We start from the raw sequence: 55,444 nt of genomic DNA on the forward strand, positions 1-55,444 counted from the left end.
AAGACAGAGGAGGAGCAAGGTCTTCCTGGGCAAAGGAAATGGAATGTGTGCAAGGCCCAGGGGTGGATATGGATCCAGTAAACCAGAAGATGGGGAAAAGGAGAGTGGGGAAGGCACAGGCGGATGTGAAGGGACAGTAGTGACAGAGTATTCTGTTGATTCACTCGGTCACCCACAGAGCCTGCTGACCCATGTGGGTGTGACCCTTTCCTGAAGGGACAGGAGCTCCTTTGCATGCTGATTTACATGAATGACTCAGCGCTGGTAGCCTGAAAGGTCCTAACTCCTCCATGCTCCCTCTGCATCCTTCTTGCCAGGAAGCCTGCCTAGATTGTGTTCTTGCCTCCCACATTAGCACAAAGCCTAGCTCTGGTCCAGGGAAGGACCCCCGCACTGAATGGGGGGTGCAGACCCAGGGTTCACACCTAAAGCCTCAGCTCATCCATTCTCCCACATACTCCCCCATTGCATAGCCCCAGCACTCACCTCTGAACCCCAAGTTTCTCTGTACAGGAAGCAGGTCAGGGACCCCAGCATTCATACCTCAGGGAACCCCTCAGAGTTTCCCTCACAGAAACCAAGACCAACATGCAGGCAGGCCTGGCCAGGTTCAGGTCTACTAACCACATCCCACTGTACCACAAGCACAGATCTCATACAGCCTCAAGGGACAAACACCTCTCAGAGCCACACACACCTCCCACCCCACCTACTGCAGCACAGCACATCTGCCCCACCAACACACCCTTCAAGCCACACTTCCTACCAGCAAGCCACTGCACACAGTCATCCCAGACCTTCAAGATGCCCAATACCCCCCTCACACTCTGTCCCTACCTCCCCAAGTCCAATCACCAATGATACCTATGGGCAGGTCCACCTGCGTCCGTCTGTCACCCTGCTCGGCTTTCTCACAACTCTGGTAGCTCAGACTAGAGGCCTCAGGGACACTTCCCTTAGATATGAGGAACTAGGTGGGGGCTGGGTTCCGGGCCCAGATGGGACAGATGTGGCGCCCCACCCCCACCCCCCCGCAACCCTGCGGCAACAGCCAGATCGATCCAGCATCAAAGGACAGAGAGCTGTGTGTCCCTCAGGAAAGGGAGCAAGGTACTTACTGACTGGCCCATGGGCTCATAAATCGACTTTGTGTTTCTCAAGGTCTACTGACTACTAAAGCCAAAGAGCCAAACCCTTCCCCCTGGCAGCAATTTCTGTCTCTTCCCAATGTAGTATGGCCCATCCTCTGGGGTCCCTGGAGTGGCAGAAGCTGATGGAGGCAGGCTCTGGGGCAATGAGGAGAGTGGAGATGTTAGGGCTTGGGCCCACAAAGAGCAGTCTCAGGCTCCTTGTGGGGAGTTGGGAACTCATTGGTAAGTTTCTGGACTCAGATAAAAACCCCTTCCACACGACTGGATGTAAGGCAAACATGGGTCCAGTCTTGGCTCTTCCAAAAGCCCTTGGAAAATTCTATTTAGAATTTTAGTTTCCCTCTTCATAAAGTACAGCCATCAGTTTTGTCTTGCAGAGCCTGACACTGAGGTGAATCTACACATCACCCTATGTGTAAGAGAGGCCACATTTGCTCGGCATCTGCTCACTTCTCTGTTGCTAAGGCTGTCACTTCCTGTCCTGAGCTTCAAGGCCTCAGAAGGTCCTGACCAGTGAGGCCCTTGAGTGCTGTTCTTGCTGTCAGGTTCAATCTAGGCCCACCCGGAACTACAGGGGTTTAGTCACCTGAGATGTCAATAATCCCCACATTAGGCTTCCAACCCTGTCCCCCCCCCCCCGGAGTTCAAGAGCAGCACCCCACTGTTTCACAGACCACAGGATGACCCTAGACACGGGATGGCCCCAGACACTTCCTGTCCTGCAATGAGCTCATCAGAGCCTCTCAGAAAATTAGAAAAAGGTGAATCTTCCCCCAGGAGCCCCATAGCAGGGCATAAAGGTCAGTAAGCAGAGGTTGTTGTGGTTATGTGCTGTAGAGTTACTTGCAACTCACAGCAAGCCTAGGGACAAAAGCCCTAAACCCTGCTCTATCCTGTGCCAACCTGTCTCTGACACACCTACTCCCATTACCCGAATCACTGAATCAATCCATCTCGAGTGTCTTCCTCTCTTGTGCTGTCACTCCACCCTCCCAACCATGATGTTCCTCTGCAAGGACTGGTCACTCCTTGCAACATGTCCAAAGTATGTCAGAATCATTGCCTCCAAGGAGCAGCCCAGTCTCACCCTATCCAGGACAAACCTGTTTGTTCTCCATGATATATTCAACACTCTTCTCCAGCATCACAGCTCAAAGGAATCAATTCTCTCCCATCCCTAGTCACTGTCCAGCTCTCTGACACATAGCAATTGCAAAGACTATGGCCGGATCAGGCGCACCTTAGTCTCCAGCCTGACTTCCTTGCTCTTCAGTACTCTGGAGAGGTCCCTGACGGCTGACTTTCCCAATGCAATTCGTCTCTTGGTTTCCTGGCTGCTAGTACCAAGAATGTTGACTGTGGAGCCAAGCAAATGAAAACTGTTAACTATCTCAATCTCTTCACCATCCATAATGATGCTGCCAATTGGCCCAGTGGCGAGAATCTTTGTTTTCTTGATGTTGAGTCCATATTGAAGGCTGCAGTTCTTGACCTTCTGCAGCAAGCCCTTCAGGTCCTCCTCAATTTCAACAAGCAGGGTTGTATCATTTGCATAACGCAGGTTGTTGGGTAATTTTCAGCAGAATCTTGCCTGCATGTGATATTAATGATATTGTTCGATAATTTCCACACTCTGCTGGGTCACCTTTCTCTGGAATGGGAACCTCACATCCCACTCTGCACTCCTGGACTCCCCCACAATGGCTAGGTGCTTGACTGCTAACCCAAAGGCTGGTGGTTCAAACCCACCCAGTGGCTCCACCACCTGATAACCAGCATTTGCAAAGACCACAGCCCAGGAAACACTATAGGGAGATTCTCATCCATAGTGTGGAGTCACTGTGAAGTGATCATGAACTTGCAGGCAGTGAGTAACAACATGGTTTTATATATAACACAGAGATTACAAACAGAACTACCAAAAATGAAAGGGCTACTTTCCTGGGCTACCAGGGCTAGAGACTGAGAGCCTGAGATGCAAAGTCCTCTCCTCTAGTCATTCTTAGCACCTAAGACAGCTGATCAAATAAGTTCACCCTTAGGGACCCAGAGGCCAGGGATAGCACAGCCTACAGACTTTCAAATGGGAACTGGACTCAGTTCTATTAGCAAATACGAGACTCCAGGGGCCCTGAGGTTTTTCCTCAGGTCAGTTTCTAACCTCATCTAGCTATGACCCCCATCTACCTCCAGTACTATTTCTACTGCAGCCCTGAAATCCTGCCCTGGGAGCTCCTCTAATGTCCAAATCGCACCCTGAGAAAGGGTCAGGCAGGGAAGAAGGTCTAAGGTGTAGATGTTTCACTTATAAATAAGCAAAGTTGAAAGTAAAAGTGTTTTGCTCTTAAAACTTGCCAAAATGTATCACATGTTGAGCCTTTCCACTCCCACCATCAATCCAGGTTCTCCAATGGGTTGCTTTAGGGCATACGCTACCTGATCTCCACTGCCCCCATCTATCCCAAGTCTCCTCTGCTTACTGGACCCCTGGGCCCACCTCCTTGCCAAATGACCTTTCTACATGCAGCCAAGGCCCACTAGACTAACCAAGCACAAGGAAGGACTTCTGGGCCTGGCATCTGAGCCCCTCACAGCACTAACCCAAGCCACCCTTCCCTACTCCCCCAATCCTTCATCCTCTGGCCTTAGTTCAGGCCCTACCTACAGTAATGGTGACCCAACAAACCACCAACACCTATGAAAGCTTGAGGACAGTAGGACACCTTCCATGGGACTGTGTACCATAAGCATAAGTAGACTCTGACCTGGCCCCTTGCCTCTTAGTCACAGGCACAACCTATTGGGAGTGAAGCAGGGACAGCCTTCATTAACAAAGGTGTGGTGCTAGGCAAGAGGTGTGCTCCGTGATGGCAATTTCAGGAGGTTCACCAGGAACATCTGCTTCTGTAACCACTGGCCTCCGTGGAAACAGTGAGGAAGACTCAACATAATAAATGAGGCAACAAGATAAAAAATAGGGTTAACCACAGAAGGGAGTGCCACAGGGCTCACAAGAGAATCCGCCAGCAGCAGGGGTGGGTAGAACTGGAATCAGCACCAGTACTCGTCATGGCGGGGGAAATGAAAGAACAAGTTGTTCAATCCTCTCTCAGTTGGCCAAGAGTTTGAAGAAGTAATTTGGTGGGCTCCTCTGCACTCTCCAGCATACAGCCAGGAGACTCAGGGACACCAGACGGCCTCCTAGAACAGAGAAGCCAGAAAAAAACAAAACATTGTCTCTTGCTACTGACATACAGAAAGGGAAGCCACCCACGTGATGGAAGTGACAAGACTGAGGACAGGGCCAGAAAGGAGAGATGGAGGTAGCGGAGCAGCCACACAGGCTCTACCCTCCCATTTGGCAAGTTCTCATCATACAACTGAGCAGGAGACAAGAAAGCACCCTGCTGGGGCTGCCTCTAACCAGCCTACTCTGTAGCAGGTTACTGAGGAACACTGTCACTCACTCATCCGAGCCAGCTGTTCCTGTTTAAGATAGCAAGGGCTCCAGGTATGTAATGCTTGCCAAACCAAGTACTGGTCTAAACTCATCACAATGTATGCAGTAACTTGGAAAATACACAATAACGGCCAATTTTACAGGTGAAGAAACTGAGGTTCAAGTTATAGGTGAGGCTCAAGTTCCAGGTGTTCAAGAGAACACAGGGGCCAGAATCTGAACCAAGAGCTTGCTTGCTTTCAGAGCTTGGCCCCTCCCTCCAGACTTCATATCGGAAGCAGATCAAAGGGAGACAGACAAAGGCCAGGTGGAAGAGGGAGGTTGCATTTAGACTTAGGAGAGCCTTGCAGCCATGCTAAGATGCTTGCCCTTACTCTCTAAATAGGGAGGGTAGCAGACTGCTTCAGGGCCAGAGCGCAGGGCTTGTCAGACATAAAAGCAGGCAGATATGGGATCCTACTTCTATAAGACTTAGGAATTTACATAACTTCTCTGAGTCTCATTTTCCTCATCTGTATAATGGGGATTATGATATCTCTATCTTGCAAATTTGTGAGGTGTATATAAGTACTTTCAAAACATGTCCTGAGCCTGACCAGTTCTCATTCCCCCACTTTATCCCTCAACCTGACGTCCCACTTCCCCCAGGGCAAAAGCCAAAGCTGTTCAAAAGCCTGGCCTACACCGTCTTCATGTTGTATCCCAGTCCCCCCTCCCCACTCCCATAACATTACTCTAACACACCTCTGTGGACTTCTACCTCAGGACTTGGGACTTCAGCTCCCTCCACTTTGAAAGCTATTTCCCAGATACCTGCATAGCTCTCCTATACTTCTTCAGGCACCTTTCATATGTGAAGCCTTCCCTCCCTAACCATACTCTGAAAAAAGTGCCCCATCAGTCTCTATCTCCTTAGCCTTTCATTTCTTCAGCATCTTGCTTATCACTACCTAACACTGTGTTTCATTGTTAATCATCAGTCTCTGAACTGATATATCTAGGAAAGGAGGGACATTGTCTCAGTCACAGCCGTATTGCCCAGGGCTTGACTGTACACCAAATGCTCACAGTAAATATTTGTGAAATGTATGAATGGACATCTCCAAAAGAGGCCTCACTTGTAGCAGGTGTTCAGTATGTGGCATCTGTTATTATTTTAAGCATTCACTGTCTGCCTTTAAAAGTCCCTTCCTTCCCTGCCTCCTTACCCCAGTCCTTCCCCAGGAAGCCTGTGGTAGCAGCAGGAGCTGGGCACATGCAGGTGGCTGGGGGTGGGCAGGGCAGGTGACAGAAGGCTGATCAGTGTTCTGAGAAGGTCTGAGCCCAGCTCTCCGTGCAATAAGAGGCGAGGTGTATCTCTAGCAGGGAGAGGAGCAAGTGGACAAGGCAGATAGATGTCCAGATATAAACTAGAGTCACAGCTTCAACTCAGACTCCCTGGCACCCTCCATTGCTGAGCCGGCCCTGCCCTGACCCCTGAGGCTGTCCTTACCACTTCCTGCTGTGCTGTCCTGATAAAACACTGTGGAGGAGCCTTCACCCACACAAGGGAAGTGCTGCCTCTCAGACCCACTCACTCTGCCCACCTCTCAACCCCACAGCACATCTCTAGCAAGCCAGGACCACCCCAGACTTCCAGGAGGCTGTGACAACCCCCTCTCCCTCAAAGCAGGTGCAGTCCTTCCTCTGCCTGCCTATACATTCTGTGGCTCCCCATTGGCTGGGGGATTGTGAAAGGGCCTCCACCCCCTGGCTTCTGCCACTTGCTCCTCCTGTCCCATCTTACTTCCTCCTCTACCACTAGCCAAGTCTTTGGTTATGCCTGGAGCGTTTTTCTTTACCTTAAATGCCAGCTGGTTCTGGAAGCATTCTTTGACTCCGGGCTGGGTCACAGGCCTCCTCCTGAACTCCCATAGCAAGAACCCTGATCACACCAGGTTGCCACCATTTGTGTGGCTCTGTCTGTTCTACAAACTCTCCTTCAGCCCATCTTCAACTCTGGCTGGGAATTCTCTTAAGGCAAGACCAGAGTCTGATTGCCTATCTGTGCTGGAGAAGATTATTCAACATGGCTTCTCCAGTCCCTGGCTTTGTGATTTTCAACACAAGGCTGACATCACTCTCCCATTACCATCCAGTTAGAAATGACTCATAAGGGAGGTCTGGTGGCCTAGTGGCAAGAAGTTGCACTGTAATCCCAGAGGTGGTTGTTGCTGTTATGTGCCGTCGAGTCGCTTGCGACTCATAGAGACCCTATGTACGACAGCTCTAAACTCTGCTCTGTCCTGTGCCAATCTCATTGTCTCCCGACACACTCATCCATTCCGATTGCCCCAGTCACCAAATCAATCCACCTCCCAGAGGGCCTTCCCCTCCTGCTCCTGCCCTCCACCCTCCCAAGCATGATGTCCTTCTCCAAGGACCAGTCCCTCCTTACAACATGACCAAAGTATGTCAGACGAGGTCTCAGAATCCTTGCCTCCAAGGAGCAGCCCGGTTTAACCCTCTCCAGGATGATCTGTTTGTTTTCTTAGCAGTCCATGGTACCCTAAGCACTCTTCTCCAACACCAAAGCTCAAACCATCAATTCTCCTTCTATCCTCCCTGGTCATTGTCCAGCTCTCTGACACATAACAAGTGACTGCAAAGACCATGGCCTGTACCAGATGCACCTTAGTCTCCAGAGACACACTGCTGCTCTTCAGTACTTTAGAGAGGTCCCTAACAGCAGACTTTCCCATCGCAATACGTCTTTTAATTTCCAGGCCGCTGCTGCCAAGAGTGTTGACTGTGGAGCCGAGCAAACTAAAGCTGTGAACAATCTCAATCTCTTCACCATCCATCCTGATGCTGCCAATTGGTCCTGTGTGAGAATCTTTGTCTTCTTGACATTGGGCCTCAATCCATATTGAAGGCTGCAGTCCCTGACCCTCAGCAGCAAGCACTTCAGGTCCTCCTCAGATTCAGCAAGCAGGGTTGTGTCATCTGCATAATGCAGATTGTTGATAGATCTTCCACCAATCTGGATGCCACATTTCTCCTCATAGAGCCCAGCCTCCCCTGTTGATCTGTTCTGCATACAGGTTGATTCAAATCCACCAGATGCTCTGCTGGAGAAGGAGGGGCAATCTCCTCCTGAACCAGTCAGATCCGATGTGACGGTACACACAAAAAAAATAATAAAATAAAGGGGAGGGGGAAGAAATGACTCATAGCTGAGCCTCCAGTGGATTTCTGAAGCTATAATCACACAGAAGAGACTGCCCATCTTCTTCCCATAGAACTGCTGGCAGATCAGAATCATAAGCGAGGTATGGTCTTTGGGTTAGCAATGCAACTCTATAAAGCCTAGATCATCAGCGCTTCCAAATGGCTGATCAAACTCAAAACCAACTCACAGCTAGGCCTCCAGTGAGCTTTCAGAAGTTGTAACCCACAAGGGAGAAGATCACCCCCTTTATCCCATCGAGCTGCTCGTGGATGCCTACTTTTGGGTTGGCAGCACAACTCCTTGACCACTAGGCCACCAGAGCCCTTCCATGGCTGGCAGGACTATGCAGATGTCTATGGTCCATGAAGGAGACTGGGCAGCTTTTTAATGATGTAAATACAGTTAGATGGCATTTTTGGGGTAGGCAAACAGGATGTATAGAATGCTAACTGTGGATTAGTTCGTTTTGCCATCCAGCTAGTTGTAAATTTGTCAGGCTCAAAAGTAGAAACAAAATTATCATTACTGTCAATAAAGCAGCAGCAGAGAGTGTAGTACATCCTTTGGGCCAAAGATTTGTGTGCAAATGGAGTAAGATTGAAAAATTGAATGAGGTCAAACTATGGCAGCGCCTATGGCAACAGTGGAGGTGACAGAGAACTAGAAACCAGTGTGAGACAGAGCTGAGCTGTGTCGGCTGCCCTGAGCTAGAGCCAAGCACCTTCAGACCTAGGGTTACAAGGAGAGTAGGGGTGGGACACAATAGGTAGAATTAAAAGAGCTTTGTAACACGAGCCTGAGCAAGGCAGAGGCCAACACCAAGAGGTCAAGAGTCAGAGAAAGGCCCCTTGTCCAAGGGACTATCCTAATTGAAGAATTGTAACCTATTACTTCCCTAATAAACTTCATAATCACGAATGTTATTTGTGAGTTCTCTGTGCACCACTGCACAAATTATTGAAGTCAGTAGTGTGAACCATGAGAGGGATATCTGGTGGCTTAGTGGTAACCAACTGTGCTGCCAATCCAAAGGTACTTAGTTCAAAACTAAAAGCTGTTCCACAGAAAAAAGATGGGCAATATCCCACAAAATTTACTGCCTCTGAAAACCTACTGAAAAGTCAGTTTCAACTCAATGGCATATAACAAAGTTAGCACACAGTGAATAGCTACTGTTGTTGTCAAGTGCCATCGAGTTACCTGTGACTCATAGTGACCCCAGTACAACAGCTCTGAAGCCTGCCCTGTCCTGAGCCGGTCTCACGGTCTCTAACACAACAAATACTATGTCAATCCATCCCATTTGAGGTCTGCCTCTCCTGAGCTGTCCCTCCACCCTTTCAAGCATGATGTACTTCTCCAAGGACGGTCCTTCCTGGCTATGTGCCCAAAGTATGGACATGATAGAGCTTCAAAATCCTTGCCTCCAAAGAGAAGTTTGGTTTCACCCTTTCCAGAACAGGCCTGTTTTTTCTATTAATGACAATTTTATATGTGAAGAGCACGTGGCCCAGCAGAGATGACTTGTCTAAGATTACGGTGCCAGCCAGTATCCCAAGCACCTTCCATGTTCCCTAGTTCCCTAGTGTCTGCTCCAACTACAGCTCCATCACAACCACCACCACCACCCTCTTCCCAGCAGTCCAAAACTACCACCCCAGCTTGCTTTTACTGTTGCTGTTTTTATCTACCATTAGAGTCAACTCACAGCTGACCCTCTAGCGGGTTTTCAGAGGCACTTAATCACACAGGAACACTTCCATCTTTCTCCCATGGGGCAGCTGGTAGATCTGAATCATATGCCTTCAGATCCAGGGCTGGCAATACAGCTCCTTAGCACTAGGCCATCAGAGCTCCCTAGTAAGTATTTGTTGTGGTGTTGTTCTTGATTGCCGTCAAGTCGAGCACAACTCATAGCGACCTGAAGCTTTTCTATAACAATCGCCATTTCTCAAAGTTCATAGAGTTTCCAGAGGCATGAAATCACTTAATATAAAGCACCTAATTTCTAGTATTGAGTCCCAAAGAGGAGCAAAATCCTAAGCAGAGCTACTGATTAAACCAGGACAAAGACCCAGGCTTTGGCCCCTTAGTCGGGGCTCTTAGTTGGGGTCTGCCCTTCGGACTTAAGCCTGTGATTTGGGAGAACGAGGAGGGGCTGTGTGTTCGTCCTACAGGCAACCTTGGAAATACTAGAGCAGCCCTGGCCCTGGCCCTGCTCTGCAATGAGAAAATATGGGTTTTCAGGCCAAAGCAATAGAGACAGATGAGTGTCCTGGTTCATGTCGCTGGGACAGAACCATCAGGTTCTCCTGGATCTTTAGCCACCAAAGTTTAGTGATTCCATTTTTAGAGCTGAGGAAACAGAGGGAAGGGGGGAAAGGCCACTCTGACGGGGAGGTGGGTCTTCGTAGGAGTCTGGCACCAGTGGAGGGAGTCTTTGCCTCAGAGCTGCTGTGCTACAACCCAGAAAAATGTCAGTCCCCAGTTGAGCTCGATGGGGAGGTCCCCTTTTCCAAAATGTTGGTCCCTTGTAACCAAATTGTTGTCTTTTAGTCTAAGATCCACACAGATTACCTCCTGAATGAAAGTCCCACTAAAGAGATAGGAAAACAGAGGCTTAGCAGGTGAAGGCCTCTCCCAGCTCACACATCAAGGAAGGTAGAGCACGTCTTACCCCAGACCCTCACTGGGACATCAAGTGCTAGTCACATCTGCACAAAAGCTAAAGCATCTGGAACATGGAGGCAGAGAGAACACACACATACATGCACAGTCCCTCCACACACTTACAAAGGAAGAAGAGGCTGAAAGCATCAGGAAGGAGTGTACCCAGTCAGGGCACTTCCTGGCAGAGATAGGCCTCCTGCCCACGGGACAGCTGCTGCTCCTGGGCCTACCCTGCCCAGGGGTCCGCTGAGGACAGCTATTGTGTTCACAAGCACAGCTGGCCACCAGAAAACACTGGTGAAGGCATTGTGAAATATTCAAGATTCTTGGTCAAGGCCTAGCCTCCTGCACCTTGAGGAGGCAATGATGCCTCCTCTAGGAAGCTCCGGTACATATTTCTGTCCACCACAGGGGGTTCTGAGCCCGACTCTGACCCTTAAGGCTTAATCTGTGTCTGTTGGACCACATCCCCTGTGGACCACGTTACTCTCCCCAGGTTCCCAGCAGGAGTATGACCCCGACTTTGCTCTGTGGCCAGGGCAGCCACCAGTCCTCTCTAAACCTTCCCTTAGTTCTGCCCTACTGTCCACAGGAGCAGCCCTAATGTTACTAGGGAATGAGGAGGCGGAGGCTGGTCCCTCTCGGAAATCTCCCTTCAATCAGCTGCCTCTTCTGCTTCCTTTTAGTCCCTTACAGAGCCTGTTTCTCAGATTTCTTGAAAGGGGTCAGGTAGGTATGTGGGCTATGGGATGGAAGGTGGGCTATAAAAAGCATACTACAAGGACTCCAAATTTTGGGGCAAGAGTACCTGCTGGGCTATTGATTCACCTAGCACCCCAGAGAAACACTCCAGCCTGGACCAAGTGGGGCCCAGGGCTCAGCACCAATTCAGTCCAAGTTTAGACTTTATATATAGGTTCTTAGAACGTACAACTTTGGAAATTCAGAAATTGAGAATTATAGGTACAAAAACCTCGAAAAGACTTGAGTCCCAGTTCTTAGAATCTCAGACTCAAAATCTTCAAAGTCCCAGTTACTCAATGGAGCAGGTGGAGTGTATGAAAAGGGTTAGGTGCCATTCTCTCCTGCCCACCTCACTTGTCCTGTTTAGCTGGGTCCAGTGTGTACCTGGTCGGCCTGGGAGATTCCAGAGCTGCTTATTCCTGCTCCCTCCCTGAAGTTCTAGGGAAGCTGAGCCCTTTAAAGATAAACAGTCATCCCAGGTCTTCTCATTGAGTTAGAAGAGGCTCCAGACTCTAACCTGACTGGGCAGACCCTGTCCTCCTGGAATTCGGTTGAGGAGGGGAGAAGGAAGGGGCAGTGGGGAGGCTGGCAGCAGGGAGGCTGGCCTCCGAGACTCCAGGAACCCGGAATGAGGAAACAGCCCTGTTACTGAGAGTATTCTCTGTCTCAGGGGCTGAACCACCTCAGTACTGCCCAGGTGCCAGCCTCTCTCAGGACTCTTGGGCAGCTGGCATTCCAAGTGCGGCCCTGGTCCCTGTCCCAGGAATGGGGACCATGTGTCTGTATGTCTTTGTTGCTCTTTTCTTCACCTTTGCCCTCACAATAATGACAATGAAGGTAATGAGGAAGATGCTGTCACATTCCCCAAGAGGGGCCTCTCTGACATGAGTGCTCCTTTGGACTCTGCTGGCCTTAAGTTCTGCGCACTTGAGCACAGCTGCTCTTTGCTTCCTGACTTCTTGGCTCCAGAACCAAGTTTCCCAGGTTTCTGTACTTGGTAACTGACATTCTTCTTACGAAGGCTCCAACACACTGAGAGGAATGTCCCCAGTCTGTTCAGAAGATTTAGAGCCTGTGGCATGCAGGGATCCAGGACTGTGGTGTCTCTAAAGGGCCTAGGAAGCCCTGTCCAAGCTCCAGACAAGGAGCCCATGGCCTAGGTTCCAATCTTTATTCTCCTCTAGTTTAACTGGAAAACTGTAAGCAAGTCATTTAGCTTCCTCACCAGCAAAAATGGGATTCGGAGAACCACTGTATTTAACAAAAGCCCAGAGTGCACAGGAGAATATAGAAGTAAGGACTGCAGGTCTGAGACTTGGAGGTACTCATACCGGGGTTCAGGCCACTATGGCTAAATCTGACAGCAGCTAGTCTGGTATGCAAGCAGGATGTGCTCTTGCAGGCATCTCATCCCTACATTTGTCCACCAGTAGCAAAATCTATACTTGGACCAGGAGTCAGTCATAAGAACAGAGCAAGAAAACACTGCATGGTTCAAAATTGGGAAGGGTGTACGCCAGGGATGTGTCCTATCTCCATACCTTTTCAATCTATATACATCATCCGGGAGGCTGGGTTCTATGAGGAGATTATGGGCATCAGGATCAGAAGAAGACAACAAGCTCTGAGTTATGCAGAGGACACAACCCTGCTGGGTGAAAACTGAGGAGGACCTGAAGCACTTGCTGCAGAAGATCAAGGACTGCAGCCTTCAATATGGACTGAAGCTCAACATCAAGAAAACAAAAGATTCTCACCACTGGGCTGAATGGCAGCATCAGGATGGATGGTGAATTTGCTTGGCTCCATAATCAACACTCTTGGTACCAGTTGTTGTTGTTGTTGTTATGTGCCATCGAGCAGCTTGCAATTCATAGTGACCCTACATACAACAGCCCTAATGTCTGCTCTGTCCTGTGCCAGTTGCACTGTCTCCAATACACCCATCCCGATTACCCCAGTCAGTGAATCAATCCTCATAAAGGGCCTTTCCCTCCTGTGCCATCCCTCTACCCCCACAAGCATGATCTTGGTACCAGTAGCTAAGAAATTAAAAGACAAATTGCATTGTGAAAGTCTGCTGTCAGGGACCTCTCCAAAGTACTGAAGAGCAACGATGTCAGTCTGGAGACTAAGGTGCACCTGAGCCAGGCCATAGTCTTTGCAGTTACTTGTTATGCATCAGAAGGCTGGACAATGACTAGGGATGACAGAGAACTGATGCCTTTGAGCTGTGGTGCTGGAGAAAAGTACTGAATATATATGAACTGCTAGGAGAACAAACAGGTTTGTCCTAGAGAGGGTGAAACCAGCTGGTCCTTGGAGACAAGGATTCTGAAGCTTCATCTGATACACTCTGGACAGTTGCAAGGAGGGACCAGTCCTTGGAGAAGAATGTCATGCTTGGGAGGGTCGAGGGACAGTGTAAGAGAGAAACACCCTTGGTGAGATGGATTGATTCAGTGACTGGGGTAATGGGGGTAGGTGTGTCAGAGACAGTAAGGTTGGCACAGGATGAAGCAGGGTTTAGGGCTATTGTAGATAGGGTCACTATGAGTCACAGTGACTTGATGGCACATAACAACAACAAACAACAAGTGTCACCTGACCAAGTGGCCATGGAGTCCTTGATGGGGTTTCTACCTCTACCTGGGGTTTCTAAAGTGGGATCTAGTTCTTTTTTTTTTTTTTTTTTTAGTTTGGATCTCCTCTATCTGCAAGGTCGCCAGTGCTCCAGGTTTTCACTGTTAAGCAACAGAAACACAGACCCCAGCGATGGTATACACATGCTGGACAACCAGACAATCACTTCCAACACCTCTGGGCCTCAGTTTCTTGATATGTAAAATGAGAATGGTACCTCTGAGTTTACTTCGAGAATTAAGTTAAATCAGTATATATTTAGTACAATACTTGGTATGTAACAACAGTAGCTATTTTTACTGCTGCTACTACTGTCAAGTAGTAAAAATTTTGTTAATTGCTTGGTCATTTAACTTCATATCCCTGCTGGCTCCCAAGACATTCTGACTGTTCCAATGGACATGAACAGATATCCTGATGATGTGACAGGCTTGTCCCTTGGAACTATGACCCAAATGATGAGAGAAGAAAGAGACCAATTTCACATGAAGGCTGTGCAAAAAGCCACCAGTGAAGCATTCTCCAACATATACAACACATCCCTAACCCCTTTGGGTTAGGATTGTTTTCTTCAGAGTTCCAAATGGAATGAACTGGCTATGGGGCCCAGCCAGAGGTGGGTGGTAGGTAGACATGATGTCTTTTCTGATCAGAACTGGGGTGACTGATGTGGGGTCAGTGGCAGGCCTTGAGTTTTTGGAGTGTACTATGAACAGGAACTTCTGAAGGTTCTCATGCCCTCTTACTTTTGAGACCCTGGGGTGCTCACCTTTAGCCAGAACTCCTCCCTAACACAGGAGGCATGTCTTTGTGCAGTGAGGGGTAGGCAGGCTGGAGCAGAGATAGGAGGAACAATTCAAAGGACTGGTCAGCTTGGCTGGCTCAGAGATGCTACTCTGAGACTGCTCCTGGGTTCCCCCACTCAGCTATAATCACACTGTTCACAAGGCCACCCTGGCCACCAAGCAGGGTAGAGCCCCTCACTAAGCCAAGGCCTGGGCTGAGTTCAACAGGTTATGTCAGACTGGAAGAGGGGGAAATGAGGTTAAAAGTGTAGACATACACCCAAGTTCTCATTCTGTTTCTAAAACTTATTTGCCATGATTCTGAGCAAGTAACTTAACCTCTCTGTGTCTCGGTTTTCTCATCTATGGAACAGAAACTAACTCTGAGACTTGATGGAGGATTAAATTAGTTAATAAAACTGTCTACAACAGTGTTACACGTCTGCTGTCATTATCTTGCCCTATGACACTCTAAGAGGAGAAATGTGGGGTCAAGATTGGTGGATGATTTATCAACAACCTGCGTTATGCAGATGACACAACCCTGCTTGCTGAAACTGAAGAGGACCTGAAGCGCCTGCTGCAGAGTGTCAAGGACTGAAGCCTACAATATGGATTGAGGCTCAATGTCAAGAAGACAAAGATTCTCACCACTGGACCAACTGGCAGCATCAGGATGGATGGTGAAGAGACTGAGATTATACACAGCTTTAGTTTGCTTGGCTCCACAGTCAACAGTTTTGGCACCAGCAGCCAGGAAATTAAAAGGCGCATTGCCATGGGAAAGTCTGCTGTTAGGGACCTCTCCAAAGTGCTGAAGAGCAATGGTGTCTCTCTGGAGACTAAGGTGCGTCTGATACAGGCTATGGTCTTTGCAATCACTTGTTATGCATCAGAGAGTTGGACAATGACCAAGGAGGATAGAAGGAGAATTGATGCCTTTGAGCTGTGGTGCTGGAGAAGAGTATTGAGAATACCATGGACAGCTAGGAAAACAAACAGATTTGTCCTGGAAAGGGTTAAACCGGGTGGCTCCTTGGAGGCAAGGATTCTGAGGCTCCGTCTAACATACTTTGGACATGCTGTGAGGAGAGACCGGTCCTTGGAGAGGGACATCATGCTTGGGAGGGTGGAGGGACAGCGCAGGAGAGGAAGGCCCTCTATGAGGTGGATTGATTCAGTGATTGGGATAATTGGGATGGGAGTGTCAGAGACAGTGTGATTGGCACAGGACAGAGAGGAGTTTAGGGCTGTTGTACATAGGGTCCCTATGAGTCGCAAACGACTCGACGGCACATAACAACAACAACAAATGACACTATGGAATGTTCTCTAACTCATGGAAGGAGGCAAACAAAATAAGAACAAATGTGCACACACGGTGTACATTCAATCAAGGAGACCACCACCACACATCCCACTGTGAGTCAGACTAGGTGTTAAAGTCAGTCCTGACCAGGGAAGATCTCTGGCTCTTGGAGTCAAGTCTCTCCATCTGTGGAATAAGCTAATTGAACCATCTGGCCTCTGGCTTTCCATGATCATGCCTGCTCCAGACTCCCCTTAGTTCTCTCATTTCCAAACCATGTCCCACTTCATTTCATCCAGGTGCAGGACTGGAAGGAGCTGGAAGAGGAATGGAAGGAACAGCTGGTAGCCCTTCAGCAGCCCAGCACCCAGCCCAGGATCCCAAGGGTTAAGATCCAGAGCAAGGGCTGGGGGGCTGGGGTCAAGGCTGGACAGACCAGAAGGCCTGGAGCTCAGGCCTTGCCTCCCCTCCCCCAATCCTGGGAACAGAAGCCACTTGTTTGGGCTGTGGCAGCCTGGCTTTGAGCTCCCTTGGCCAAAGGAACTGTGGGGTGGGGAGGAGGGCCCTGTAGAGTGGAGGGGACTTCCCTCCTGCCAGTCAGTTCCCTACGCTTGATCCACCACCAGGTCCCAAAATTCTCACAAACCTTTCACTCCTCTTTCTTTGACCCCTTTCTTTTCCTTTATTTAAACACTCACCACTGGGAGGATTTAGATTAAGATAGGCCCAATTCTTACTCCAGTATGGCCTCTCTTTAGGCACTGGGCCATAGCTTATGCCCCTATCCCACAGATGGAGAAATGGAGGCTCTGGTAAGTTTGGAAACTTGCAGATTAAGAGTGGTTGGTGGCTGCATGGAGATTCCTGGTACCAAGACACAGTGGCTCTTTATGGGCACCATCCTCACAGAACTCCAAAAAGACTCTTTCTAAGCTGTGACACTACTCAGAATTGAAAAGTTGGACAGGCAGGAGGGGTATTAAATGGAGGGAGAAAGATACATAAAAAAAAACCAACCAAGGGTTGACACGTGACATGTGAAAAAGCATATTTATTGGCAGTAAGAGCCACATGGGGGGGGTGTGTGTGAATTCTGGGAACAAAAGGAGTGCTTGAATGAAACCTGGGGACACCCTTAGCCCCTGGTGGCCTCAGCCTACCTTCACTTCACCATCCTCAGGGCTCTTCTTGGACAATCTCATCTCTCAGCCTAAGCCAGTGAGTAAGTGGGGATGCTGATCCTCAGGCTCAAGAATGGACAATTCCTAATGAGCCAAAGGACATGGAGATGAGCTGCCTACAGTGACTACTCCTCCTACCCACACCCATCTTCTTGCCATTTCTCTGACACACCACACAGTCCTGCTAAAGCACAACCTATGCTCTCCACTGGATCTTGTCACTTAACTATCAAGGTCACCGCTTCCTGGGCATTCCTAGAGTTCTAGCATCTGACACCATCTCTACACCACTATCTTCATGGCTCTACTAGAAGTCTCACCAGCAATGAGTCTGACAGATGTTTTCCCTCACTCTGAAAGTTCTCAGAGGACAGTCATCCTGCGTGTCTCAGTCCCCAGTTTACTGTGTACGTTTCCCTGAGTGTCATCACCTACCTAACCTGGAGGTCAGGCGGGGGTGGCGAGTGAATGCATATGGTGGTTGGAGTTCCACAGGCACAAAAACTATCCTTCAGGTTTGGGACCAAACAGTCACACACATACTCTAGGCTACACACTATGCCGGCAATTTCCAGTCCCAATCACTCACTCCCAGCCTGACCCCATTCCGTGAACACTGATCTCTATTTTCCAGCAAGTGGGCCAGTCAGAAGCTCCTGGGAAACCATGTCCCCATTAACTGAGGCACTGAGACCGGAAGTCGCTTACCCAAGGTCACTGGAGCCCCAGGTCCACAGCACACGGATCTTATGACTCTATAGAACTCTAGGGTCATTGAGGCCAGCGCCTTCACTTCACAGGTGGGAAAAGCAAGGGTCCCCCCAGGGCAGGCGGTCTCTGGATGCTGGGAGCCTTCGTTTCAAAAAGCAGCGCATTTGGAAGACCCCACCACGGCAGTTTGCCCTCCTCCCCACGGCCTCTGGCCCGATCACGCATCCTCAGGAAGAGAGCTCCCACAACCACCACCTGGCAGGTGAACCGACAAGGTGACCCCGAAAAGAGCGCCCGCGGAAGTGGTCGCCAGGTGGAGTCGCCGCGCGGCCTCAGTGTTTCCTTCTGCGGAATGGGGAAAGTCCGGGCCACACCTGGTGAGAGGGTAGCAGAGAGGCCCCCGGCAGCCGCACTGACCTGTTCCGAGCGAAGACTCCGCGCGGAAACCCGGGAAGCCAGCACCACCAGTGACTCAAGCAGGCGCCGCCAACTCGCGGACGGGCGACAGGCTGGGCCAGGCGCGCCCACCCCGCGGGGCTCTTCCGCCCGCCGCACGTGACGCCCGGGAGGGGGCGGGGCCCGATCGGGACACGCCCCTTCCAGGCCCCGCCCTGGCGGAGTCCCTGGTCAGCGCGCTCTCTTCGCTACCCTGAGTCACCTTAATCACTGACGCTGTTCGCCAGTCGGTCCCAGATTCCGCAGGCTCACAACTAACCCACCACTCCCTCCTTCGCCCTAAGTCTTATGCCTGTCGATACCCCTTCTCCTGGAAAGTCAGTCCCCTGAGATACGTGTGAGCAACAAGCCTCCCCCTCCTCCTGCCTGCACAGGGGTCCGACTTGGCTGAGGCTGGTGCCGCTGTTGGAGGCTAGATGATCGTGGCCGCTGATCTCCAACTCTTCCTTCCCACCAAGATTCTACCTCTCTCCTTGGGCCCCCAATCCCTCGTAACCTGTGGTGAAGAGTCTTACCCGTCACCTCGCCCAAGGACCCCTTGGATAAATGTGCAGTTTTTGTGTGTCTGTCCTTCGAACATACACATGGATGAGGGCCAGAAGCTCGATAGGCTAAACTCTCCATCTAGGTAGGGCATCTCTGGTGCTAATCAAAACACAGACAGTAACTTCTTAGGGTATCTGTTTCTCTATATGTCCAATAGGGATATTCAGGGAAAAGGTATCATTAGAATGAGGTAGAGAATTAGCTCAAAAGGAGAAAAGACTCATTAACTTGAGCACCTATTTCATGTCAGGGTCAGTACTGAGCCATTTATTCCTTTTATAAGCTTGAAGACAAATATTATCCTAGTTTAAGGATTCCGACCCTGGGGCTCCAAGAGGTTACAAGACTTGCCCAAAGTTAGGAAGCCAGTAAGGTGCAAATCTAAAATTAGAATCCAAGTCTTGATGAGTTGCAAAATCTTGCTCATCCCCATTGGCTGTTTGCTCCTCTGAGAGTCAACTCATTATAAAATAGTAACTTCTGGAGGAGAGACTTCCAGAGAGGTGAGGACTGAGCCAGACGTTGAGTGGAACTTCCCTGCGGCTAGTTCAGATGAAGAGCAGAACACTGACAGAAGGGAAGGCACGGACCTTCCTCTAGACCTGACAGAGGAGTATCCCTTAGGCAGCAGAGGGCGCCTGGAAGCCACGGAGGACCCAGCATCGCTAAGACCTCAAGGCAGCTGGGCAGAGCACTGACCAAGGGTTAAGAGTCCCACTTGTGTTGGGACGAACCTGAAGCCTTCAAAAGGGAACTCTGGTGGCCTCACTGCTAACTCAAAGCCTCCGCTCTCTGGCCATTTTAATCCACCAGCAGCTGTTTAGGAGAAAGCTAGGCATTCTCCTCTCATCTAATTTATAGCCTCAGAAACCAATGGAGTCTCAGCTGCAAATAAGTTCTGAATAGATAGCAATGAATTTTGAGCTTTGAGACTTCAAGGCTCACAGGACTTGATTCCAAGGAGATTAATGGCACTGAGCTGCCCAGCATTTCTCTTCCAGAACAGAGGCTGCCTCAACATCCCCTCTGAGCCCTGTGAACCGAGATCTTTCCCCTCCCTTCTGTGATGATGAGCGAGCATCAGGCCCACAGTCCAAAGCACTGAGCCAGAGATCACATATTACAGCCCTGTACTCCTTATCTTAGAACAGTAAAGATAACCAAATAGCTTGTGGTCAGTGGCAAAATGAGCATGCCACAAGGACAGGTAGGTGGAGAGGGCTGAAAAGTAAACTAATGAACAGACACAGAGAGAAAGGAAGGGACAAAAAACGGCCAGGTGCAGGGGGTGACAACCCCTCAAGCTACACACTTGGAAATGAGTGGGTGCTAAAAGGAGCAAAGACCAGGTGAGCATCAATAAAATCAACAAAATTAACTGTGGGTGGTAGGGTTTAGGGCTGTGGTGGTGCCTCAGGCAGGTGAGAAGCAGGCGGCGCAGTGATGAGCCAGCAAAGGCTGTGGGATCATTTATTGGGGCTGTGTCCAGGACGGCCGCTCTGCACGCCTGGGTCTGAGCCCCATGCCCCCAAGAAGTGTGGGGAGGGGGATGAGGAGGGTGCTGGAGGATGTGCCCATGCCCCAGCTCGCCCACAGGTCCTTTCTGGGTCCCTGCCGTGGTGCTATGCTCAGGTGAGCGAGGTGTCGTCGTCGCTGCCCTCGCCTCCTGCGCCGCCAGTGCGCTCTTCCCGGCTCTCCGACACGGCGCTTTCGTCGATGTTCTCCAGTGAGTCCGCGTGCTGCACTGAGAGCTCCGACAGCGCCAGGCTGGGCAACGGGCTCTGCTCTGGGTGCAGCCAGGGTTTGAAGTGTGGCTGGTGCTTCTGTTTCCACTCAGGGTACTTGACGCACGCTTTATACATTTTCTTCATAGCCTGCGGGACCACAGCCCCACCAGTTAGTGATGGCTTAAGTCTTCTCTCCAACCCACCTCCCTTGGCCTGCAGGGGTCCAGCCCACAGCCTCCTAATGCCGAAATTTCTTAACTCCACCCTTCACCTTTAACCCCGCCCCCACCCTGATTCCCAGGCCTCGCTCCTGACTCCAAGCTTTGGTCTTTTAGCCTCCAGGAAGTTTCAATACTGCTCACCTTAGGCGCCAGGAACTGAGAAGATTTATTCACCACCCACTTGGGTAAAGAGCCTGTGAGGGCAGGAAAGGGTGGTGGAGAGACAAAGGGAGAAGCAGACTCAGGAACCCAGATTCCACTCATCACATACAGCTGCCCCCTCCTTGCAGACTGTGGTCTCCCCCTTCTCCTGGGGAGGGGCCATATATGAGCAGGCCTTCTTCAGCTTCACTCTTTCTACCTCAGACTAAGGGTCCCGGGGTCAGCCTCATCCTCATCCCCTGCTAAGTCCCAGAAAGCTTCAAGGAAGGATCCTAAGTGGCCACAGTCTGTGTGTGAGTTGAAATCCGTAGAGCTCTAGCCTGTCACCTCCCTCCCCTCGCACTGACATCCCTTCACACTGACAATACTTTCCCAAAGCTCAGTTCCTCTTCTGCCTATCTGTCCTTCCAAGCACTTTTCCCTAGAAAGCCTCCAGGCCTACACTGCTCTCCAACCTATTTCCAATTGTCTGCTTTGTCTTTGAAATGTAACCTACTCAACACTGCTCCAGGGAGGGACACCCAGGCCTGAATCCCTTCCACCCTGCAAGGGCCAGGGCATATAGGGGCAAAGATGCTCAAGGCATACCCATCTTGTAGTCATTCATTCACTCATTCACTCCACAGCCACTCAGTAACACCAATCCTGGGCCAGCTCTGGGGACTGAGAGGAACTCAGCAGAGATCCATCAGAAGCAAGGAGCCACTGATTCCACTGAGGGATCAGGTGGAGAGGAGCCACTGATTCCACTGAGGGATCAGGTGGAGAGAGATGACATCTCAAACAGATCCAGAGGGATGAGTAAGTTTGCCTGGAGGAAAAGGTTGGAGAGGTGCTCCTAGGTTTAAGGAAAGGGGCAACTTGACAGGAAGATGGGAAAGTCTTAGGTATGAGGAGGGATAGGGGACTTGATTCTGAGGGCAATAGGGAGTCACCAGAAGAATTTTTAAGCAGAGTCAAGTCATGAGCAGACAACTGCTTTTGAAAACTTTCTCTTGTGACTGGTATAGACAGAAAAGGTAGCCATGACTGTATAGAGAACAGATTCAGAAGATATTCAGGAAGGTAGAATCAGTAAGAATTGATGCCTGGATTTGGAAGCTGAGGCAGGAGGAGGAACCACAGATGACTTCCAGGCCCTTGGCATGGGTGAGTCATGAGGAGGAGGGGCAGGTTAGTGAAGAAGCACTCAGTCTAAGTGCCTAGAAGCCATTCTGAGGGAAGTCCAGAAAGCTGATGGCCACAGGGCTATGGACCTCAAGAGAGAGACACTGGGGTCATCTCACCACCAAAGTCATGGGAACAGCTTAGCCCTCCCAAGGAAGCAAGAACTGAGGCCTGGAAAACCTCAGATCTCTAGGATGGGCCGAGGATAGTACCCAGCAAAGCAGATAGGGTGAGAGCAGCCAGGAAGCAGAGAGTAGCTCAGAGCATGGGATGTGGGGCCAGGAAAAGAGAGGGTATCGAGCTTTCTCAGTGGAGTCATGCCCACCAGTTGGTCCATGCTTTTCAAACTTTAGTTCAAATGATGTTTATAATGGAGATGCCCCAAGACACAAAAAAGCCCTTAGCAGATGCCCTTCTGGATCCCTAATGGATTGAGTCCCATCCCCTGTTATACAGGGATGGATCCCACAATAGGTTTCCAGGGCTAAGCCCTCACCTTTGGGGTCTACCTGAGCCAGGTAGGTGATGACGCAGCTCTTGGGCCCCGTGCTCTGGATGAGGTAGCCCGTCTGGATGGACACAGCTCGGACCAAGTCTTTCCGAGGCGGGTATTTCTAGGGATGGAAGGCACAGGGAGGTGAGACTTGGGGTGGGGGCAGAAGTGGTGTATTTTTGAACACACACCACACCCGTATGCGCACACATGCACACACACTCCCCACTGGTTAGCTCTTATCTTTTATCCCCTTTAATCTTTATGAGGACAGACCTAATGCTGGTGTGAGGGGTAGGTCACATTTGCACCTTGAAGTCTTTCTTCATTCCTCTCAGGGAAGGGGTAGGTCACATTTGCACCTTGAAGTCTTTCTTCATTCCTCTCAGGGAAGCCTCCATCGGGGGTCAGACCTCATAGTCATGAACACTCAGACACTCACTCTTGCCTAGGCCAGCTGTACCTGCCTGTGAGTCCTGCGCATGGAGACCAAGGGCCCAGCCTCATGGAGAGCCAGAGGACCCGCCTCTCACCTCTTGTTCTCCTTTCCTGGCTAAGCCTTCCCCAGAGCATAGCTTACCAAAATGGGTCCATCCTACCCCTTTGCCCACAGTGAGAGCTCACACTACCCTCTCCTGACCTATCTAAGAACTCCAGTAGAGAATGGGAGCCATACCTTCATGGTACAGCAGGGAAATTGAGGCGCAGAGGAGCCCATACCTGGCCCTGAGTTATAGGGAAGTCATGGTTGAAGCCATGGGCCTCCCGCTAGGCTGTGCTGGCACAGCTCTCACACCTTCCCCTGGCACCCAAATGGAGAGGGCAGGCCAACTCACAGGATGTTTGACTGAGTAGTTCATAATGATGTAATCAGCACCCATGGGGAGCCAGGAGCGGAGGGTGATGACATCACGGTTCTTCAGGGGCTTTGGACACCTCCCTGTGGAGTGTAAGGGACAGTGTCAGCCAGACCACTGGCCCAGTTGCTTAAAAGGCACTCGAGAGTGCAAAGGTCTGACAGGGGACCGGAGGACAGACAGGGAGAGAAAAGATGTGAAGGAGGACAGACAGAAGCTAGAGATATGAAGATACCTAGTTAACTGCCAGGGTCCCCTCTACCTGATTTAAACAGACATCTCCATCCATCAGACCGCAGTCTCAGAGCTGGAACTAGGGAATAGGAAACCTCTTCCACATTGTCTCTAGCCTGTTGAGGTTTTTTTTTTTTTTTCTTCCCCCCTTTCACCTCTACTCTTAACAACCTCACACAGCCCCTCCCTGGTTGGACTGTTTGTATATAGGCATGTGAGTGTACGAGAGGACCGCGGTATTACTATGTGTGCACATGATTGTGGGTAGGCATGTGCAAAATGTGTTTTTATGTGAATGAATGTATGTGAGTATACAAGTGAATGTGTTCAAGTGTTTGTCAGTGTACAAGGAGATCATGGAAGATTATGGAGCTCTCCCTGGGGGAAACCCTCCCCAGGACAACCCTACACCCCAGCATTCAGGACCCTGAGCAGTGTGACCACAAGGAGGAGAGGTGGAAGGAGGCAGCTCAGCATGAGGCCCGGGGATCAGCATGCTGTGCTTGCTCACAAGAGTAATAGCCCACGTCTGCGTTGACCGTCAAGCGGGCGATGTCAAAGGTCTCAATGACGTTGCTGTCCCACTTCTTTCGGTACTCGATGTCATGTAAAACGTCGTATAGTGTCTCAGCTGGCACATCACGGCACTCCATCCGGCACTGCAGACAGACATATGGGTTTCCAGAGTCACAAAAAACTCAGAAACAAGGTATGTGGGAGTGTCCCCAGTCCTGGGCAGGGAACCAGAGGGCAGACAGGCAGTCAGCAGAGCGGGAGGAGGAGGAGCAAGGACCTCTGAAGCCAAGATCGACCCACCTCTTTCCACAGACCTGTATAACCCCTACCAGAAGCCCCCATGTCCAATGACAAGCCTTGTGTCTGGAAACCATCTTCCACCCTCAGTTCCTTCCAGCCATCCACACCTATTCTTCCCAGTATCCTTCTCTAGGAAATCTTCCTGAAGCACCCTGCCTGCTTCCTGGGCTTCCATATACCAAGTCCCTCAATCTGTACTTCCTTCCCAGACTGAAAATTCCTCATAGGCAGAGGCTCATGGCCAATGTAACAGAGAGCCTAGCATGAACTAAAATAAATGAAATAAATGCATGAAAGAACAAGGAATGTGCCAAGGAAAGCTTCAGTGGAGTCTTTCCTCCTAGTGCTCTTCTTTTTATTTCTTTTTCCACTCAACAAATATCTTTACATTTTCACTATTTATTAGTCTTACCCTCAAAGAGCTTTCTGTCTAGGAGAGAAAACAGTAGAGCATACCTTGTTTTATTTGATCCTTATAACTCTGCCAGACAAAAAAATCCAAGGAAGAACTGGTAGATCAGAGAGTAACTTGTCCCAGGTTACTCAGTAAATTATGTAAGTAGCAGAGCTGAGATTTAATTCTGATCACAGGTCTGCAAAGCAAGTGAAAAGAGCCCAGGCTTCCCTAGATTTGCATTCAGCAAGATGAAACTCAACTCAATTAAGTGTCCTTGTTCTGTGATTTTACTTACACACACACACACACACACACAGCAGCCTAACTCCCATGACCAAGTTCCCTTGGGCAAATAGACAAGGTTTTTGGTTTAAAAAGGTCTCTCAGAACTGGGCTTTTATAGGATGCCAATAGACCGCAAACACATTACTTTTTATTTACAAGGTGATACACACTATGGAGCATCCCATTGCTTTCCCTTATCCCAGGTTTAGGGAGCTCTGCTGGCCTAGTGGGAAAGAAGCCGTGCTGCCAACCCAAAAGCACATGGTTCAAATCCAACCAATCTCCAAGAAAGAAAAATGGTCAATTTCTTCTCATGCAGTTTATAGCTTCTGAAAACCCACTGGAGAGTCAGCTATGAGTCGGTTCCTATTTCATAGTAGTGAGTTGAATTTTTGTGTTGAATCCAAAAGTAGGTCTTGGAAGCACTAATGTTGCCACAAGAAGCACACACCAGCATTCATTGGGCCTTACAGGTACCACTGGACTCGGCGAGTCTTATACATAACTTTAGTTTCCAGCACACCCAGAGAACAGAAGGACAAGCTCAGTGACACTATGAAAAGAAAACCAGATAGTGAGGCATTCTGCAGGCCTAAAAGCTCATTTCTTCATTGAACCAAAAATAGAAAAGAAACTGAGAGACTTACAAGATACAACAACCAGAAAGTAAAGCATGGTCCAGGATTTGAAATGGTTTGGACATACCAACTAGAAGGGATATCTTGAGGATAGCTGGAAAAACACAAATATAGTTTGAGTATTAGTCTATCCTATCCAAATTAAAAAACCATCTCAGGAACAGATTTGAGGCTTTGAACACTAATGAGTGAAAGCCACTTGAGCTATGGGAGGATATCAAGAATATTATCCATGAAGAATGCAAAAGGTCATCACAAAGACAGAGCATTAGAAAAGACCAAGATGGATGTTGGAAGAGACTGTAAATATTGCACTAGAGCACTGAGAAACCAAAGCAAAGGGAAGAAATCAAGATGTTAAGGAGCTGAACAGTTTTCAAAAGGCAGCACTGGAAGACAAAGAAAAGTATTAGAATGAAAAGTGCAAAGAGCTAGAGCCAGAAAATCAAAACGGTCGAATAAGCTCAGAATTTCTTAAACTGAAGAAACAAAAGAACAAATTCAAGCCTCGAGTTGTAATACTTAAGGATGCTGTGGGCAAAGTAATGAATGATCCAGGAAGCATCAAGAGAAGATGAAAGAAGTACATAGTCACTATACCAAAAAGAACTGACTGACACAGAAGTATTTCATGGAACAACTTATGTTCAAAAAGGCAATGGTGATGAAGGAGGAAGTTCAAGTTGCTCTGAAGGAATTGGCAAAAATCAGGCCCCAGGAATTCATGGAATAGCAACTGTCATATTTCAACAAAAAGATGCAGCTCTGGAAGTGCTCACCACGCTGTGCCAAGAAATCTAAAGAGCAGCTACCTGGCCAACCAACTAGAAGAGATCCATGTTTATTCCCATTCAAAAAAAAGGGGATCCAACAGAGTGTGAAAATTGTTGAACAATATAACTAATATCAGACAAGCAAAATCCTACTGAAGATTATCCAAAAGTTTGACAGAGAACTACAAGAAATAAAAGCTGGGTTTAGAGGAGGCCATGGCATTAGAGACATCACTGCCAATGTCAGATGAACCTTGGCAGAAAGCAAGAGAGTACCAGAGGAATGTTTATCTGTGTTTCATTGACTAATCAAAGGAATTTTACTGTATGGATCACAATAAATTGTGGTTAACCTTGAGAAGAATGGGAATCCCATAACACCTGATTGTGCTGATGCAGAATCTATACTTGGATCAGGAGGTAGTCATCAGAAAAGAGCAAGGAAAACGCTGCATGGTTCAAAATCAGAAAAGGAGTACATCAGGGATGTGTCCTGTCTCCTCACCTTTTCAATCTGTATGCAGATTAGATAATTTGAGAGGCTGGACTTTGTGAGGAAGAATATGGCATCAGGGTTAGAGGAAGACTCATCAACAACCTGCATTATGCAGATGACACAACCATATTTGTTTTAACTGAGGAGGGCCTAAAGCATCTGCTGCAGAGGGTCAAGGACTAGAGTTTGCAATATGGATTGAAGGTCAACATCAAGAAAACAGATTCTCACCAAGGTACCAATTGGCAGCATCGTGAAGGATGGAAAACAGATTAAGATTATTAACAATTTCAGCATGCTTGGCTCCACAATCAAAAAACAAAGTGCACTATGGAAATCTGCTGTCAAGGACTTCTCCAGAGTAATGAAGAGCAAGGATGTCATAAGGTACACCTGATCCAGGTCATGGTCTTTGTAATTATTTGCTGTGCATCAGAGAGCTAGACAGTGACCAAAGATAACAGAAGAAGAATTGATGCCTTTGAGGTGTGGTCTTGGAAAGGAATTTTGAACATACCCTGGACCACCAAGAGAACTAACAGATCTGTCCCGGAGAGGGTGAAATCAAGCTGCTTTTTGGAGGCAAGGAGTTTGAGATTCTGTCTCACATACTTTGGGCACGTAGCCAGGAGGGACTGGTCTTTGGAGATGGATATCATGGTTGGAAGGGACAAGGGACAGCACAGGAGAGGAATACCCCAGATGAGATGGATTGACACAATAACTGAGGTAATAAGGGTAGGTGTGTCAGAGACAGTGAGATTGGCTCAGTATAGAGCAGGGTTTAGAGCTATTGTGCATAGGGTCGCTATGAGTCGTAGTTAACTCAATGGCACATAAAAACAATATATTAGATGCACTAAAAATTTACTAAAATAAAATGATGGGGATTGTTGCCCAAAACGAAGCACATTGAAAATGGAATGTAGAGGTGGGAGGGAGGGGTGGGCAGGGAGAATAGTGCAATAATGAATGAATGGAAATCCTCAGTCTCTGTAAACTTTCATTAAAATTAATAATAATAAAAGAAATTTAAAAAATGGAATGTAGAGTATAATCTCATTTAGGGAAATTATACTGCAAATGCACAGAAAGAAATAAGGAAAGAAAATCACTAATGTGTCAGCAATGGCAATCTCCAAATGATAAGAATTTAACAGTTTTGTTTTTACTAGTCTGTTTTTCTAATTTTCTAGTGTACAATACTGCTTCTTCAATAATGAAAAAAAACTGAAATAGAAATGTCCCTCTGAGATACTGTGAGCTGCACTCACCATGTGCCAGGCACTGTACTAAGTGCTATATCCACATTTCAGTTTATTCTTCCAGCAAGACTCTGAGGTATTAGCCTGATTTCAGAATTAAAGAAATTCAAGTTCAAAGAGAGCCTTGAGCATTCAGAGAATCACTGTGTAACCCTGAACAAATCATCCTCCTTCTCTCCTCCTATTTGCTCTTAAGCTCTAAGACAGGATGTGACTCAATCTCATCATTAACCCCACCTCTACTCTCATCTCCAACCCTGTGCTGAGTACAGAAGAATCAGAGGTGAATTTGAGCTTTCCTTGAGAAGTGCCCAGAAGAGACACCAACTTGGAAATGGGGCAGTACCCTAAACTGTCCAGTGAGGGGCACTAAGGAGTCAATTCTGTGTAGTGGGTGAATGATCAGGTTTCAGGATGATGGTTAGTCCAGAAGACTGGTGTTTGCCAAGTTACCCTGACATCAGTAAGGGCAAAGGAGATGAGCATGGCTTGTCGAGGGAAAAGGGGAATGAGTCCTGTCTGGTTGGAATGTCCATGCTGTAGTATAGCTTAATATGCATACTCTTCACTAACTATCTTGCTAGTTAATACTGCCTGTTTACAAGAAAGCATCTCCTGCTCAATTATTTTTCACACTAACAATGTATATCTGGTAGTTAAGTGCACTGAGGTACAAAGTGAGAGTAATGTTGGTGGTGATGGGTAAGTTAATGTGTCAGCTTGTTTGGGACATGACTCTGAGTGGTTTAGCAGTCCTGTAATGATAGACAGCCGTGTATGAATGTACTCATCCTTCATTTGTGATCATTTGTGATTGAGGTAGCCATCTTCCATTCTGATATAATGCCAATTTTCACTTAACAACCTAGTCTTTGAAACTTAACTATATTGATAAGTAAGGAAAGGGTATGTTGAAAAGCTCCCTCATTTTACATATTTTGAGGGAAATAGTTCATTCCACGGCTGAGTCAAAATATAAGATCAGCTTTAAACTCAAGCTCATTGTCATCAAGTAAATTCTGACTCATAGCAACCTTCCCTCGGGTTCCTAAAGCTGTAAATCTTCACAGAAGAAAACCACCCATTTCCCCCCCACCCATGGAGCCACTGGTGGAACTACCAGAGGTGCACAGTTCTTGGGTTAGAAGTGCAATTTACTACAGTCTACACCACGAAAGCTCCTTTGAGATATGTCCTTAATATGTTATTATATCAGAGAGTGAGGAAACATTCAAAGAATGCTAAGACCTTATCCAACAGACACAGAAGCCAGGTGTTGAAGATCTCCCCCTGGTAGGGTGAACAACTCATCTAGGTCTGCTGGAACTCACCCTATTTCAGTATTGAAAGTCTTACATCCTGGCAAAGCTTTCAGTCCTGGGCAGGATAGGATTACTGGTTGTTCATTCCACCGCAGGTCAAATTTGGGCCAATTTGTATAATAAAATAAATGACAGTAACAGACTATGAGTGACCAATTGTTGATACTTCTAGACCAGTTATAGGTTGTGAAGATGAAGGCGAGACTGGAGAACTTTTCTAGAGTGAAATATACTAATGAGGTCTGAATGAATGAACAAAGTGACAGAAGGATGTGACTGTGAGAAAGGGGTTGAGGAAGACAGCAGAGGGCAGACCTCACATCTTTAGCATCCAAACAGCTTTCTATGGAGCAGCCACACTACTGCCCAAGGACTGCATCAGACATTCAACACACACCTTTTACCCCAAATTTATAAGGTTTTTATTCCTTTACTGCAAAACAGAAATCTGAGGCTCAGGAGATTAAGCAATTTGCCCAACTCATACAGCAAGCAGGCAGTAAAGCCTGCCTTGGCAACCCAGTCTTTCTGTATTTTTTCTCATTAAGAACACTTAAGCGTGAATTCTGAGCAAACCAGAACATTTCTAAATGGAAATGTGGAAATTGGTTTGGCTTTTCAAGTCCCCAAATGTAGTATCTTGAGAGGTGAGTATACAGTTGTGACAACAAAACATCATGGCTAGATTAGGCTCTAACCTGGAGTGCCTTTTCCCTCTGGCTAGAGTCTGTGCTCAGGGGCTCAGCTGCACCCAGGGCTGGATGCACTCTGGGATGGGTCACCAGGCTCCTGGGCCAGGCCTCAAGGGCTTTGGGGGCCCCACAGCTAGGAGGTCATGCTTCTGAGGCAGCTGCAGGGGGGAAAGAACATGGTGCAACAAGACAGATGTGAGTCAGAGTGTAAACTCAGCATAATGTTTTATCTTTATAGAGGAAAACCTCAAAGGTTTTCTGGGCTGGGAAGAGGACACTGAGAATGTGAGAATCTTGGTTACTGCAGAGCGGCAAGTGAAACAAGCAAACCATGTCGCCGGGTCAGGTAAGCAAGCATCCACAAGCGTCCCTGCGCTGGGCGGCAGTCTGGCTCCAGGCCGAGCTCTTTCCACAGCCCCAGGAGGCAGCGCATCTGCGCCAAGCGGGGGAAATTACATCCGGTATTGTTTTTGCTGGCAGCCAAGGCTGCAGGCAATGGTGGGAGCTACCACACTAGGGAAGATGTAATTCTAAGAGGCCTTGGAAGGGCCAGGAGGGGGGCGGGGATAAGTCACCTGAGCGCACCTAGTGGGTGGGCCTGTGACCAGGGCCCACAACCACCGGTCACTGGGTAAGACAGTCACTCTGGAATGCTCCCCCTCCCAGAGACTGGAACTGAGGGGTTGAGGGCTGTTTTGCCAAGATGCCAAGCTATGCACCAAAGCCCTTTAAAACTTGGTGACAGCAGGAAGACTGACATGCAGCCACTTTACACTGACAAAACTCAGGCCCTGCGGGACAAGTGACTTCTGGATTGACACTAGCGAAACTAAAGGCTGTGTCCCTGCACTCTACTTTCTCCAAATTTCCATGAAGTGGAGATCAAGAATTCCACAGACCCCTGTGACCAATACCTGTCCCCTTTCCCAATGCCAATCCCTACAGATCAGTAGTCAGAGGGACTGTACAACAAAGGTGAGTAACCCCTTCAAGCCTTGGGGTTGAGCAATCCTAGATCCAAATCACAGCTCCTCCCCTTGAGCACAAAGATTAACTCCTCTGAGTCTTAGTTTCTTCATTTGAAAAATGGGGCTAACAAGGTTATCTAACTCATGGGGGTGTATTATATTCAGTGAGATAATACATGTAGTATGTCTAGTAGTAGCTGGTATTACAAGGGCTGAAGGTAGGAAAGCGAGCTCTGGGCCTAGTCCACAGAGAGCCGCACTATTAACCCAAAGGCTGCACCTCTCTAGCAGTTTTAATCTACCAGTAGCCCTGTACTGGAGAAAGATCAGTGATCTCCTTCCATGTGACTTATTACAGCATCTGAAAACCTGCTGGAGGGTCAACTATGATCTGGTTCTGACTCCACATAACAACAACAAAGCAGCTCCTTGGGAGTAAGAAGGTAGTCATCTCCCATGTGATTTACAACTTTAGGAAACCACTGAGGGCCAGCTATGAGTTGCTTCCAACTCAACAGCAATGAGTTTTTGAAGAAGTAGGAAAGGTGAGGGAAGAAGAGGTGGATGAAGCACGCTTGCACTGGTTTCCAGTCACCTTCCACAGAGCTAAGGCTACATCAAATTTGCATGTGTCTCCCTATATTTTGTACCCTACACACCTCTCTTTCTCAATTCAGCTCTTCCATTCAATTCACTGCTATCAGAAGCTGCTGGCACTAGACCTGCAACTGGGCAGTAGGGACCCCAGAGGCAGATTTTGCTTTGATTCCTGAAGAGTTTCTTCAAGTGGAGAGGTAAAGAAAGACTCAAATGCAGAAAAATCTCAATACAAACAAGCAGGGCTGAGAGAGAGAAGCACATAGGAACTGTGGAAGCAAAGGTGAATGAACTTACAAGGATAAGGAGCTGAACAAGTGAAAGCAAGAAGGGCATTTCAGGCAAAAGGACTAAGTGGGTGTTAAGGCCTAGAGGCTTAAGTAATTAAATACAGAGCAAGGTCCAATGCTCAAACTGTGTCTCACTCTACCACTCATCTCTCTCCTCCTATCCCTTACCCTGTGGGAGGTCAGAGTGTCAGCACTGGGGGTGGGGGTTGGTGGCAGAGCAACCATCTCTCCCTGAGACCCCAGAAAGTAGCCAATCTGAGAAAAGGGGAAAGAAGTGAGGCTACCTCCATGAGACAGTGTCTGGACTTGAGGGACAAAGACTAGTCAATAAAAATTAAACTGATACACAAACAGGTGGATTTCAGTCTCAACCTCAGACCCTCAAAAGCAGTGATGTGTGTCTCCAATGCTTTTGGTCTAATTAATAACCTTTGTTATGCAAATAATACAACCTTGCTTGCTAAAAGTAAGGAAGACTTGAAACACTTGCTACACAAGATCAAACACTTCAGTCTCAATGTCAAGAAAATAAAAATTCTCACCACTGGACCAATAGGCAACATCAAGATAGATAGAGACAAGACTGAAACTATCAATGACTTCATCCCAGTGTACTGAATCTACAATCAATACACTTCGTACCAGCAGTCAGATCTGGAAATATATTGCACTGGGAAAATCTGTAGTCGGGGACCTCTCCAAATTATTGAGGAGCAATGATGTTAGTTTAAAGACTAAGGTATGCCTGATTCAGATCATGGTCTTTTCAATCACTTGCTATACTGCTGATAGCTGAACAATGAATAGGATAACTGAAGAAGAATTGATAGTTTTGAGTTGTGGTTTTGGAGAAGAGTACTGAATATCCCATGTACTACCAAAAGAATAAACAGATATGTCTTGGAGAAGGTGTAGCCAGAGTTCTCCTTGGAGGCAAGGATGGTGAAGCTTTGTCTCACATACTTTGGGCATGTTGCTAGAAAAGGCTCTTTCTTGGAGAACGACATCATGCTTGAAAAAGTGAGGGGACAGCAAAAGAGAGGAAGAGCCTCAATTAACACAGTGACTACAGTGATGGGCTTGAATGTGTCAGATTGTGAGGTTGGCACAGGAGGACAGGGTTCAGAACTGTTGTTCACAGGGTTGCCATGAGTTATATTCAACTCAATGACACCTAACAACAATAACATGGGATTTATATGGCACAGATTATCCAAGCCCTTGGAACCCAGGAGTTGGCCTTGTCTACCCTCATCCTTTCTTCAGGTTCCACTGTGGAAACTGAGGTCTAGGAAAGGGTCAGGGGTTCCCTTGGGCTCTAAAACACCCCACTAGCTCTAAAACATCCCACCGGCTTTAAAACATCCCACTGGCTAGGCTAGCTAAACTGACTTTTCACTTTTCATATTACATTTCAGCAGACTGTCTTTTAAAGAGGATAACTATTAAATAAATCGCACTTTTTCACCAGAACCATATTCAAATAAGAGGAAGAGTTCACAACTAGGGACAGGGTATCAAATTACTCATAGAACTGTCCAGCAATCACAATTTCAATAACCATTACCATGTATCCCAAATTACTAACCAACTCATCATCCTATAAAAGGAGGCAGGAGCACCAAGGACTACGCAGGGGCAAAATTTAATTGTCACCAAACCACACCTACCAACTTGCCAAGAGCACCTAGCTAGGTCTTCTGCAGATATCAGTTCAAATCCTAACAACTCAGTATCATGGTCCTCATTTTATAGAAGTGGCAACTGAGGTCTAGAGAGGAACAATGACTGACCAAGGTCATATGGCTAAAAAGTGATAGAGCAGAGAACTAAAGCCTAGCAGTGTGTTAGACCATAATATGGCACAACTTTCCATTACCTTTACCAATGTGCAGAACTAGCACAGATAATTCAAATATGCTAACAATCGGAGACTAAGTTAATCAACAGTTATTTAGATCCACCAAGGCAGTGTTTGACATCCTGCTTTAGTGAGCAGTGATAGGTCTCAACAGCTTGAGGGAAAGAATCTAAAGTGCAAGTATTGGTCTCCCCTGTCAAGAACAAAGAAGAGGGAAGAAAAACAAAGGTGCATAGAAACAATTAATCCAAAGGACGAATGGACTGCTCCATCCTTAACCTCCATGACCTTGTGACCCATTTAGAGGAACTAAATGGTGCCTGGGTACCACTACTTACCACTATTGAAGGAATCACAACACAATGCCCTGGATAGAATGGGGGAGGGGGAGGTTGTGGAACAAAACTTAGAAACATGAAAATGGCCAGGCTTACTAGTGGAACTCCCAAGACTATGGCCCTGTTAGAGTGGACTAGCTGGAACAAAACTCGCGCCTGTGGCTCAGCTTGCAACTGAACAACAGACCTATAAAGTGAACTATGGTGAATTAGTCTATAACATGTGCTGCTAACCCAGGCTTGTTGAGATAAAGATGAGCAACCTCCTCCCATTAAGATTTATAGTCTTGGAAACTCAGTGGAAGTTGCTGGGAGTCAAAACTGACTAGCTGATAGTGTGAGGTACATAAATAGGAGAATAATAACACCATGGAGGCACTCAATCCTTAGAAAAACCAACCATATAAGGTCAAATGGGCAAGGTAAAAGGTTGAATGGAAATAAGAATTACAGGAAGAAAGTGAATATACCTTGATTACACTGTTGCTAATGTTGTTGTGTGACACTGAGCCAGAAGTGACTCACAGCAGACCCTCAGGTTTTTAGAGGCAGTAAATCACCTGGCAGGAGACAGCCCATCCTTCTCCAGCAGAGCAGCTTGTGGATTCAAACCACATGCCTTTGGGATTGCAGCACAGCTTCTAATCACAAGGCCACCAGAGCTCCCTGGCTACACCGTGGGTATTATAATTAAAGTTATAAAACAAAATGTGCATGAATGGCTGAAAGCTAATTTGCTTTGTAAACTTTCACTTAAGTCAGAATAAAAATAATAAAAATAAAAGAGGAAGACCTTCAACCAGGTGGATTGATACAGTGACTGCTGCAATGGGCTCTTGTGTGTCAGGAAGTGTGAGGATGGCACAGGACAGAGCAGGGTTCAGATCTTTTGTTCATAGGATCACTATGAGTCATCCTCAACTCGACGGCACCTAACAACATCAACAACATGCAGTGTTCATCAGACTTGGAAGGGTTTACTGACCATGGAGTCTAAAACCATGGATTCTTCTTCTGACTCAATCTCAGATCTCAGTGGGATATAAAAGCAGGGACAGGCTTTGCAGAAATCCAGCACTGGGCTCTGCTCCTTCAAGCCCTCTTGTAGGGGCCTCAGGCCATCCACTATCTCAGGAGGCCCAGCCAGTTCCCACATGCTCACAGTTTACATGGCAGTTCCAGAGGCTATAATGTATGGCTTGGACTATGTTGTGGCTTGGCAACATATTTTAGCTCTGAATGCCAGTATCTTCATCAGTCAAACAGTGACAATCATCCCTCAGAGTGGTCCTATTAGAATTAAGTAAGACTTGAACGAAAAGCCCTTGGCAGCAGCTAGCTGCCAGCCTCGCATTGCCAGCACCAGGCTTCAGCAGCTTCATCTGCCTTCTCAGTCCCTGAGGAGAGCACTTTCTTGCTAGTCCCCAAAAGGCGACACACAGAAAAACTAGCAACAAAGATTTTGTTGTTGTTTGTTTTTTAAGATGCCTCAGATCTTGAATAGGGTGGGTGGGCAAGAAAGGATGATGGATGTTTGACTCTAAAGTCCTGTACAAACCCACCCACTGTTCCTTCACAGCCCAAAGTCTGGCAAGGCACTCATGTTGTCAGAGAGGAAGACAAGGCTTTGGAGGATGCAAAGTCAGGCCTGGGGGCCACAGCTGTACATAGAGGTCAACTCTTGATTTCCCTGTTCCCAGTTCTCCTCCCCAGGGCCCTCTCCTCTGTTTCCTTCCAGAGCAGAGCCTTTAAGAGAGGCCTTTGGCCTTTGATTGCCAGAATAGAGATCCCCAAGTCCTTTGCCCAACTTCGTGCGCCTGCCCAAACAAAGGCACTTGCAGTGGGGGCCAGGCCAGTGTATAGCGTAGAGGAGGTCTGCTCAGTGCTGCTGGGAGGGGTACAGAGGCACTTCCTCCTCCATACCTGCCAGAATGTCTTCCCTGGACCTCTCCTTGCTAAAACCTTTCCTGATTATATGGCTTCAAACTTCAGGGCAGCTATTCCCTTCCCATGCTTGACCTGCCCTTAAATTCTCCAGGCTGGACTCAGGGACTAACCTTCATTTTTCCCACCAGTCACTGGTATCTCCCTCTATCATGAATGAGTTAATTTGATTATGATGTGGTGGAATCTGTTCACTTCAGCATTCCTGTGCCTAATGAAGGTTCTGGTGCACAGCAGATGCTCAGTTAGTAAAGAACTGCAGCCTGAATAAGGAGAAGAGCGCCAACATTTATGCCAGTCAAATTCTGGAGGGGAAAGCGGGCGAGGTTGTAAAAGCCTCCTAGTTTTCGTAGAACTGCTTCACATGGTTTTCAAGGATGCACATTTCAGAAGCAGATTACCAAGTGTGTCTTCTCAGGAGCCTCAGCGTGTGTTCAAACTGCCAACCTTTCAGTTAGTAGTTGAGTGCTAAACCATTTGTACCATCCAGGGACTCCTGAAAACCTCCTGGACCCTGTAAATCTCCATGACACTTAAGAATGATTGTCACTGCTGCATTAGCCTCTTAGAAGATGGAGCATGAAGGAGCAGTCTCAGAAATACCAAGAGACAGGTTTGGGGAAGATTTGGTTACTTCTTAGTCTTGATAATCTAAGAGAAGTAAGTTAATATTATATGAGGTGCCAATTTATACTTAGTAAATTACCAAAAATAAATACATTTCCCCATTGCTTATAAAGCTAAAACTGCTCAATAGTGGCAGCAAAAACCGGGTTCTGCTATTCTGGGAGGCAGTTAGGCAAATATTTTTAAGAATCATCATCACAATCAATCTTTGGGCTTGGTTCCTAGAATCCCAGAACTAGACATTTATACTCAGGAAAAAATAGGAAATAAGAAAAACTTTGTTGTTACAAAGCTCGTGATTTTATTACTGCATCTGAAGTTAGCGAAGCATATTGGAAGACAACATGGAATACCACCAGCAGCAAAGACCATTCCAGTTGAGAATGACACATAATGATTATTCTACAGACACTAAGCACTGCGGGCTCCCTGAGGGCCAGGGTAGCGGCTGAGCCAGCTTGGAATCTAGGGAATCCAGCATCAGACCTGGCATAGAGCAATTGCTGGAAATGTTCTTGTCTTAATAATTCCTAGCAATATAAGGAACAGAAGTTCCTTATATTCCGAAGAATATGCAAAGTTAAATGAACGAAACAGGATACAAAGTTGCACCTGTGCACCGGCTTAACCTACCCACAGCCCTTGAGTAGATTCTGACTCAGAGTGAGCACACAGGACTGACAGAACTGCCCAAAAGGGTCTCTAAAGTCACAATCTTTTTTTTTTTAATTATTTTGTGTGCGTGTACCGTCAAATCAGATCTGACTGGTACAGGAGGATATTGCGCCTCCTTCTCTGGCAGAGCATCTGGTGGATTCGAACCGTGTTTCTCTGGGATTGCAGTGCAGCTTCTTGCCACTAGGCCACCAGAGCTCCCCATTAAAGTCACAATCTTTATGGAAGCAGACTGCCTGCCTTATCTTTCTCCCAAGGCACAGCTGATGAGTTTGAACCTTATGGTCAGCAGCCAAGAGCTTTAGCCACTGCATCATCAGGGATCCGTCTGTGGTTTAAATGAAGTGTATGTTATCGATACCCCTCACTAAGGGCTAGAGAAAACCAGGAAAACGGTTCAGCCAGGAAAATTTGGGCTCTGGGAAGTTCATTTTTTCATTTCTTCTTACTATTGGTGTAATACAGTTTATAAAAGTATTTTCCCTCCTAAAAGTGTTGCCCAGAGCCCTGAGGATCTTGGTAGTTGGACACTGAAGCCTAGAATCAGCTGAGCTGGGGCTCGAGGTTGCCATGCTGATGCACAACTTAGCAGTTCTCAGCATCATCTAGCAGTGCTCACACTATGGCTCTCCTCTTAGAAATCAGTACATTGTGGAGTGTAGAAGCCAGAGGGGATCCAGCACCCTCCCATATTCAAGAATCCTCCAAGCTGGGGACCCAGGACACAGGCAATTACAACTACAGTTAGTCAGGGTAAGGATGAAGGGAAGCCAGAGATTTGAGTACAGGGAGGGGTGACTACTCAGTGTCTTAATGGAAGAATAGAAAAGCAGGTGGCACTCGAGTGAAAAGGAGGGGCAGGAGCTCCTGGCAGAGGTGATGGCATGAGCCCGGGCACTAGAAACAGCCTGGGCTTGTTGGCAGAAGGAAAAGGCTCATGTAGTTCCATGAGGTAACCCAAGTGAATAAGGATGGAGGTGGAAGGAAATGGAGCTGTCCCTTGGGAGCCTCGAATTGTGCTCATTCATTCATCCATTCAGTAAATGCTAATTGCATGCCAGCTCTGTGCGCTCTATGCTAGGAGCTCTGCAAGTTCACCTAATGCCATCCTCTTGAGCACATGGGAGGAAGGAAAATCATACTGGAAAGATTTGCAAACAATGGCTCAGAAAAGTGAGATAGGAGGACCAACCTGGAGCCCCAAGAAACATGCACTGACGGAAGGTTCATGAGGCCTAGGAGCTGTTGGGGATGTTAGAAGAATGGCAACAGATGTTGGAGCTATCTGAATGGTCTCTCAACTACCACCTGCCTGGGGCAGAGGGACCTGGAAGAAACCAGAGAGCACATGGAGGGGATAACCAACATAGGGCCTCCATCTTTGGACTTCAATATGCCACGTGCAAAATAGTCAGACAAATCCCACATCCCCTCTTCTCTGCAGAGATGAGAATCTGGCAGCAGTTCTCCCCAACCCATGTCTTCTCCCTTAGCTTGGGTCCTCTGAAACTGGTGGAGAATAGAGGTGTTACCTCCTCTCCCCTGCTAAGAGCTCCTTCCCTGAGCAGATACTGCTGGGCTCTGCCCTGCTGGTCTCCATCCAGGACTGAGTGACTCAGCCCAGCACTGCCTCCTTCCTCCTCCTTTTTCCTCTCATCTCTGGCCTCGCTGGACCCCTCTGCCCACTCCAGGCTCCACAGCAGTAGCCCCAGCTCTGCAGCAATGATGAATGTTCTGTCCTAACATCTCAGAAGCTGACCTCTTGGTCTGTAACTCCTGTCATTTGGCTGTGATCTGGGGGAACAGTGAGACACAGACAGCAGAAAGGGCCAGAAAGGGAGGTAGGGGAGACAAGTAGACAAGGCCAAATCGGACACACAGATACCAAGAGATAGAAAGCCAAAGCAGATAATCACCACCAGTGGTCCCATGCCCCCCAAAGTAAGTGCACGTGTACATTCCAAGCTTCTACTGAACATCATCTTCTCCATAGCCCACAGGTCTCTGATATTCAGCATATCTAATATTGTTGTACTATCTCCCCTCAGTGTTCTATCTTCTCTCTTTCTCTCTTAAACCTGGAACCTGGGTGCAACTTCTTTGTACTTATCCCTAATTCTCACATTCTATTCAGTCTATGCCGCTAACTCTGCCCTGAGCATTCGACTTGGTCATGTCTTTGCCAGCAGCTTCTCTTTACCAACCCCAGCAGGCTCCACCATACTTGCTTGTACGACTGACTTCAGCAGCTACTTTGTCTCTGCTTTCCTGGCTCCCAGACCAATCTGCTCCTGCAACCAGCTTTCTAAAAAAACAGAGCGGATCACGGCACTATCCAACTAGAAAGTCTCTGTTGTCTCTTTCTCTGCCTTCAGGATAAAATCCAAACCTCAAATATCCTCTTCCCTCAGGTTCTGCCTCTTTGGCTTCCTCATTCCTCGCCCTTGCCCTGTTCATGTCCTGGAAAGCCAGCTTTACCGAGAGACTCACTAAAAACCTTCTTAGCTTGCTGCTTGTCTTCTGCTGTGCACCCCCACCCCTACCCCACAGGCCCACAGTCTACCCACTTTCAAATGAAGCCCCTTCTTCTTACTATCTTACTTCCCGCCCCCATGCTATCAGTCACTGGCTCCTTCACCATGAGTTTGAACTTGCCTCAGATAATACTTTTCACAAGGGGCTGCCACTGTCTCCATCTGTTTTCTGGCCATGCTTTGAGTCAAATGAGAACAGGGCCTGGGTCTGATCAGTCTCCAGAACCATAGCATAGTGGCTAGCAGAGCAGGTGGGAGCCATGAAAAGGGTCTACTAAATAAATAAATAACTGGAAACAAACTGAGGAAAAGGGAAAGTAAAGACACAAAGACAGAGGTAGTAACAACTGTAGAGGTGAACAAAGACATATTTTGAAAACACACTCCCAAAGGGTAAACCTTGAGAAAAACCTAGAACAAGGGCAGAGGTTTTGGATTAAGCAGGAGGCAAACCATGGCTGAGCCAGGAGGCGAGAGCCACCCAGAGACAGCTGAAGAGACATAATTGGATCAGGGACAGCTCTGCTTCTGCAGTGAGGGGGTGTGACTCACACACACACAGAGTAATGCCAGGCACAGAAACACAGACAGTCCCACACTTGGAGGCACAAACATGCAACCGCAGGACCCACACATACACTCAACATGGGTTTACTGAGCCTTGCCAGGTGCTTAACTGCATGAGTGCTAGATGTCTGCGCTAGAGTTACTCACTGTCTGCCTAACTAACGGTCATTTCACACAGTCACTCACAACCCAGTTCCACAAGCAGAAGGACCAGATAGACAATCTGCCACTGCCATCACATCACTCTGTCCTCAACACACAACCCACCATCTGGTATCTTATTGAGTTATTTTGTTTGCTTCTGTTTTGCTTGTCTGCTCCTCAGTATTGTAAAACTCATGACAACAGAGTCCTGATCTGTCTGGTTTGTCACTCCATTCCCAGAGATAACATGATACTTGGTACATAGTATGTGTTCAACAAAAAAGTGCTGAGTGAATAAATAGCTAAAAGAATGGTGGAGACGCAAGAAAACTCCAACCCCGTCTCACAATCGAATGGACTGACAAATTACAGTATGTTCACACAATGGAATACTATGCAGCATGCAGAAACATTGATTTTGTAAATTAATACCTAACTTGGGAGGGACTGGTGAGAATTATGCTGGGTGAAATAAATTAGTCCCACAAGGACAAATATTGTATAAAACCATTATTGTAGAATGAGTATAAGGATTCAAGGGGAAGGGAGGGTGGAAGCAGAGGAGTAAGGCTGTGCCAGGGGGTGAGGGGGGTGTGCAATTAATTACGGGGTTGTACAGTTTGATGGGTGGAGAGTGAGGGAAATTGGAAGAATCTGGTCTGAAAAACAATGTATGTGAATTTTGTAAATAAACTAGTATAAATAAAAAATAATTTAAAAAAACAAACTCCAACCCCTCTGCCTGTCAGGCCTCTGCCTCTAGACACCTCCCTGGCCTAGTACTAGGTCCAAGCTTGCTAGAAGGGACCAAAGACAGAGGAGGGAAACCAAAGCATGATGAAGGGAAATTTAGGGTATTGAGAGGCATATAGAGGGCCCAGACAGCATGTATGGGGAGACAGATCACTCCTCATATCACATAGGGGGTTGAGAAATGTGTACATGTGCAGGCATTGCTCACCGACCTCAGGACATAAGGATTCTGGAGAGACATCAGGTGGGCTAGTATCTGCCTTCAGGGAGCCATGCTAAGAAGCAAAGAATTGTTAGACTGAAGTCTCAAGAGAATAACTGAACCTCAGGCTGTAAGACAGGTGAGAAGAGCCCTTCTTTGATACGGAATCCACCACTATGTTCAAGGCCTGCCACTTTCTTCCACTGCCTATGCTTCTGCTTCTCCCCAACCTGAGTGTGCTTCTCTGCCCAGGTCAGAGGGACGGGTATGGCATCAGGGCTGAGCAGGGTTTTTGTCCCAGTCTATGCTTAGTGACAAATTAGTGCCCAGATCTATAGCCAATCTGTTTCTTATAAGAGGCTGGAGTGTCTTGGCCAAGGTCCCAGACCCCAGCAGTGCACCAGGCCTCTAGGGTCAAGGCACCCATGGCCCTGGCTCCAAGAAGCCCAGCCAGGTGCGGGGACACAAGGGAGGAAAGAAAACCCATCTGTCTCCCGGACTCCTTCCTTTCTCTCATCTCTTGAAACTTTAAAGACTCTCGGCTGGAAACTGAGCTAGGTCTCGTTAAAGTTTAAAGGCTGAAGCCTGGGGAGCTGGGCATGGAGGGCACAGAGCCAGTCAGGGGGTTGAGAGCACATCCAGTCCCAGGAGGGGACACAGACTGGAGGCACCCCCACCCTATTTGCTCACACAGAAGTTTCTCACCCATATGGCATGGGTCAAGAAGGTTGCATAGCCATGTGGTCTTGCACCCTAGCCTGCACATCACCTCACAGTATGCACATTGCAATGGTTTACACTGTAACCATTATGTCCATCCATTATCCTCCGAAATCTAAATATGATCCTTAAACCATATTCACAACCATCCCTGCTTCTGTGCAGGTCTCTGCATCTCTGCCCAGATAAGCACAGCAGCAGCCTCCTACCGACCTTCTCTAAAGCTCCCCACTTGCACCCAGAGTCTCCAAGATATATGCCTCAGGGCCTTGGTTCTCTCTCTAATCATTCCTGGTTCCTTTCGTTCCAGGTCTCATACTGAACCATCTACAGTTCTCCAAACACACTATCCCTTCTCTAGTCTCTGCTCCTCTGGAATGATGCTGATGCTGACTATCAAATGTATGCACATCATTCACGACCCAGTCCCAAAACGATTACCTGTGTGGTCCTCCCTGATCCCCAACACTGGCTCCTCTTGATTCCTACAGCTCCTATGGCAAGGCCCTAACAGCACCCAATGAGAAGTTTTATTGTTTCTCTGTCCTCATCCTCCCGTGCAGAAAGTAAATAGTCACATAATGAACAAATGAATGGCTGATGAACCTGGAAGCAGGCAGGACTGCCCTCCTATCCACATTTGACAGATGGGCAAGTTGAAGTCTTTGTGGAGCAGCAACCTGCCCAGGGTCACACAGCTGAACCCTGTTTTCTCTCCTCTATATTCAACCCACACGTCTCCTCTAGGAGGTCTTCCTTAAGACTTAAAACCTCCAGCCATCTCTAGCCTTTCCCATTCAGAAGGTCTAGATCATGCAGGAGTTGAGCCAGGTAACAAGGTAACAAGAGCTCAATGCCTATCTCTAAAATATGTCCCTCCTCCAGAGTGAGTGCTCAGGTGCAATCTCTAAGTTATGCCCTTCCTCCCCAAATTCCAAGATGGAAGATTGTCAGCAGAAACACTCACCTTTCTCTTGTCTGGCTACCTCAGTCAAGTGACTTTTCTATTTGTGTCACCTCAGAATTTCTTTCTGTGTACCTTGGAATGTCATTCTATGCACCTCTGGTGTCCCTTTGGATATGAGTCTGGGGGCAAGTGTCTGCCTCTGCCCCGCCTCTCACTGAGACTCTGAGAGAGACTGACTAGCATGTTCTCTGTGGAGCCTGGTTTCCTAAAGAAGTGCTGGAACCACTGTTGCCCCATGCCAAGTTAGAGCTGAGTCAGTAAGTTTAGCCTTGAGTTCAGGACCCCCGTGTGGGGACCTCTCTGGTGGCACAGGCTGGCAAGGCCTTGGTCATCTGTCTTTATTCACTGTGTCCAGGAGTTCAAAGGACCCACGCCCAACTTCTAGCCTAAGATGAAGTTGGTCTCTATAAACCACCTGCCCAACAATTTCCTGTAGAGATGGGAGAAATGAACACAAAGGAGACAAAGGCCAGGCTTGATCTGAATTTACCTAAATCTAAAGCCCTAAAACCAGATTAACTCCCAACCCTGCCACCACAGATAAGACTGACTCAGAGAGGTGAAGTGACCCCCAAGGTCATACAGTGAAGGCTGGGCTCTTGCCCAGCTGGGTGTCCTCCAGGCTGCCCTTTCACAATGATACAGCACACAGAGGTGCAGCACAAAAGTGAGGTAATATGTGAGTTACTCAGTTCTTGTGCAGAATGGACCTAATAATCTAATAACCAAGGGGGTGTAGAAAGCTCAGCCTCAGAGACTCAAGAATCTGAGTTCTAACTCTGCCTCGGTCACTTTCTAGCTGTCTGTCTTTGCCAAAGTAAATTCTGGCTCTAAGCCTCAGTTGCTACACTGTTCAATGGATCTAATAAGGCCTATCCTGGGATGGTTATGAGAGGACATAACAAAAATACCTAGCACTTGATACACAATCCAAACATGGTCCTCCTGTGCCTGCCTTTACCTCTGTACTCCATAGACTTAGAACTCAGGTAGCCAGTGGTGTGGGAGAAGGTGGACAGTACAGTAGAGAAGGGAGATATCACAGGAGCTTTCTCTAAAGGGGAAGGGGAGGAGTGCAAGACAGGAAATCAAAGGAGACAGGTTCCCCCTGCCCAGCTTCCTGTGGCAAGAGGAACCTTGGGTTCTCAGCCACATTCACTAAAAAGACCTCCAAGCCTGCTCTAGCTTTCAAGATCCTAAAGGTCTCTGTCAGCCTGGTCCAGTCTGACTATAAAGTCAGGTTTACATTAGATCCCAGCTCTACTTCTACTGGCTGCTGGAAAAGATCTGCCCTATGCAAGAGGCACTGACTGGGGATGACCTAAAACACATCTCTCCACCAGGATCTGAGAGTCTCTGAGGAGTGTCCAGCCTTATTCTTCTGCTTCTCATACAGCTGGCCAAATAGGGTGGACATGCAGTGGCATGAGAGTTAAGTACATGAGTACCTAGTCCAGGGCTGCGCAGGCCCTCTAATGTTTGGTGTCTATCTCTTCAACTCTTCATCTCCTTCTCATGGGCCTTAGAGCAGCTAGTGAGTTCAGAGACTCAAAGAGCCAGGGAGGCCCAATAATACAGATAAATCATTCAGCAGGGTATGGTTGGTTCATACCCTAAGAAGATCCCACAGTCAGGACTGAACCCTAGTCTCTTTCCCATATGACCTCCTGGTTTCCCTTTTCTCATGCCACCACAGAAGTTGAAAGGAAGGCTGGCCAGGGCATTGAGAGAGCTGGATTCCAAGCTACCCTCTGGCCTTACACCCAGGATTCATTTTCAGCAAGAGGTGGTATCTGCTTTATATTCAGTATCCAGGGCACAGTGTAGGCCTGGGGCCAGGCCAGGATGGAGGCCAAAAGGGAGGGAATAGGTGGAAATGGCCTTCAACAATCCCTTCCCTCAGTCCTGGCTTTGACTTCTGGGCCTGGAGCCACAGTGACTTCCAGGGACCTCTGGACGGACCTAGGGGCAGGGAGAAGATGGCATATCTGGGGAAAGGAAGTGAACCAGTAAATATGTAGGTGGGACTCCACCCCTTACTCTTGGGACCAAGTGCACAGGGCACGTGGAGGGGGCAGCTGGCTCTCTCAGATCAGTGGGCAGGCCAGGAACAGACTAGGGCAGGAAAGGCTGGGGTGGGTGGCAGAAGCTCAGCAAATAACTGCAGTTGAGTCCCAGCCTCCTGGAGTGGCCCAATCACCACCGGAACTCGGAACTCGGGCTTCAGACCTGCCAAATGACCTTGTCAAGCCACTCCCCTTTCTGGGTTTTCTCATCTCTCAAAGGATGAGCTGAGAACACCGTGTCCTTCAAAGAGTTATTGATGAGCTATGATGCTGTAATGTTGACTAATGATGTGGTCCCAGGCAGAGAGGGGAGGGGCTCTGAAGTCAACTGGCTTTTGAGTTCTGCTCCTACCTAGCTGCTACATGACCTTAGGCAAATGGCATTAATTCTATAAATCTGTTTCTTTCTTTGTCACATGAATACAAGCTTACTATTGCCAGAACTTGCATGAGTAAACAGTAGACAGATAAAAATGTTTAGCTCAGAAAAGGGGTTCTTCTTATCAGAAATGCAATCAGCTGCATAGAACATAAAACCCCTAAAATCTTGGGGATGGAAAGATCAGAGACCTCTACTTACTATCTCCCAGACTGCTGGTCAAAATGCAGGGCCAGCCCAGCCCCATTGAGATGCTATAACCTCTTCTTTGAGCCAGCTCTCTGTTTACCTCCTGTTTCCAACCCTCCCTCCATTGCAGAGGGCAGAGTTAGAAGGAAGCAATATGGAGATAATTAAAACAGAAAAGAGTAGGCTATGAGGTTGGTGATCTGGATTTTAGGCCTACATCTGCTGGGACTCTGCAGAGTGACCAGGGCTGGTCCCTGCCCATTTCTGAACGTCTCTATCTTCACATGTACCTCAGGAGTGGGGGAGGGGTTCATGAAACAGGGATTGCAAAAGGGCTTTTAAACCTCTGCTCAGTTAGAGAAGAAAGAAAGGCTGGGGTCCTGGCTGCTAGGAAGAGTATGTCTTGCCCACATTCTTACAACACCTCAGTTTTTCAGGTCCCCCTTGCCCCAGGGAAGACTACCCAATCTGTCCACAAGGGGGTCTGTTGTGGCCCCCAGACCCACCAACTTCAGTTCTCGGTTGGACTGGTTTATTTATTAACCAAGGCAGATGGAGAAGGTAGTTCTGCCCTGTTGACACAGAGGGTGGGGGTACTGAACCTGGTCAGACCTTTCCCTCCCCTCTTTCTGAGAGCCAGTTTAATGGAAAAACTTTTGCTTCTCCACTTCACTGTGCACTGCCAGTCTGAAATTTTTTCCAGGTCCCAGCCTTGTTGCATTCATTTGTTCCTTTCCTCATTCATTCATCCAACACGACTCTTCAATTTTGTGTTTGATACTGGGGATGCAAAAAGGGATAAAAACCTGTCCCTGCCTTTAGGGACATACCAACTGCTTTTTCCTTGCTTGCTCCTCAGACTCAGACAAGGGTCAAACTCTTGGGAGAACACTCTCTTCAGTCTTAGGTAGTATGGGATTTACAGGATTCTCAGACCTGCGCAGAAAGAGGAACTAGGACAGAGTCTCCAAGATAGGGAGACACACACAGATACCTGGATACAGAGACAGTCAAATGGCCAGACTAGAGATAGAATCTTAGTGAAGAAAAAATAGAAAAAGAACAGGCCAGAAGGTCACATGAGACAGATGAATAAAGCAGTAAAACACTAAGAGTGATAAAGAAAGATGCAAAATTAGAGGGGAAAGGTCAGATAGCTTGAGGCTAAAACAACCCAGCTCTCTTGAAACCACATCCCAGACAAGAAAGGCCCTTTCCTCCTCCAGTCCATCCATACCCAAAGGCTTCTAAGTCCAGCACTCTGCCTCCTTTGCTATTAGAATGTATTCCTTCCACGTGCATAGAGAAGGAGGCAAAAGAAAGGAAAGCAAAGAGCAGAGACAGCCTATTCCTCTACCAAGAGCCAACGGAGGGAAGACCAGACCACTTTCAAAATGGGACACTCACAGAAATGCTGGTTGTGCTGAAGGCAGCTCTTGCAATTGCTAGAGCAGTCTCCAACATTACTACACCATCCTGATTTCCAGAGGAAGTGTGTCTGGGACTCAAACCCCTCAAAGCAAGGAGAAACAGGAGAACTGTAGGATTGTGACCAAGGTAGGGGACTGACTGTTGAGGGAGCTAATGTGTCTGCATCAGCCATCTGTGATGGCTTCCATGACCTCAGGCCCCTTCTTCCTCCAATTCACCCTGGAATGGCCCTGAGTAAGGCAAGGACATCAAAGTTTTGCCTTTGGAATCTGTCAATCACAATATGAGTCCTTGCAGAAAACTCAGGGAATAGCCAAGGAGGAAAGTGGGAGGAGGAGGGCATGAGGCAGGGAGGATTCAGGCCTTTGGCACCCAAGATCACAGAGAACAGAGACAGAAACCCAGCTCAGGCTGGAAGATCTGGGAGTTGAGGACAGAAGAGCTCAGTAGGAGACTCACATCTGGAGTGACTCAGGTCAGGGACTGGATGAAGATCTATGGAGTAGAGGGATCCCAGAGGGAGCCTACTCTCCTAAATGGGCCTGGAAGCAGCCCACCTAAGGAGAGAGTGGAGTTAAGGCTTGTTCCCTGGTCTAACACTGGATGAATGAACCAGAGCCAGTCACATTCCTTCCCTGGGTCTCTGGCCCGTTTGTGTCCTAGGGGCTTGGCCTGGGAAGCTGTGCCTCCCCTGGCAGGAGGCTCTCTCTAGGCCCTGATGCACATCCAGGTGTCTGTGTCTGAGGCAGTGTCAGAGGCAGTATGGGTGCAGTGGGGGCAGTAACCCTGGCAGGGCAACCCTACCTTGATCTTGTGCAGTGTCCGGTCCATTTCCACAGCCTGCACCCACACGGACACACCAGCCTTGCTGTAGGTCAGGTTCCAGCCCACTTCGGCTTCACACTCTGACCGAAAGCTGCGGAAGTCCTGGTCGTCTGGTACCTGGACGCTGTCACGACCCAGGACTGGTCGTTGCCCTTGGGGCTCTATGGAAGCTGCTGGTTTCTCCATAGAGCGAGTGGGGAGGCCCTGGGCCCCGGTCCTAGCTGGGTTCTCCGGGTTCTCCGCGGAGGATCCAATAACGTCGACGCGGCTGCAGATGCTGACGCCACCTTCCTGGGACCTGCAAGACCGGTTTGGGGACCCAGTCAGTGCGCTGGGGCACGGGTGCGGCTTCCTGGGGTCCTAGGCAGGCAGAGGAAGAGTTAGAGATAAGCAGAGACTAGCCCCCGGCTAAGGCAGGCAGGCACGGGACAGTCACCAACGCCATTCCCCAGACCTTCCGGGGTTGATGGGGGGGGCTGTGTACAGAGTGCAAGGAACCCATGCGCATCTGTTAAGACCCTAAGTGAAGGTGAGGACGGAGGTGACAGCCCGGAGGGGGCTTGTGCAGTGGTGGCTGATTGGCCCAACTAAGTCGGCAGCCGCGCCGGAACTGTGCACCCAGGGAGTGGTGGGGGCGGGGTGGGGCGCGGGCCGCTCACCTGTGCCCGCTGCTGCTCCGCCGGGTCCAGGCGCGGGTGGCGTGCGCCGCCGCCGCTCCCGCCGGGGCGACCTGGGGCTGCGCGGGGGCAATGGGGGGGAGGAGCAGTAGGTACGGCCGCCCAGCCCTGCCCCTTGCCCCCCGCCCCGCGCGCCCCCTCTCCCTCCCTTCCTCCCTCCCTCTGGGATCGGCTCTGGGGCTCCCGCGCTCGCCTCCGTTGGGTATTTTCCAGGCTGCGGAGGTGAAGCTGACAGAGCCCACAGTCCCGCCCCGCCCCGCCCCGCCCCGCAGGGTCCTAGTGTCCGCCCGCGACAACCCCCGGGAAGGGACCGAGCACGCAGCTCTGGGTCAGCAGCCTCGAGCCATCAGGGTGGGGTTGGGAGCAGGATGGAGCGGGGACAAGAGTGAGTGGACTTTGGGAAAGAGGGGCTAGGAGGAACTAGAAGAGGGATTCTGGAAGTTAATTGTAAACCCCTTTTCTCCACCCACCTCCTAGTCTCACAGATACATTACTCTGCAATAACCTACTTATACACAGGCATGCTGTCCCCTGAGTAACCTGCACACCTACACACAACACCTCAGAGACCCAGAGATGGGCCCCCCCCCCCCCCCCAATAATCAACAGACTATCTCCTGGGAGGAGCAACTCAAAGATACCACAGCTTGCATCCTCCACCAACCCAGAGGCACATCACACCTCCAAATCCATTTCCCAGTAAGATGTCCCAACCCAAAAGGAGGCTGATCTCACCTATAAACTTTGAAGTTCATGAACTGGCCAGACTTTGGCAAAATTTCCTCTACTGTCTCACTCTTACATGAGAGCTTTCGTTAGTTAGCTAGAGACTCAACCAGAGAGAGCTGTGTCCTCACTCACCCCTTCCAGCCACTTGCCCCCTCAGTCCTTGGCCTTCATCTACTCTGTGTGACCTAAGGCCAGCAGCTCAACTTCTCTGAGGCTGGGCCAGTATGAGTGTGGCAGAGGGCCCAAGGCAAAGCATTCACTCACCCCAGTGAGATGCCTGCCAACCCTACAGGGGCTGACTCTGGGCCAGGGAGACTCCATGGTGAGGTCCCCTGGATGGGCAGCTAGCTAATAAGGTACGAGGAGTGGCTAATGCCTACCCAGTGTCACACAGTGAGTATATCTGGCCAATCTGATCAAAACACAGGCCTCAATACTCTAGCAGCTCCTGTCCTCTCTAGGGTTTTGTTTTTCAGCTGTAGAATGAGAGTATTAGGACCCTAAGCCACCTTCTAGCCTCAACATACTAGAGCTCTGGAATAAAACAGCTTGTATCAAAGGTGCTAAGAGCGAGATGAGTTTTCATATTGGGTTCACAAATAGAGGTGTTTCTTCCTGAAGTGCTCAAGGCACTGAGATCTGAGATGTTTGTAATCACACCTAAGTTTGAAAATGAGTGGAGGTGATCTGGGAGCTGTGATGGTAAGTAAAACTCAATGGGCATTCCACAAAATTAATTCAGCAAAGTGAGTTGCAGGTCCCCATGGGCACAGTGTGATGAACTTAGGACTTTAGCTTTTCAGACCTCTCTTTTGCAACATGGGGACACAGCCACATAATCACCCCACTCTCTCTGACCATCCCCTGTAAGTGTCTGGGAGTGAGTGGCAGGGGGCCAGGGCTAGCTCTGGGCCAGAAGGCTAGGACTCTGGCTCTCATGCATCCACCAATCCTGTCTCTGCCTCAACTCCACTCTATGTCTGATCCTCACAAGTCACTACCTCTTCCCTAGCTTCAGTAAATTTATCTAGCAGACTTCCTTCCAGGTTGGGAAGGTTCAAAACCTGCTCTGTGACCTGCAGCTTCTGGAGGGTGGGGGTTGGGGCAAGGCGGGCCTCTATACAAACCCAGATCCAGGAAAGTACAGATGGCAAGAACCAAACCGTCCATCACTCATCACTCAAATAGAAACACAGATTAAGAGAGGAGGAATCTATTGGGTGACCCTACTCAAAAGCTCAGGTAGGTTCAGCCCTGGGTTCAGGCTTACTAGGTTGTCAGTGGGTAGGCAGAAGGGCACTATTTCTCATCCTACTCATCAATTAATTCAGTAAAATAAATTAACGTGTCCTCTCAAGAGCCGCCCAGGAATCCACAGGTCTCTGGGGCTCTTGACAGCCTCCCCAGCTAGATGAGATCAAAGCAGACAGACATCTTGTTTCAGAATACCCCTGAGCAGCAAAGAGGAGCCTCCAATGGCTCAAGGGTAAAAGTATGAGCTAGCAGGGCTGAAGATGGGGATAGGGAAGGAGTCTGGAAAGAAAGTTCAAGGACTCAGCCACTGACTTCGCTTAGAGCAAAGGGTCTGTGAATCTTGGTGCTACCCTTTCTTAACTATGTGATTAAGGGTGGGTGACACATCTTTTCTTAACCTCAAATTCCTTATCTGGAGTAAGATCTCTTTGAGAATTACTGCAATGTTGTTGTTGTTGTTGTTGTTATGTGTTGAGTCTTTTGCAACTCATGTTGTTATATGCCATCAAGTCACCTGTGACTCATAGCAACCCTATGTACAACAGCCCTAAATCCTGCTCTATCCCTTGCGAATCTTATTGTCTCAGACACACCTATCCTCATTACCCCAGTCACTGAATCAATCCATCTCATAGAGGGTCTTCCTCTCCTGTGCTGTCTCTCCACCCTCTCAAGCATGACATCCCTTTCTAAGGACTGATCCCACCCCACAACATGTCCAAAGTATGTCAGATGAAGCTTCAGAATCCTTGCCTCCAAGGAACAGCCTGTCTTGACCCTCTCCAAGATGAACTTGTTCATTCTCCTAGCAGTCCATGGTATATTTAATACTCTTCTCCAACACTACCGTTCAAAGGCATCAACTCTCCTTCATCCCTAGTCATTGTCCAGCTCCCTGATGCATAGCAAGTAATAACAAAGACCATGGCCTGTATCAAGCACACCTTAGTCTCCTGACTGACACTGTTGGTCTTCAGTACTTTGGAGAGGTCTCTGACAGCAGACTTTCCCAATGCAATTTGTCTTTTAATTTCCTGGCTGCTGGAACCAAGAGTGTTGATTGTAGAGCCAAGAAAATGGAAGCTGTGTACAATCTCAATCTCTTCACTGTCTGTCATGATGCTGCCAATTGGCCCAGTGGTGAGAATCTTTGTTTTCTTGATGTTGAGCCTCAATCCATATTGAAGGCTGCAGTCCTTGACGTTTGACAGCAAATGTCCCAGGTCCTCCTCAGTTTCAGCAAGCAGGGTTGTGTCATCTGCATAACGCGGGTTGTTGATGAATCCTCCTTCAGTCCTGATGCCACATTCCTCCTCATTGAGCTCAGTCTCCCAGATGATCTGTTCCACATGCATCCCTGATGTATTCCACATGCATTTCCTGATTTTGAATAGTTATATACATGTATCCATTTCACTCTCCAGTTGAAAACCAAAATTATGACTGAAGGCGTGCAGGGAAGAACATACCATTTTAAAATGCCATGTTTTCAACCAAAAACATAAAGGTAACATTTGGCTTGATAGTTGTTAAGATTCTTACGTGAGATTAAACAGTGTAAAAAGGCTAACTAAAGTTACCCTTGCTCTGCCCACTGTACCTACTGCCTTAGCCTGTGTTCCTCTTCACAGGACCCCAAGGCAGAGTCCTGATCTAACTCCTCCCTGGATCCCAGTTCCAAAATGAAGCATCACTAAGCAAGAGTAAGAGTGGGTGTGGAAGGTGAGACTGCATACAACAAGGTGCTTAGCAAACTGAGAAGCTCAGAGGAATGTGAAGAAGCAATACCCAGCTGCTGATCAAGTACAGGGTCTTATACAACCCCCACCAGAGAGCAGCTGAGGCCTTGGGAGGCAGGGAGATGCCCCTGAGTCACACAGCAAGCCAGCACCCACGTGAGGATCTCTAGTATCTTAGGGCTATGATTTATTTCTTTAATAGGAACCTCATGTCATACTTTGCTTGATGCTCCCAGATTACCATTAGAACAGGGATCAGGCCACTTGTCTGAAGCTACTTGCCACCTATAACCCCCTACCCCCAACACTCATCTCATTTACCCTCACTAGTTCCCACTAGAACTATAGGCCTTTAGACTGATGTCAGCTGACCTCACTCTCTCATTGTACAGATGGAAAAATAAAGATTCAAGAAGAATAAAGTGGAGGTAAGAACCCTGGTCTCCCAGCTCTTAGCAGAGGTTTTGTCCCTCCTCCTAAATGCACTGACACAGTGACTGTAAAAAATGGGCTCCAGCATATCAGAGATTGTGAGGATGGCGCAGGATAGGGCAAGGTTCAGCTCTGTTTTCCATAGTGTAGCTATGAGTCCTAGCTGACTCTCAGGCCCCTAACAACAGCGTCCTCCTCATTACATATGCTTCTCTTCTGCTAGCCAGTCAGTGATATGGACCAGTCACCACACTGTCTCAGCCTCAAGATTGAATATTTCCATAGCATTGTGTAGTGTTGTGATTTTTAAGGATGACTTTTCTATCCGTTGTCTTAGACCTGACTATAGGGCCAAGTGGGAACAAGTAAGTAAAATGAATCTTTTAGGGTCTATCCATCACCCTTACTTAGCTCCCTGGGGGCATAGTCTCCAGCTGTCCAAGTACATTATAAACAGCTGCTTGAGCCATTTCATCCTAATAGAGAATGGGAACCTATCCACAAGGAGATGGTCAGTCTCCTCCTGTGTGACACAACAATACCATCACTAAATTAAACCAATTCAGAGGCAGAATTTGGGAACTTGAACACCAAGTAAGAAGCAGCAGAGAGAGCAGTGTGCATCCTTTGGGACTGGGGGTTTCTGTGCCAGAGGTATCTTGCTGCTGATTGAGAAGCTGTGTGGATTAACTGAGGAACCATATCTTGGATAAAGTGCAGCCAGGGTGCTTCTTGGAGGCAAGTGTGACAAAGTTTCACCTCATATACTTTAAGCATGTTGCTAGCTGAGGCTATTCCTTGGAGAGAGACATCATGCTTGGAAAGGTGGAGGGTCAGCAAAAGAAAGGAAGGCCCTCGATGAGATAGACCGACACAATAATTGCAGCAATAGGCTCAAGTGTGTCAGAGATAATGAAGATGGCACAGGATAGCACAGGGTTCAAACCTGTTGTACATAGGGTTGCTATAATACACAACAACAATCTTGCTGTTGCACCATCCTTACAATCTCTGATATGCTCAAGTCTACTGTTACAGTCTATTTGTTTTATATAAAGGCATTTAACTGTGTGTATCAAAACAAATTATGGTTAACATTTGTAAGAATGGGAATCCCAGAACACTTAATTGTATTTCTGCAAAACCTACACCTATATCAAAAAGCTGTTGTCTGAAGAGAGCAAGGGGACACTGAGTGATTTAAAATTAGGAAAGGTGTATGTCAGGGTTGTATCTTTTCTCTATACCTAACTTGGATCCACAATCGGCACACTTGGTACCAGCACTCAAGAGATCAGGAATCATATTGCACCAGGAAAGTCCACAGTCAGGGACCTCTCCAAATTACTGAGGAGTAACACTGTCAGTGTGAGGACTAAGGTTTACCAGATTCAGGCCATGGTCTTTCAAATTACTCCTTATGCATCTGAGATCTAGACAATGAGCAAGGATGAGAGACTAAAGATTGGTGCCTTTGAGTTATGGTGTTGGAAAAGAGTACTGAATATTCCATGGATTGCCAAAAGAACAAGCAGTTATGTCTCAGAGAAAATACAGCTGGGGGGGGGGGCAAAAAGTACAGCCAGATGCTCCTTGGAGGCAAAGAAGACAAAGCATTGTTTCACATACTTTGGGTATGTTGTTAGGAAAGGCTAATCCTTGGAGGAAGATACCATGGTTGGAAAGGTGGAGAGAGGGACAGTGAAACAGAGGAAGACCTTCAACTAGATGGACTGACACTGCTGTAATGGGCTTGAGTGTGTCAGAAATTATGAGAATGGCACAGAGCAGAACAAGATTCAGATGTGTTGTTCATAGGGCTTATTATAAGGGCATCTAAAAGCAGTATTGTTATAGTCACTGTGTCAATGCAGTAGAGAGAAAGGATAAAAACTCTGATACAAGCTAGGAGGTCAGGGTTCTTGTCCTTCTTGAACTTTTATTTTTTCCATTAATGAAATAACATTTGAGCAAGAGCCTATGGTGATTAAGGAAGAAATTCAAGCTGATTTGAAGAAAATAGCAAAAAATAAGGCCCCAGGAATAGATGGTATACCAAATGACATAGTTCAGCTAACAGATGCTGACCTGGATGTGCTCACCAAGTTGTGCCAAGAAATCTGG

At 48.0% G+C, this 55,444-nt stretch overlaps 1 protein-coding gene across 1 annotated transcript; it reads right to left on the bottom strand.

Moving 5' to 3' along the window:
* Positions 1-20,322: 20,322 nt before the first annotated feature.
* Positions 20,323-48,784, bottom strand: STARD10 (StAR-related lipid transfer (START) domain containing 10). The gene is made up of 6 exons (XM_006885554.1): positions 48,469-48,784; positions 24,240-24,387; positions 23,474-23,577; positions 22,641-22,758; positions 20,957-21,009; positions 20,323-20,741 (listed from the first exon to the last, which is right to left on the bottom strand). Exons 1-6 carry the CDS (start codon positions 48,673-48,675, stop codon positions 20,496-20,498), a joined length of 876 nt encoding a protein of 291 aa, XP_006885616.1. The 5' UTR covers positions 48,676-48,784; the 3' UTR covers positions 20,323-20,495.
* Positions 48,785-55,444: the final 6,660 nt, after the last annotated feature.

Source organism: Elephantulus edwardii, unplaced genomic scaffold (assembly GCF_000299155.1).
Source record: "Elephantulus edwardii isolate Elephantulus edwardi_28Jun2011 unplaced genomic scaffold, EleEdw1.0 scaffold00044, whole genome shotgun sequence".
Lineage (NCBI taxonomy): Eukaryota > Metazoa > Chordata > Mammalia > Macroscelidea > Macroscelididae > Elephantulus > Elephantulus edwardii.

Bases quoted from the DNA above. Each gene is read 5' to 3' on its own strand.
- STARD10 (XM_006885554.1), bottom strand. From the start codon at position 48,675: ATGGAGAAACCAGCAGCTTCCATAGAGCCCCAAGGGCAACGACCAGTC. The intron at 24,388-48,468 runs GTAGGGTTGCCC...GTCTGTCTGCAG, and splicing joins GGACACTGCACAAGATCAAG to TGCCGGATGGAGTGCCGTGA. The intron at 23,578-24,239 runs GTGAGCAAGCAC...TACACTCCACAG, and splicing joins AGACGTGGGCTATTACTCTT to GGAGGTGTCCAAAGCCCCTG.